The sequence below is a fragment of the Vulpes lagopus genome, chromosome 2, assembly GCF_018345385.1.
Source record: "Vulpes lagopus strain Blue_001 chromosome 2, ASM1834538v1, whole genome shotgun sequence".
Classification (NCBI taxonomy): Eukaryota; Metazoa; Chordata; class Mammalia; order Carnivora; family Canidae; genus Vulpes; species Vulpes lagopus.
In genome coordinates this window covers 20605255-20677343 of record NC_054825.1, presented here as the reverse complement: position 1 = coordinate 20677343, position 72089 = coordinate 20605255, and positions in this window count along the sequence as shown.

The following is a 72089-nucleotide window of genomic DNA, read 5'->3' as shown; positions in this document are numbered from 1 at the left end:
AGAAATGAAGAACTCAGTAACTGAAATTAAAAATACACTAATGGAAAAACAAAACAAAACAAAACAAAAATACACTAGTGGGAATAATGGTAAATTAGGAGAAGAAAAATGAAATCTGTGACATGAACAATAGAGTAATGGAAAAAAATAGAGCCAAACAGGAGAGAGAAAATAAATAATAAAAACTGAAAACAGATTAAGGAAACTCAGCAACACCATCAGGCATAATAACATTTGCATTACTGAGATCCCAGAAGATGAAGAGAGAGAAAAGGAGACATAACATTCATTTGAAGAAATAATACCTGAAATTTCCTGAATCTAGGAAAGGAAACAGAAATCCAGATGCAGGAAGCACAGAGATCCCCAACAAAATTAACCCAAAGAGTTGACACATAGTAGTTAAATGGCAAAAAGTAGTAATAAAGAGATAATTTTAAAAACAAAAGAAAGAAGTTACATATAAGAGAAATTATATAAGGCTATCAGGTGATTTTTCAGCAGAGAATTTGCAGGCCAGAGGAAGGTAGCATGATATATTCAAAGTGCTGAAAGGAAAAAAAAACACACACACAACCAAGAACACTCTATCCAGCTAAGCTATCATTCAGAACAGTAGGAAAGATAAAGAGTTTCCCAGACAAACAAAAGTTAAAGGAATTCATGACCACTAAACTAGCCTTACAAGAAATAAAAGGGATTTTTTTTAAGTGGAAGAGAAAGGAGTAAGAAAAGCAGGGAGCACAAAAAGCAGTACAGTTAAATATATCTTTAAAAATAAAAGGATTCACAAAATAAAAGGATGTAATGTATGATACCATATACCAAAATGTAGGGGGAGAGGAGTAAAAATTTAGTGCTTTTAGAATGGGTTCAAACTTAAGTGAATGTTGACTTAATTTAGACTTCTGTATGTATAAGATGTTATATATAAACTGAATGGTAACCACAAATCAAAAACCAGTAATAATATTACTGCAAAAAATAAGGACAAAGAAACCCAGGTATATCACTAAAGAAAGCCAGCAATCCATGAGAAAAGAGAACAAGACAAGAAACAGAGAATACCAAAAACAACTATAAAACAAGTAAAAAAGGACACCTGGGTGGCCTACTGGTTGAGTGTCTGCCTTTGCTCACATTGTGATCCCAGGGTCCTGGGATTGAGTCCCACATTGGGCTCCCCAAGGGAAGCCTTGTTCTCTCTCTGCCTATATCTCTGCCTTTCTCTGTGTGTCTCTCATGAATAAATAAATAAAATCTTTAGAAAAAAAGTTTTTAAAAATGTCAATAAGTACATAACTCTTAATAAAATACAATGGAGGGGTGTTTGGGTGGCTCAGTTGATTAAGTGTCTGAATCTTGATTTCAGCTCAGGTCATAATCTCAGAATCATGAGATCAAGCCCTGCATTAGGCTTCAGGATGGCTGTGGAGTCTGCTCAAGATTCTCCCTCTCTCTTTCTCTCTCTGTACCTCCTTCTTCATGCATGGGCTCTTTCTCTCAAGAATGTGTGTGTGTGTGTGTATATATATATATATATATATATATATATATATATATATTTATATATATATTGCTGAATATGTAAATATATTTTTACATATGAGTAATGCATAATATATATGAATATAATTTTATATATATGAAAACTATACATGAATATATATAATGGAATATTACTAAGTATATATATTTATAAATACATACATTTACATATAAATATATATAATGGACTATTACTAAGCCAAAAAATGAATGAAATCTTGCCATTTGCAACAACATGGATGGATCTAGAGAGTATAATGCTAAATGAAATAAGTCAGTCAGAGAAAAACAAATACCAAATGATTTCATTCATATGTAGAATTTAAAAAACAAAAGAAATGAACAAAGGAAAAAGCAGATAAACAAAAAAGAGACTCTTAACTATAGAGAACAAACTGATGGTTACTAGAGGGGAGATGGGTAGGGGCATGGGTGAAATAGGTGGAGGGGATTGAGTATACCCATTAGGATGAGCACTGAGTAATATATAGAACTGTTGAATTATTACATTGTATATCTGAAACTAATGTAACACTGCATGTTAATTACACTAGAATTAAAATTTTCCAAAGGAAACAAGTTCATTTATAATTGTGCTAAAAAGAATAAAACATCTAGGAATAAATTTAACCAAAGTGGTAAAAGACCTGTATTCTAAAAACAGTAAAACACTGATGAAAGAAATTGAAGATGATGCAAACAATTGAAAAGATAGTCCATGTTTATAGGTTGGAAGAATTGATATTGCTAAAATGTCCATACTATCCAAGGAAATCTACAGTTCCTATCAAAATACCAATAGCATTTTCCATATAACTAGAACAATAATTCTAAAATCTGTATGGAACCACAAAGACCATGAATAGCCAAAGCAATCTTGGGAAAGGAAAACAAACCTGGAGGTATCACAATCCCAGATTTAAAGATATATTAGAAAACTATAATAATTAAAACAAAATGGTAATGGCACAAAAATAGACACATAGGTTAATAAAACAGAATTAAAGAGCCTAGAAATAAATCCACACTTAAATGGCCAATTAATCTATGACAAAAGAGGCAAGAATATACAAGGGAGAAAGGATAGTCTCCTCAATAAATGATGCTAGGAAAACTGGACAACTACAGGCAAAGAAAGAAACTGGACCATTTTCTTATGCCACGTACAAAAAATAACCCAAAGTGGATTAACAACCTAAATGTGAGACTTGAAATTAAAAACAAATAAACAAAAAAACAACTCTAGAATAAAATATAGTCAGCAATTTCTTTGCCATTGTCCTTAGCAATGTCTAGCAATTCTAGATATGTCTCGTTGGGCAAGGGTAACAAAAGCAACAATAAACTATTGGAATTACACCAAAACATAAAGCTTTTGCACAGCAAAAGAAGCCATCAACCAATTGAGAAAGCAACGTACTAAGTTGAAGATATTTGCAAATAATATATCCAATATCAGGTTAATATCTAAAATATATAAAGAACTTCTACAACTCAACACACAGACACAACAGCAACAACAACAATTTAAAAATGGGCAGAGAACCTAAATATACATTTTTCCAGAGAGGACATACTGACGTCCCACAAACACATGAAAAGATACTCAACATCACTAATCATTAGGGAAATACAAATCAAAACCACAATGAGATATCATCTTACTCCTGTTAAGAATATCTAGTATCAAAAGACAAGAAATAACAAGTGTTGGTGAGTATGTAAAAAAAAAGGAAATCTCACACACTTGGTGGAAATATAAATTGGTATAGCTACTGTGAAAAACAGTATAGAGGTTCTTCAAAAAAGACATGCCATATAATTCAGTAATTCCGCTAGTGAATATTTACCCAAAGAAAATAAAAGCACTAATTTGAAAAGATATGTATTTTATGTTTATTGTAGCAATATTTACAATGGCCAAGATATAGAAATAACCCACATCCATTGATAGAAAATGAGTAAGATAAATGAATATTGTATATATTACAATAAACCAGCCATGAGAAAAGATGTGATCTTGACATTTACAGCAACATGGATGGACTTAGAGAGTGAAATAAATCAGACAGAGAAAGACAAATACCATATGATTTCACTTATGTGGAACCTAAAAACAAATAAATAGAAACAAAAAAAACCAGAAACATATGTATAAATAGAGGAGGTTGCCAGAGGGGACAGGGGTGAAAGGATGGCAAAATGGGTGAAGGTGTATAGCTCCAGTTGATAGCATGAATAAGTAATAGATGGAAGTTATAGCATGGGTAATAAAGTCAATGGTATTGTAATAGCATTGTATGGTGACAGTAGCTACACAGCATAATGTTTAGAGTTGTTGAATCACTATAGTGTACATCTGAAACTAATGTAACATTGTGTGTCAATTATATATCAATAAAAAATAAAAGATAAATCCATTATTCAAAGAGTAGAAGGAGGAAGAGAGATGATGGCAAGTGCTGGTGGCGATGTGGTGAAAATGCAATACTTCTACGTTGTTGGCGGGAATGTGAACTGGTCCAACCACTATAGAAAACAATATGAAGGTGCCTCAAATAATTAAAAACATAGATCGACCATATGATCTGGCAATTCTACTTCTAGGTATAAACCCAAAGGTTTATGGAATGGAAAGCAGAATTTTTTAAAATATTTTATTTATTCATTAGTGAGAGACACACACAGAGAGAGAGAGAGAGAGAGAGAGAGAGAGAGAGAGAGGCAGAGACACAGGCAGAGGGAGAAGCAGGCTCCATGCAGGGAGCCTGATGTGGGACTCGATCCCAGGACTCCAGGATCACACCTTGGGCTGAAGGTGGCGCTAAACCACTGAGCCATCCGGGCCATTCTGGAAAGCAGAATTTTAATGAGTTATATGAACCATCATGTTTACTCTAGCATTATATACAGTAGCCAAGACAGAAACAACGCCTATCAACAGATGAATGGATAAAAAAGATATAGTATGCATACACAATGGAATACTATTCAGCCGTAAGAAAGGAAAATATGTTCCCATTTGTGACATGAATGGATCTTGAACACATTATGCTAAGCAAGATAAGTCAGACAGAGAATGACAAGTACTATGTGATATCACTATAATGTGGAATCTAAAAATGTTGAACCTGTAGAAAAACAGATAATCAAATGGTGGCTACCAGGTTATGGGGTGAGGGGACCAAGGCAATGGTGTTTAAAAGTACAAACTTGGAGCACCTGGGTGGTTCAGTGGTTGAGTATCTGCCTTTGGCTTAGGTTGTGATCCCGGGGTCCTGAGATTGAGTATCACCAGGCTCCCCACAGGGAGCCTGCTTCTCCCTCTGCCCATGTCTCTGCTTCTCTCTCTCTCTGTGTCTCTCATGAATAAATAAATAAAACTTTATAAAAAATAGAAATAAAAAAATAAAAGTACAAACTTATAACAAGTAGGAAGTAAGCCATAAAGATCTAATACAGAATGTAATGAATAAAAACGATATTATAATTATGTAATGTGATAAATTTCATTACATCAGCAATCATATTACAATATATAAATACATTAAAGTAATATGTTGTATATCTTAAATTTGCACGTTACACATAAAATTTATTCAATAATTATGTAAGTAAAACATAAAATGTCAAAATAGTTTTCAAAGAAAAAAAATAATAATTTTCCTTTCACCCACAACCACTTGGTAAACTCTCTCATTTGAAGCTTCAACTCAAACATCATCATAATAAACATCCTTCCTTATCTTTTCAGATTAGATTTAGCTGTATAAAGCACTCAAAGTATAAAATTCCACATAAGCAGGTATTTTGTTTTCTTTTTTAGCAGTTTAATTGTGTCATTTTGTTGTCTCTTAGCCTTCAGTTTCTGATGAGGAGTTATTGGAATTTTTATTTTTTTCATTTCTATGTAATACATGATTCATTCTTTCTGCTTTTAAGATTGTTTTTCTCCATCTTCAGTGTTCAACAGATAATTATGATATATCTTGATAAATTTTTGTTTGTTCATTTGTTTATTTATCCTGCTTGGGTTCTACTATACTTCCTGGATCTCAGAGTTGTTCTTGATGAAATTTGGAGACAGAAATGTAAAGTAATACAGCATCGCTTTATTTTTTTCATTTTCCCCCATTGTCTTTGTCACATATTTCTTTAATTCCAGCTTCAAAAATATAATATGATGTTCATTTTCTTATTTTTTCCCCATGTATTTCTTTTCCTGTGTTCTCCATTGCTTAGTCTTCATGCTTCTGATTCATTTAATCTATTGTATTCTTAAGTTACACTGATTTTTCCCTTCACTATCTCTCCTAACCTTCTAATATATTTATCTATCCATGACTTCAGCATACTTTTAACTCACTTATCAAAGCTATTTTAAAGACGTTGCTAATTTCAACTTTAGAATAATATTCTTCTTCATTGTGGCTGATATTTTCTGCTTTCTTTTCATGTCTAGTATTTTTTAAAATTTATTCAAGTTCTTCCGGGTGATGCATCAGAAAGACTTTGTTTTTGGCAATCATTTTCTGAAGACAAATGATGTTTTTCTATCAGCCAGTTAAGTCACTGGCACATCAAATTGACCTTGTGTAGCAGAGAGTGGCAAAATATAATCTTGGACCGAATCTAGAAAATCATCTATTTTTATAAATAAAGTTTAATCAAAACACAGCTATGCCCATTTAAACATTATCTGTGGCTGCTTTGGAGCTAAAGTACCAGAGATGAGTCATGACTACAAAGATTGCATGGCCCACAAAGCCTAAAATATTGAATAACTAACATTTACAGAGAAAGTTTATCAATTCCTCTTCTAGGGTATAAGCCTGACATGTATTTTGGGAAATAAAAGAATATTCCCATATGAGTTTAATGCATAGTCTTGTATATAAACCACTCTGTAAACATATCTATAAGATCTCTTACATTTCTAAAATTCTTTAATTCTACATATCAATGTGGATGTTGGAGTATAATTCATGAAAGAGCATGCAATTTAAATTTTAAAACAATGCCATAAAATCCACACTTTCCCATTAGTTAAAAACAAAAAGTCATTCAGGGAGCCAAAGAATAATAATCTCAAAGATATTTAAATATATCTATTCAGAATATATCTATTCATATATATATGGTCTAATATTCAGAGCATATTGATCATACTTTAGGTTTTATTTGTTTGTTTTCATTTTTGTTTCTTTTGCTTCTTTCCCAAACTGACTATTGTCTGCATGGCTAAGCACTTGGCCATAGGCAGCAGAGATATCACAACCAGAGAAGGCACTCAACATAATTTACTTTGGAACAATGTACAAGAATTTTCAGATGTCAATTTCAAGGATTTTGGACATAAATGAGGTGGGAAATGCTCATTAATCAAGCCCACGCTGCCTATTTCTCAAAGGACATAGAATCAATATAGGTCAAATTTTCTATTTCTCCAAAGCCTATCTCACTAAGCACCTTGAAAGAGACTTTATGGGCAGTTTTCTGTAGATTTACTGCTTGGCATGCGAGAACATCAACCTCTTTAAATGCTGGGCAGCGAGAACTTTAAATTGTGAAACACATATGCCTGATTGAAGGGTAAAAACAATCAAACACCAATTCTATTCTATGAGAATTCATTCTGTAGTAAGATAGTGATGTGGGAAGATGAATTTTGAATTTTCATTTTGCACTATTGATTTTTAGAAAAAATAATTCTATCATTCTCCATCCCTAAAATAAATACATAAATAAACAGAAACAATACCTTTTACCAACACAAATGATAAAATATCACATGAAAATATTTGTAATATATGAGAGGAGAGTTACTATACTAAATACTTAAGGAGCTCCTATGATCAATAAGGAAAAATAAATATTATGGCTTCCCATTGGGTAATCCAAGATAATGTCTCCATCTCAAAATCTTTAGCTTAAAAATATCAACATAGTCCCTTTTATAAGTATAGTAACATGTTCACAGGTTTTGCAAATTAAAACATGGACATTTTTGGAGGTCATTATTCAGTCTACCATATATACAAAGAGGTAAATTTCTCTGAAGTCCCAATTTCTACTATATGAAAGGTATTATTATTTCAATTCTTACATTGAATAAAAACATACTAATGATGACAGAACAATTTGAGCAACTTTAAATTAAGGATATAATCCCATGGACAATTTCCTTTAAATAGCTCAGAGATGTGAATGAATGAATCCTATGTCATTGTAGGAAGACTTTTCTCTCTGAGAGATCTACTTGCTGCAATCAAATGTACCACATACTGAATAAAAATGTCATTCAAAATGACTTTAAAATTGGCTTTGGAGCTAAACTTAATACCTGAGGGTGTGATAGCTGTGCATATACTTAGACTGCCCCTCTTTCTAGGAGCTCTTAGCCTCAAGTTTTCTCTTCCATGTACAGAAACTTGTGGAGTCATTTTGAATAATTCATAGATTCTATTCTCTTCAGTGTGGACTGGACTTTCATGATAGGTTGCCATTGTGTAAAATTCTTTTTTTAAGATTTTATTTATTTATTTGAGAGAGAGAGTACAGCAGGCAGAAGGAGAGGGAGAAGCAGGTTCTCTACTGGGCAAGCAGCCTAATGTGGGGCTCCATTCCAGGACTCTGGGGTCATGACCTGACCCAAAGGCAGACACTTAACCACCTGAGCCACCCAGACACCCTGTGTAAACTTTTAATAGTATTCCCCTAGAAGTTTTTCTCTCCTGCTCTGCCATATGAAACAGATGTATAGACATACATCAAAAACTTCAGGACACTTGCATAGTTTAAATGTAACCTCTTGGGAAATTGTGGTAGTATGTAAAAACATGAAATCTAGTTCCAAACAGCCTTAGACATGTTTCTGTTTCTTTCTTTACTATTAAAAATAATATATATAATATTACTCTACCACTCTACCATTTTTGTAAGACAGATTTTCCCCCCAATCTGGAACAGGACTTTAACAGGTGAACTATCCCCTTTTCTTGACATGACCTTAGGTCTGATGAATAAACATGATGCCATCTCTGAGGACTTTGAAGCTCAGGGTGGTTTAATAAATTTTACAAACTTGAACAGCTAGTCCATGTACAGGGAGAATTCTAAATTAGGATTTTAAATGCCTCAGTAGCTCAAAATTTTATGTTGCTTCCTCTCAGAAATATTATGCTTGACCTTTAACCTACACCATAAAATCTTTATAGGAAGGGATGTTCTCTTCAATTCAGGGTCACATGTATCTCTTAGCTCAGGGCTGAGCAAAATAATAAACAATGCCTGATGCACTGCAGAACACACTTATTCAATACATTTGTCATTGATGTTGCCTTTAGGAGAATGAAACATCAACCCCGAGAAAGATGGAGGAAAGTAAAGTATGAATATGCATGTGTGTATATGTGTGTATGTGTGTATATATATGTACATATATACATACACATATATACATATATATGAAAAATATGAAATATATACATATATGTGAAAAGTATGAAATATATACAGAATATATATTCTAAATATATGAAATACAAACACACACACAATCACACACACACATATGTTTTTCAAAGTGAGCATAACAACTTATATCCAGCCCCATAAATATAACTTGTACCCAGCCCCATAAATACAAACACACAACCTAATGTAGATAAAAGGACAAAACTCTCAACTAAACCAAAAAAATTATATAGATATTTAATTTCACAAAAGAGGATATCTAAATTGCCAATAAAGCAGTAAAAATGTGCTCAGCTTCATTAATTGTTAGGCAAATGCAAACAAAATCACAGTACACAAAATATCTACACATTTAAGTGTTAGTAAGAATGTGGAGTAACTAACTCTTAAACCATACTGGAAGGAATTTATTTATTTGTTAATTTTTTTTGTTATAATTTATTTATTTATTCATGAGAGACACAGAGAGAGAGAGGCAGAGACACAGGCAGAGGGAGAAAGAAGCAGGGTCCATGCAGGGACCCTGACATGGGACTTGATCCCGGGCCTCCAGGATCACACCCTGAGCTGAAGGCAGTGCTAAACCGCTGAGCCACCCAGGCTGCCCACTGGAAGGAATTTAAATTGTCATGTTCACTATGGGAAACTATGGCAGCTCAATGGCATTGCTGACCACATTTATTTACTTCAACCATTGATAATGGATTTCACCATCAAGAGGCAAAGTATGAACTCTTGCTTTTCAATTCTGTGTTCATTTATCTGACTTGCTTTGGATGGTGTTAGCAAATGTTACAAGAAGAATCTTGTAAAAGCACTTGCAGTTTCTACTTGTGCCCTCATATCTTTGCCTTTGTAATGAAAACATGCCTTCTGTTAAACAATAAAAATGCAGAAGCAATTAACATACTGTTGTCCCAGACAAGGTTAGCCTAAATCAGCCGAAACCAATCTGCCCCCACACAGATAAGCCAGTTCATCCATGGACTGTAGAATAATCTAGGTGAACCCCAGGTGACCCCAGTGGAATACACTACTGAAAACTATTCAATGGCATTACATTGCTATCCAGGAAAAATCCATACTCTGTAGTAAAGCTTGGAAGATGCTACCTAATTTAGCCCTTTCCTACATCTTCAGTTTAGTTATCATTCTCTTATTTTTCTCTGTTTTTCTTTTCTCCCAGTTTTATCAAGAAATAATTGACATATATCACTATAGAAATTTAAGATAAACAGGATGATGGTTCAATTGACATACATTGTAGAATGTTTACCACAATAGGTTTAGGTAACATCCATCTTCTAATATAGATCAGTAAAAAATAAAGAAAAAGAAAACGAAAAAGGATATTTGTGATAAAGCTCCTAGGATTTACCTCTTTAAAACTTTCCTACATCCTACAGTAGTGTTAGCTATAGTCATCACGTTGTACACTACATCCCTAATACTTACTTATCTTATAACTGAAGTTTATACCCTTGGCCACTCTCCTGCAATTCCTTCTACCTCTCTCTATACCTTCTGCCCTTGGTAACCAAAAGTCTGATCTCTCTTTCTGTGAGTTTGGGTTTTGTTTGTTTGTTGTTTTGTTCTGTTTTTTAGATTCTAAATATAACTGAGATCATACAGTAATTGTTTTTATCCATCTTACTATTTCACTTAGAATAATGCCTTCAAGCTCCATCCATGTTGTCACAAATGGTAGGATATTACAATTCTTTATGGATGAATAATATTCACATCTACTTTATTCATTCACACATCAGTGAACACCTAGATTTGTTCCCATGTCTTAGCTATTGTAAATAGTAATGCTGAGAACATGCAGGTGCAGACTCTTTTTTAGAGTTAGTGCTTTTGTTCCTCTTGGACATATTCCCAGAAGTGGAACTGTCAGATCATATGTTAGTTCTCCTTTCTTATATATCCCAAATACAAAAATGTAAAAAGCAATTATAATTTGTCACCTTTATTGGATTTCTTGCCCTTCTGTTTTCATATATGAGCCTTGGTAAAGAATAGACCTCTGTAAACAACATAGGTCCGAATATCGTGTCCATCCATCACTTACTCTCCTCTGAGTTTTTACTTTCTTATAAACGCTTATTTATTTTTCAAGATGCAGATCATTCATTTTCAAAGATCTTTGTTCTGTGATGCCCCTGCCATATTCACCTCATTCTTCCTCTACCTTAGTCCCATTATAACTTGTATATACTTTTTAGCAACTCTTAACCAATACCATGATCATAGTTTATCTATTCCTCTTTCTTCAGAAGACTGTAAGCATCTTGGGGGCAGGCACTGGGCCTAATTCACTTTTGAATCACTAGTGCCAGCCTCTAGTCCACTGAAAATGTTCAGTGCACAAGTTTCCTTCTGTAGATTTTGGAAATAGCAAGGCCCACCTTTACTAGAGAAGAGAATGAATAGTCGTAGAGGGAAAGCTTATCAGGATTGAGAGTTCTTGGCTCAGTGAAGGTTATTCACTCAATTGTCCTCTACATCAGTGCCTGGAAGAAGTATTTTGCCAGCCATCTGATTTCTAGCTAACATGTAGAGCTGATATTCAAAGTATTCTACCAGGATCCTGGATCTAAATAACTGAGATACTGCCAAGTCTTGGCTTATAACAAAAACAACTGATTTTGATTCTAGCCTCTTTTTGTAGTTACAAACTCATTTTCCCTCAAATAATTCTATGTAGCACTCTTCTTCAAATATACTAACTGATCATTTATTGTGGAAAAAACTGTCACTGAGAAGCCAACATCTTGGGTGCATATGAGAGGTTACCCTCATTAAAACCATGATGGAAAATTGAAGGCCTCATTTTAATGAACCTGCCAGTGTTTCCACTTTACAAGAGAAACATTATGATTTTCCCATCTAGAATTTCAAAGCAGTCTCTCATTAGTTTGGCCATATTTCTCTTTCAAGAAAGATTATTACCTTCAGAGTTAAGAATATGATATTCTTAACCCTGAGGCAACTTCTTCAATTTTAAGTTTAGCTTTTTCTATAAAGGAGATTTATTTCCCTTCATTTAATTTTTTCTTAGAATATAATAAAATTAAGAATCAATTAGAGTACACATGAGGGGTTCAAATATACACACATAGATACAGATAGATGATAGATACATAGATACACAGATAACAGGAAGATAGATGATAGATACTTTTTCCCAGATGCTCAGCAAAATTATTTGCCCCACAAATGTCATTTTCATAAATTCCCACTTGTGTGTAGATAATGGCATTCTTCTTTGGATTGCTCAGGATTAGTTGGCAGGTACTAGTGTAATTTTTGTAAACACATGTGAAACTCAGATTTTGGCTGAGTTTCATTTTGATTCTCATATCCTAGTCCTTTTCTACTCTTTTCTTTGTTTTTTAATATGACTTAAACCACTTCAGGAATAATTCCCTTTCCTATGCTGTTTTGATTCAGAGGATATAGATAATATACAATACTTACTTTTGCAAAGCCTTCCACTTTATGGACAGAGATAATTGAACTGCTACTTATGAAAACATATATCAATGTTGTCTGAATATTTTGATTTTACACTCTAAAAAAATAAGATATTCAAGTAACAAATTCCAAGTTGCCATACTCATTGATTCATGGGATGCCAAACATTATTTTAATGTAATGAAAACATTTAGAAAGGAAGGCCAGTTGTAAGGTATATTCAATAAACTCCCAGTAACTTACCATTTCATATTGTGTTGTATTTTTGTTTTATAATGTCTCATAATGAGGCATACTGATGGCAGAAGTGCCTGATTCTAATCAGGTATTTAAGGACACAGAACTATTTCATCATGTAAGTATAAATATACCATATAATAGGAATGCGGAGTGTCTGCTAAGCATGAAATATGTTTAATAAAAGGTCATAAAAACATGAGATAATTGGTAATAGTTGGTATGCTCTAGCTAGTTGACTAGGCAGTACTGAGACATGTTCCCAGATGCCCAACTTTAATGGAGATTCTCAGAGAAGACTAAATTTTACTTCTGGAAAATTAAGAAAAACAACTGTTAAGGGAGAAATCCTTTATGACCAGTATTCTTGATTTTCTTCAATGTATTCTGTGTAATCAAGTAACCTGTACTTCATAGTATCTTTGAAGCTGATATTATGTTCTGTGATACACAGCATAGTAAGGAAGGTTCAAAATTGATCTCACAATGTGGTCTAAGGGAAGAAAATGGATGACTAAGTTCAGGATAAGAATATTCTTTATAAAAAAAAATAAAAATAAAAATAAAAAATAAAAAATAAAAATAAAAAAAAAAAGAATATTCTTTATAGGGATCCCTGGGTGGCGCAGCGGTTTGGCGCCTGCCTTTGGCCCAGGGCGCGATCCTGGAGACCCGAGATCGAATCCCACGTCGGGCTCCCGGTGCATGGAGCCTGCTTCTCCCTCTGCCTGTGTCTCTGCCTCTCTCTCTCTGTGTGACTATCATAAATAAATAAAAAAAATTAAAAAAAAAGAATATTCTTTATAACCAAAATAGAAAAGCACATGCTCACTTTTGGAATGGCATGAGAAATCATCAAAAGAGGTAGCCTAACTGTGAATGCAAAGCTATCAAGTAACTAGGTATCCAGGAATGAAGTGCATATTTGTATGAAGTAAAAAATTTCCTTTCTGGAACAACACAATGTACAATGGAATGTATATAATTTTATTATATACCCACAGGAATAAACTAATAAGGCACACTGAACTACAGAAACAATTTAAAGAAAACATGAATCCTCTTTCTAATGACTTCAGTATTACTCACTGTCTTAAACTTTTTTTGGAAAATAAAAGCTAAGTACAGAGAAAACAATGTAATTTATGTAATGTAATTTTCTTTTTTTTTGCAGATTTCAAATTTTTTAATTTATTTTTTAGTGGTGTTCAATTTGCCAACATATAGAATAACACCCAGTGCTCATCCCATCAAGTGCCCCCCTCAGTGCCCGTCACCCAGTCACCCCCACCCCCGCCCACCTCCTTTTTTACCACCCCTTGTTCATTTTCCAGAGTTAGGAGTCTCTCATGTTCTGTCTCCCTTTCTAATATTTCCCACTCATTTTTTTCTCCTTTCCCCCTTATTCCCTTTCACTATTTTTTATATTCCCCAAATGAATGACACCATATAATGTTTGTCCTTCTGCGATTGACTTATTTCACTCAGCATAATACCCTCCAGTTCCATCCACGACGAAGCAAATGGTGGGTATTCGTCATTTCTAATGGCTGAGTAATATTCTATTGTATACATAGACCACATCTTTTTTATCCATTCATCTTTCGATGGACACCGAGGCTCCTTCCACAGTTTGGATATGTGGACATTGCTGCTAGAAACATCGGGGTGCAGGTGTCCCGGCGTTTCATTGCGTCTGAATCTTTGGGGTAAATCCCCAACAGCGCAATTGCTGGGTGTAGGGCAGGTCTATTTTTAACTCTTTGAGGAACCTCCACACAGTTTTCCAGAGTGGCTGCACCAGTTCCCATTCCCACCAACAGTGTAAGAGGGTTCCCTTTTCTCCACATCCTCTCCAACATTTGTGGTTTCCTGCCTTGTTAATTTTCCCCATTCTCACTGGTGTGAGGTGGTATCTCATTGTGGTTTTGATTTGTATTTCCCTGATGGCCAGTGATGCAGAACATTTTCTCATGTGCTTGTTGGCCAGGTCTATGTCTTCCTCTGTGAGATCTGTTCATGTCTTTTGCCCATTTCATGATTGGATTATTTGTTTCTTTGCTGTTGAGTTGAATAAGTTCTTCATAGATCTTGGATACTAGCCCTTTATCTGATACGTCATTTGCAAATATCTTCTCCCATTCTGTAGGTTGTCTTTTAGTTTTGATGACTGTTTCTTTTGCTGTGCAAAAGTTTCTTATCTTGATGAAGTCCCAATAGTTCATTTTTGCTTTTGTTTCTCTTGTCTTCATGGATGTATCTTGCAAGAAGTTACTATGGCTGGATTCAAAAAGGGTGTTGCCTGTGTTCTCCTCTAGGATTTTGATGGAATCTTGTCTCACATTTAGATCTTTCATCCATTTTGAGTTTATCTTTGTGTATGGCGTAAGAGAATGATCCAGCTTCATTCTTCTGCATGTGGATGTCCAATTTTCCCAGCACCATGTGTTGAAGAGACTGTCTTTTTTCCAGTGGATAGTCTTTCCTGCTTTGTCAAATATTAGTTGACCATAAAGTTGAGGGTCCACTTCTGGATTCTCTATTCTGTTCCATTGATCTATGTGTCTGTTTTTGTGCCAGTACCACATTGTCTTAATGACCACAGCTTTGTAGTACAACCTGAAATCTGGCATTGTGATGTCCCCAGCTATGGTTTTCTTTTTTAATATTCCCCTGGCTATTCGGGGCCTTTTCTGATTCCACACAAATCTTAAGATGATTTGTTCCAACTCTCTGAGGAAAGTCCATGGTATTTTGATATATGTAATGTAATTTTCAATGAGGCCAATGTGGACTAGTAAAAGGTCGAGTGTGTCTTCTCCACCCATGAAATAGTCTTAGTAATAATCAATATCTAATCAGTAGTTTCTGTTAGGTAGAAGGCTGAAGGATAAAGACCAAACCATGTTGAGAAACAGACATGGTAACCTACAACCACCATATTTGTGACTGAGGTATGATTACACTTTCAGGCTTAAAAAACTTAAGTAACTATTTAAGGTAAAGTTATTTTAAAGGGGATAAAGGAGCATTAAATCCATGGTGATCAGATATGCCAATTTGTCTCTATTTTTTTGTTAAAATTATTACAATTCATGAAATGAAGGACTTTATATAACTAAGAAATAAACCAAACATTTGAGCCATCAGCTTTATCTTCCCCTTTATCCAATCAGTCACCAGATTTAATCCAGTTTAGCACATATTTATTGGGAGTTTAATATGTATCTCACATGATGACAGGCAGAAATCTTTTCTCTGAATTGAGCCCTATAAGTATGTATTCCCTTTATACTCCTCTTGCCATATGCTAGCAAACTTCTAATTGGTTTCCTTATCTTCTTTCTCTCTTCTTTTATATATTATATTTATTATCAGAGGTTTTTGTCAATCTATCTGGAGAGCTAACACTTATTTTGCACAGTAAAGACATCAATATATGCCAAGACTTTAATAAAGAAAGAAATATCATGATGTGTCTTAGAGGCCATAGGATTTTCTTGTTGATAACATTCTGAACTGCAGACCCCCAAGTCATCAATAATAAAATAGCAGAATTGTATAACACAATGACCCATTGTTCTTTCAAGGCAGATTCTTTTCCTTAAATTTAATAGTTTATTTAATCATGTACAATATATTCATAGTTCTCTAGTCAATATGAGTGTGCTTGTGTATATGTGTGTGTATTGAACTTGCCTCAGCTATTTGTGATTCTGCAACATATTATATACGTCACTGGCCATTTCTGGTGCCATCTTCAAGAATCTCAGCTAAAAGAGCTGGAAGCAACAAGATTGAACACTGATTTGTTGAGAATAAGTAAAAAGAGTCAAGGCCAAAGCCAACTTTTATAACCTGGAGACCATTTCAACTTAGCAAAATTTGGTCTATTTGCAAATGAAAATCCCTTCATATTTGACTTCTACCCTAAAGAAAAGAATAAATTAAAGAAGTGAACAAAATTCTCTGCTTATCACATAGATAGCACTCTGCCTTGCTGCAACTGTGGAGATATTGAAAATTAAAATGTTTAACACTGCAGGCACTGCCCCTATTTCCTTCTGAAACAGGTCATTTTGTTTATGTTTATGTTATTAGGTTTGTTTTTTTATATTCATTATGGAGTTCTGTGTGGCTCTAAGGATAGCATTCATTAAATGTGGACAGTCAGCCTACAGCACTAATAGATAAATACTATTCTGTTTGGAAAATAATACTTTTATTTTTGTTGTTGCTTCACTTCATTTTGTCTTTGCCCTTGCCCCTTGATTTAATTTACTCATATTCTCATAGACCCCCATCTCAGCGGCAAGGGGGTAAAAGACAGCCATAATATTTTACTGTTTGGAGGAGAGGACATTATAGAATTCCAGTACTTGAATACCTGGCAAAGGTACTAACTATTAGCCTCTTCCTGAGATTATTGCCCCACCTTATGCTTTACCAGATCCCTGTCTCCAACAGCAGATTTTTGTGGCAAAGTAAAATACTATGGATGGACAGTGTACCTATGAGTTAAGAGATTTTGGAGCAAACCACCAAACTCAAATTTCTGCTCCTTTACTTAGCCCTTAATCTCATGGTTACCATTTATTTAAATTTTTGAAGCCTTACTTTAATTATGTATGAAACAGTAAGGATGAGTGAGCATACCATGAAATAAATATAATGCAAATAGCTCGTACCCGGAGCAAAGCATTTGCTCAGTAGATGTTCATGATCTGTTTTTTCTTCCTTTTCTGACAATCCTGGGGATATAAGAGGCTTAAGGAAGCCTACTCCAGTGTTTCTGCAGACAGGTGGTTTGAACAGAATCACCTGGATCTGCTTAATAAGAAATAAATGTTTTTTATTCATTCATATATGTACCTCATACATACTGAACTAGATTCTGTGCTTACTCCATGCCAAACCATCCTTCTGGGTGAATCTTATGGGCAGTCAGTTTTGCAAACCACTATCTCATTCCTCCAACCATAAATGGCATAGCTCAAATCCTCTTTCCAAAATTGCTGCCAAGTATTTCTGTAACTTCTGTTTAAATACTTAAAATAGTGAACTCAAAATGCCTCTTGAAGTATCTGTCTATATAAACAGCTTTAACAAGTGATTCTTTCTCCCAAGACCATATTTCTCTCCAGCATCCTTCTTCATCCACTGATGCAAATTCAAACCTCTAAGAGTCTTGCAGAAAAAGAAAATCAACCTCTCTTTGTATCTGATAGCATTCATCTATTTAAAATCACAGCTGCCCCACAAGTATTCTCTCCTCTAGACTAAGCTCCCCAAATTGCCAATCCCCAGATCCCAAATTTGTGTTTACCTAATCCTTTCCAAATATATTCTACTGCCAGATTCCAGCTGCCTGCATACTCCTATACTCAGACTGCTGGACCATCTTTGGAATTTTTCATTGATTTAATCTAATCTCTCCTTTACTTGGGAAAAGAATACCCAAAATGCTCTCCTCTAGGATTTTGATGGAAATAAGAGCCCATTTGGACTTGTCTGTCACCTGCTACAAAAGTATCTTCTAGTCTTTTTCTTTTTTTCTTTTTTTAATAAAAGTGTTTTACATCTCAACCATCTTATGAACTGCTCAAATTCAATAGCATGAGTTTTATTATGAACATTTGAGATTTTAGATTGAGGCAGAAATTGGTCTATAGATGGTTGTGAGAATAGTCATAGTTGAGGCAATTGAAGTCCTAGGAAGTCATATGCCTTACCAAAGTTGATATAACCAGTATATATCCTTTTTCTCTAGTATAGTAACTGTTTCTGAAAATAAGATTTCCTGCTTATATAGTACAGATACCTCAATCCAGAAGCTTCTAGGCATGTTTTGTTGATCTTCGTAACTTAGTCCTTTTTGGCTGTTGTTCTTTTAATTTGAGCCTTTATTTAATCACTAGAAAGTGTCCACTATACTAAGGATTCATGGATTTTTCTGAAAAAATTAGAAATCTTACAACTTTGGGTCTGCATTCCCAGGCAGTAACAATGTGCTATATCTTCCTTTAGATTAGGCTTATATTTCCTGCCTGAACTTTATAGGTACTTAAGTTTGTTAAGTTCCCCATGGAATAGTATTATATATTTTTATAAGCGCTTTCATATCTTCCATTTAACATGAAATATTCATATTTACAATGAAATTGAAAAGGACTGGAATAAACATATATATATGTGTGTGTATATATATATATACATATATATATATATTTCTCATTTGTATAAAGATATACCTAGGTTCCCTAATATGTGCCAGGAGAGACTGAAGAATGTATAATAGTTCAGCATTGCTGGAGTAAAGTTTCCTGGTTTAAAATCCCCATTTTGCCATTTACTAGCTATTAACATGGGCAAGTCATTTTATGTTTTTGAGACTTGGGATCTTATGTCTATAAAATAGATGAGGTAATACCCATGTGATAGAATTTCAGAAAAGATTAAATTAGATAACTAATAAAACTGTTAGCTTAGTTCCTGGTATATGGTATATTTGCCACTAATATTTTTAATTTAAGTACTAGAACCTAGACTTTTCAACATCTAATGTGAGGCTCTTTTCATTGTATAAAACTGTTACACTCACTCTCTCCTATGTGACTCCTTAATTCCTAGTTTCTGATGTGAATTCCTTGCTGGACTGCTAATGACCATTGACTCATGACCAAACACTAGTTGTCCCTCTGAATTGTATCAAAATTCTGCCCTAATCCAAGATCTTTGCCCTAAATCTTCTCATATGGGAAATGTGAAAAGCACTCCATGATCTGGTAACACATCACATACCCAGCTTGGGTCCTGGTTGGAACTGCATATTTTGTACTAATGTGCCCCAACATTAAGGCATTAAAATAGGAATAATATGCTAAATAAAGTAAAAATTGGTAGGGATCACAGTTGATGTTATTTCCAAATCTTGAACAAGTAACTGTATACCTCCGTGGGTGTTAAGAGTGGTTTTGCCCCCTACTAAGCTTCAAGTTGGAAAATCGACTTGTTCCAAAAATGTGGATCATTCACCTGTCTTCAATCTCAGGCAGCCACCTTTCTGCAGACTTCATACTTTCATCAGTCTTTCTTTCTCCTTTCTCTGTTTTGGGCAGTTTTGATTCTCTGTCTTAGAATAGATATTTGGGGGCTGCATGGCCACTGAAAATTCAGGCTGGAGAAGCAGAGCTGTAGGCATTTTTTTGAGAAAGTACTTTCTGGTGCCTTAAAGTTCTATATAAATAGAAGAGTTTAGAAGATCTGTAGAAGTATTTCTCAGAGTTTGGTATTTGACTCACCTTCTTTGGAATCACAAAGATACATTTCTAAATCCATCCAAAGGGAGTTGAATCACATCTCTTGATTTGGAACCCAGGAATCTGCCTTTTTAACAAGTGAAACACACTGAAATTGTGTATGTGCTAAACACTAAGAAATCAATAGGGAGATATAAGCAAGAGCTTAAAAAAATGGTTATAGTGATGTGGAGAGGATTCAATTAACTCCAACAACAGGTGTGGAATACCACTGAGGACTCTAGAGAATTCAGACTATTATTCCCAGCCTCCTCATATGGGTTGTTGACTAAGGCTTCGGATATAAAAGAACTCAAAATGTGAAACAAGATAAATACAATTAAGTATTTTTTTTTTTTTACAATTAAGTATTAACATGAGTAATTTAGGTGAAAAGTACTCAAAGTGTTTCAAGGATGGGTGAGACAAGTGTGGAAATAAATTATCAGGAAGAGTAACATGATGGGACATAAAATATAGATGAACAAGTGGGTAAGGGGAAGGCCAATATAGGTAAATATGAGGAGGTGGTAATGAATGCAGTATATAGAGTTGATAGAGAATTAGATGGGCAAATTCTAGAAGAAGCCTGGTAAGATCTGAGATACAGAATTCCAGAGCTTCACTGTGGTGCCATAGGTCACATGTAATTACTGGAGCCACATTAGAATCCATCTATGTCATTCCAGAACAGCATGAATTTAGCTCTAACATTGAGCCCTCAGAGTTCTCTTGATTTTGACTCAGACTCAGCTAGAATCATCTACATTACTTTTTAGAAGGAGATGACAACGCAGCAAAGACAGAATCTGTCATTTGAGAAGCAACCAAAATCTCTCCAGTATGGAGGTTACTCAAAATATTACAAATGCTAAACTCGTTTTTTGTTATTCACTAAACAAGCTTCAATTGATATGCTGAAGAGCTATGAGTAAAATAGCATTTGCCTAGCTTGATTTTTATCAATTATTTCAAAAATACCACAGTTTTGAAAAATATAGCCTGTGTGCAATAGTTTGTTTAATTTAGTTCACTGTTTTGTTTTGTTTTGTTTTGTTTTGTTTCTTAAAAAAAGAAAAAGGGCAGCCTGGGCGGCTCAGTGGTTTAGCACCACCTTCAGCCCAGGGCCTGATCCTGGAGACCCGGGATCAAATCCCATGTCAGTCCCCCTGCATGGAGCCTGCTTCTCCCTCTGCCTGTGTCTCTGCTTTTCTCTCTCTCTCTCTCTCTCTCTCTCTCATGAATAAATAAATAAAATATTTTTAAAAAATAAAAGAAAAAAACATACTCAAAGAAATAGAGTAAAAAAGTAATTACCAAGAGATGGGAGTGGGGGTGGATAGGGAGAGGTTGGTTAAAAGGTACCAATTTCAGTCATAAGACAAATGAGTTCTGCAGATCCATTGTAAACCATGGCAATCATTGCCAACAATAGCGTGTTGTATAATTGAAGCTTGCTAAGAGAAACTCAAATTCACTCATCATAAATAAATAAATAAATAAGTAAATAAATAAATAGTGATGGATATGTCAATTACTTAGCTAGCAGGAATCCTTTCACAATGTATATGTGAATTAAATGTGTACTTTTAGTACATTACAGGTTTATTTGTCAATTATACTTCAATAAAGCTGAGAAAAGTACATATTTTACTTGAATTTTCTTAGATTTTACCTAGATTTCTCTGTTCCACAATTGCATCAAGAATACCATATTATATTTATTCACCATGTCTCCTATAACAATTTCTCAGACTTTTCTTGTTTATGATGACCTTGATAATTTTGAGGAGTACTGTTCAGTATTTTATAGAATGTTCCTCAATTGGGTTTTGTCTGATGTTTTTCCTCATGATTAAATTGGGGTTATGGGAGGGCAGACAGAGAGGTAAAGTGACATTCTCATCAACTCATATCAAGGGTATATATATTATCAACATGACTTATGATTGTGAGGATTGTGTCAAACTGGAGACGTAATGGCCCTCTATAATGGGCAGCTATTATGGAACTCCACATGACGGCTGCTCTGGGAAAATCCTGCCCTATGTTGCCTGATCTTGATTTTTCATCAGAAGCCAGAAATCTTAATGTTTATGTGAAAAATCCAACTTTAAATACTGACAACTAATTCAAATTTAGAACAATCATGTGGCCCATACAACACTCCATGGTTGTATGGGCCAAATAAAATATGTTTGTGGGCCAATGTCACACTATGGTCACTGGTTTGCAAACTCTTGCAAATATACAGACATCATTAAGGTTTTTATTATTATTTATGTATAATTGATATATACCATTACATTATTTAAGGTGTACAACATAATGATTTGATATCAGGAAAGGGTATAGTTAACCACAATACATCTAATTAACATCTGTCACCATATATAATTACAAAAAAGCTTTTTCTTGTGATGAGAATTTTCAATATCCACTCTCTCCATACCTTTCAAACATGTGACAACGTATTACCAACTATAGTGGGCTTTTAAATCTCCATTAGGTCTTCTCTTGACAGTGGACTATAAATCAATGCTTAAAAACTCAAAGTTGCCACTTAAAGAGCCTCCCAATTTAACTCCATTGTAAGTCAGAAGAGCTTTTAAGAAATTGATAATTATCCACTAATGCATCAGCTTTGCAACTCTGCTTTGCCTCTTCTAGGTTTCTTTATGTAAGGGACCTCCCACCCATAAGACTTTTGAATCTCTCAACCTTGGTGCTGATTCTCCTGTCATCAAACAATCATTTTACCCTCTAAAATTAAATACATAAAACCCAGTTTCTAAATCCTCAGTGCTACCTACATAATTATAACAACAATACTTTAGATTGATTTTTTTTTCACGTTAAGCTATGTCAGAACAGGCTTCACATACATGAACCCAATGGCTGGAGCTAAAGGCTAGTATATAAAAATCAGGATATAAACAAATATTTATATTAACATTCTTTATTCTACCTGTGAAATAAAGTTATAACATGACAACATCAAGCACACATCCATAATAATGTGTTAATACAGAATGGAGATTAACTTCTCCAATAAAAAGAGTGGACAGGGCAGATTTAGAAGGCCTAGAATCTTTATCTGGCCCTTTACTAATATTACTATAGGGAGAAAGATGAAGAGTAGGTTTTAAGAACAGAGTCTTGGAAAGCATAGTCCCACAGGAATAACTAACCCAAGGTCCTCACACAGTATCCTTATCTATAAAATGGGAGAAAATTCATGTAATTGCTGTCAGAAATCATTTAGAAATTCTATATAAAGTATGGCACATAGAGAGGAGGCAATCTATAAGAACAATCAACTCAGAGGCTTGAGAGTGAGACATTTTTGGGTTTGAAATTTATCTCTGATTATAACTTGGACAAGCTATTTAAATTGAGCCTCAATTTCCATATCTATCAGGAAGGTAGAATGCTAGGCTTGGAAGACTCAGAGAGGGTCTTCACCCTCTCCTTCTGCAGCAAACATGTGATGTGCATGCCAGAGCCATGGTTCCCTTCTTCAATGTATTCCATTTCACTTTCCATCTGCTTAGGATTCTTCACAGCTGCTCTTTCGTTGAAGGTTATCTTTCTATATTCAAGCAGGCTTATGGATTTTTTCAATATGCTTTCTAACATTTTAAAAGATTTGGAGTAAATGAAGGAGGCTGTATTTTACTCTTAGTTCTCTATGCTGAATCAATTCCAAATGTGTTTCAAATGGACATTATCCTTAATTCATATCCTTCCCTAAGAAAGTGGTGTCATTCCCTATAAGGATTTTCCTCTAATTGCATGTAACCATTTCCTTATAAAATAAGATTAGTATATGTTGTCTACAGCTGTTCCGTCCTTCTGCTAGAAAGATTCTCTTATCTATATCCTGATCAACTGGCTCTTTCAGAATGAGCTTCTTATGGAGTTTGAGTAAAATTTTCATCCTACTGCTGTTATTTGCAGAGGGCAGGGCAAGCTTATGTTGTCACAAGTTCATGACTAATTGCCCCAAATTACGCACCAGCAAAAGCTGCACACTGTTAATAAACTGAAAATTATTGAGTTAGTGTTTGCCTTCCTGAAAACAAGTACCAAGTTTGGCAAAGTTCTGATTCTTTCTTGTGAGATGATTAAAGATTGTCAACCACTCATCCATGAGTATAAACTGTCTCAGTAAGCTGAGCTCTGCCACAACTGCTACTAAGCAACTGATACCAAGCATGATAAATCAGCTCAGGGTCAGGCTGCCAAACATATAAGCAAAAACAGTAGCATCCACATACAATAGCAGAAGAAACTGTACAGCAACCTCTAGCTCAGTGACTCCTGAAACAACTTCTAGGGCAAAAACTCCAGAACCATGTTGCCATGTAGATGTATACACATATACATATATGTACACATTTATGTTATATACATATACATGTTATGTATACATGTATGTTATATATGCATGTTGAGTTTTATATGTAACCTATAACATTTTATGTCAATATACACTACTATATATATAAACATATCTATTCTCAACCCAACACTGAGTAAAAGTCTAAAAGTCTAATTATTTCATCTAGGAAGATAGTGTTAGAATCCAACTAAGAGTTCTCTTCGAAGTGCGTTCTCTCAATGTAGAGAGATTATAAGAGGACGAAGTTGATTTAGAGATGGCCACAGTCCATTGCCCAAATCTTTTATGTCATTATTGCCAGCATAAAAGTTTCAGTAATTCAAGACCTAAGCCTTTACAAAGTGTCTCCAAACCAGAAAAAAGACTGAACGTGTGTTGTTTGGTTCTATTAAAAATAAGGTTCGAATTTATGTTATCCCTTAAAATTCTCCACCCTAACTTTAGAGGTTTATTTCATGATTTCAAAGACCTGGAGAGCTAGATTTCCCTACTAATGAGTTGAAATCCATAAATGAAAGGTATCAATGAGATGGCCTAGAGTTTATAGGAAATGTATTTTCAGTCTCCTGAGTTAAGTGTCAAATTCACATACCTTCAGCTATGAAGGTATATCAAGATAATGTCCAGGAGTTTTGTGGTTTAGGAAGCAGCTATTCCAACTCTGCATGAGGGCAGGTCTACTTTTTTAGATTCACTGCACACAAGGCACCCATTCAATTATTCACTCATTTATATACCTGTGTGTTTATTCTTACTAACCATCTACTAGGTGCTAAGTGTAGAAGGTATCTGGACAGCTCAAGTTACTTTTTAGAAGAGATACTAGTTAAGTCATTGGTGATAAGGAATTGAAGCCAGACAGCTCTAATTAAAAAATACCTCCCATTTTCCCTTCATCATCTTTTTTTACTGAGGCCTAATATTTATAAATATCAGTTCCTTAATTCCTTTGAAAATATACGGAATGTTCTAGATAATACAAATAAAAGGAAATATTTCTATATCTGGGGTGATACAACAATATCTTTGCAAGAGGCCACAAATAGACTTAATCATCCTTAGCCTCCTGGAGTAAATGTGTGTGGTTTTGTTTTTGTTTTGTTTTGTTTTGTTTTGAGTTTTTCTTTAGCTATTTGAGAGTTATACATTTCTAAGGGTAAAGTTTTGAGATAGAGAGATCACTCTTCACTGCAATGAAAACTATAAGAATAACAGGAGGCCTGTGGAGAAGGAGTGAAACTTAAAGAAGTAATTTTTTTTTCTCTCCCTTTTTTTAACTTTTATTTTGAGGTGTCTCTGGATGTCAAATAGGTGGTGTCAAGCAATTAAGCACATACGCAGGGCAGAATTGCAGGACTGATGTTCCTGGAGATTCGGGTATCAAAGTTCTGAGCATATATGTTGAAGCAGAAGCCAAGCATGTGGATATATTGACCAAGAAGATTTTTAAAGTTAAAAGAGATGCTCACAAAATCCTGTGAGTTGGATATTATGCCCCCATCAACAGAGGAAAACAGTCCCAGACATGTTATTTAAAATTCTCTTCAACACATGATCAGGGATACAGCTCAAAATCCATTTATTTGTATTTTAGCATCCTTTCCTTTAAGCCACGCCATGCCTTGAGTCAACAAGTATTTGTTTAGTATTTACTATGAGCCAATACACAGGAGTTACATAGAAAAAACAAAGTAAGGTTAAGGCAAAGCCCTTCAGTCTGAAATAGTGTTGCACATATGCTAGTGGATTGGTTGCTAGTGAAGATACTAATTCCCAACCTTGGATGTTCTTGCTCTATTTTTGAGCTTTCTAAGCCCCAGTTATTTATACCAACCCCCTTCATTATCACTTCCTTAAGGAAGTCTTCTCACAGCACCATAGTAATAATTTTGAAGCAAGTATTTTTAAAATAAATTTGACACATATAACATTAATTATAATTTTGTCTGTACATATCTTAACTCTTCAACTAGATAGAAGAGTCTTCAAGGATAAGAACTCTACTTCAAATGTTCTTAGTTGACCTTCTCCAATACAGGAGATAAGAGGATACTTATTGGAAGAATAAAAGAATAGGCATTTAAATGTTAAAAGTGATAAATAAATAAATAACCAGAAGCATTGATTAATGACTTTGTTAATGGTTAAAAATTCCAGATTGGGGTTAAAGAGTTGTGAACTCTAATCCAGAAACTGAGTGAAGGAACAAATTATAACTACCATGAAACCTAGTTGACACTGATTGTATAAGATGCAAGTAGATCTATTTTTCCTGAGCTTTGGTGGTAATGGGGAAACCCAAAATAATACTAATGTATTCTAAAATCAGTATTTTTTTTAGCACTCCATCCCCTGTCAGACTCAATGAAATGTTTCTAATGTAGATACTTCAATAATTCTGCATTGTGCCTGAGTGGCTGTAGCTTACAGAAGTCTTTAATCTTGGTAAATACTCATTAAAATGAAAGGTCAGTGGAGCCCCTGGAAGACAATTCTGTTCAGGAACCCAATTAGTTCAGTTCCAACTCATGACCTATCTTTCTGTACTTTAAGGCTACTATCATATTCTCTTTTGTACTTTCTTGGTCTGAAATTATGTTTTAGTAAGTATAATATCCATGACCACAAGAAGAATTTAGTTGTAAACAACATCAGTATCACCTGCTTAAAAATTAATTCTACGGAAGAAGGAAGCTACGTAATTAGAGAATCTCAGAACAAAATATCCAACCACTGGGACATGTCACTTGCTTGAGGGAAAAATTAAACCTTCCCATGATGGTGGGTGGCATGCATAACTTTCTCTATCATAGCAGTGAGGTCCTAGTGAAAATAGCATGGGCTCTTGAAAAAGTTACAGTGACATGGTGTGTTATGGAAAGTGATAGGTTTGGGTCTTGGTTCTGAAATGTATATAACCCCTTCCTCATGACCAAAGAAAAGAAAAGGCAGACAAGAGCTAGTTATAAGGATATAGTAGATAGAACTGGTCTTTAATGAACAGTGAAATCAGATCCAAACTCTTAGTTTCTGTAGAATGAATCCCCCCTTAAAGCCCATTTCACACTTAGTGATGCTACCTCCACGTTCCTCTACTTGCTTTTCCAACCCTCCATTTGATTGAAAGGGCCTATAACTATGTGACTTCCCCCTAGAGTATATCCATCAATATTCATTTTTTTATTCATTTTGCTCCCAATATTTGTTTACCACTCTGACAGATACTATGGGGAATGCTGCCCTCAAGGACTAAGTAGGTTAGCAGGAATATGGTGAAAACAACTTTTGTGGCTCACTAACTATTTAACAGGCCCAGCTATGGAATAGTTTTTTTTTAATATAATGTCTATCATGATGGATTACTCATGATACAAGTATCCTTGTTTCTATATAATGCAAAAGTTGAGATTTAATGAAGTTAAGGTTTTTTTTCAAGATCACAGAGCTTTGTTTTGAACTCAGTTCTGCTGACTTCAAAATTCATGCTCTTTCTGTTACATTATGTGTTAATAAGTAACAACAACAAAGGATTTAAAATAACAAAATACTAATAGTAATAGGTGAAAGTGGGGGAGATCAGAAGAGATGCAATTAGGATGGTTTCTTTGTTCAAAGCCATATCCCTGGTACCTGGTATAACGTCCTTACAGCATTAAGATTTAATATATATTTACTGAGTATATATTCTGGCTAATAATGGCAGGGAAATAGTTTCCAATGAAGTTTGTGTGTATGCATTTATGTGTATGTGTCTGTGTGTGTGTATAAGTGTGTGTGTGAAGGAAGTAGAATTTGAAATTGACTTCAAAGAATGGGAAGGATTTGGGTATGTATATATTAGGAATTAAGTGATTTGAAATGCCTCCCTATAGCACAGGGACAGAATGAGCAAAATTTCAAGGCAAGAAATAATAAAGCATTTTGAAATTATGAATAGTCAAATTTTAATTATTAAATTCTTAAGAAACAGGAAAAAACTCATATTAGAATTTCAGATCTCAGCCTACCTATATATAAATAAGAAGAATGATGCTTTTAGGTAAGAATCATCTTATTATACCTAGAACTTTGCCATGCAAGAAGTGTCACAGATAACTTGATCTCTGGGGTTCCCTACACCAGTAGTTCTCACTAAAGTCTTCTTGGGGGACCCCAGGTAGTCTCATGAAATGGCCAGGTACAAATGAGACATCTATTTGAAGCATGTATTCATCTTTAAAATGCTGGTGACATTGCATTTATTTGTGTTTGGTTTATTTTAAAAATGCTTCCCTAAGATCATAGAGCAAAATTAACACTGCTGGTAAAGTAGGCCATATGTACCTATAACTTCATGTCCCCTGTGACAAACTGTCTATATAACATCAAAGACCCAATATGCTGGTTGGAATCTGCTTGTATAGGGATTGAATGTGCTGATAGATCTTTCAGGAAAATGGAACAAAACAAAACAAAACATGATGGGATATTTGCTATTTAAATTTAGAGATACTTAAATAATTTAAACAACTTTGTTTAGACATCTTTGACATAAATATTGTATATGTTTAAGGTATATGTATACATTGTGAAAAGATCCCACAATCAGGCTAAATAATTCATCCATTGCCTCTATATACTTAAGAATGTGTGTGTGTGTGTGTGTGTGTGTGTGTGTGTGTGTGTGTGGTGACATTTCTTTTAAGATCTAACCATCCTCTTGGCAAATATCAAATATATAAAACAGTGCTGTACATAAAATTTCCAGAACTCCTTCATCTTGCATAACTAAAACTTGTACCCTTTGACCAACATCTCTTCCTTTTCCCCTTCTCCCAGCTGGCAACCACTATTTTAGTCTTTGTGTCTATAAGTTTGACAGTTTGGGATTCCTCATAAAAGTGGGATCATACAGGGCAGCCCCGGTCGCGCAGCGGTTTAGCGCCGCCCGCAGCCAGGGCATGATCCTGGAGTCCCGGGATCGAGTCCCATGTCAGGCTCTCTGCATGGAGCTTGCTTCTCCCTCTGCCTGTGTCTCTGCCTCTCTCTCTCTCTCTCTCTCTCTCTCTCTCTCTCTCTCTCTCTCCATCTCTATGAATAAATAAATAAAATCTTTAAAAAAAATTTTTTTTTAAAAAGTGGGATCATAAAAAAAAAAAGTGGGATCATACATTTTTCTGTGTCTGGCTTAACTAACTCAGCATAATGTACTCCAGGTTAATTTTACCCATGTTGTTGCAAATGGCAGGATTTCCTTTTTTAAAAGAGAATGAATTATATTCCATTGTGTGTATGTTGGTGTCACATTTTATTTATCAATTCAACTACCAATGAACACTTAAGTTGTTTCTGTATGTTGGCTGTTTTGAATAATGCTGCGATGAATATGGGAATACAGATATATCTTCAAGATCCAGACTTCTGTTCCTTTGGGTGTATATCCACAATGAGATTGTTGAGTCATTATGATAGTTATAATTTTTTGAGGAAATTCCACTGTTTTTCATAAACCTTACCAATTTATATTCCAACCAATAATGTCTAAGGATTTCCTTTCTCCACATTCTCATCAATTCTTATAATTCTTTGACTTTTTGGAATTACTGTTTGGAAAGGTATGAGGTGATATATGACTATGGTTTTGATTTATTTCTCTAATGATTAATGATGAACACCTTTCCATGTACTTATTGGCCATTTTCATGCTTTCTTTGGAGAAATGACATGTCTATTTATGTCCTTCGTCCATTTTTAAAAATCAGGTTATTTGGTTTTTGCTATTGAGTTGAGTTCCTTACATATTTCGGATTTTAACACCGTATCTCAATTATAGTTTGCAAATATTTTCTCCCATTCTATACATTGCCTTTTTATTTTGTTGGTTGTTTCTTTTAGTGGTCAGAAGCTTTTTAGTTGGTCTATTTTTGCTTTTGTTGTCTGTGATTTTGGTGTCATAACCAAAATTTGTTGCCAAGACCAGTATCAAGAAGAGCTTTTTCTATGTTTTCTTTTGGTAGTCTTACAGTTTCAGGTTTTATATTTAAGCCTTTAATTCATTTTAAGTTGATTTTTATATAGGGATTGAGATAAGGGTTCAGTTTTATTCTTCTGCATATAAGTATCCAATTTTCCCAACGTCATTTATTGAAGAGACTATACTTTCCCCATTGTGTGTGCTTGGTATCCTTGACAAGGATCTATTGAACATAAATGGATGGATTTATTCTTGGACTCTAATCCATTCCATTGTCTCTTTGTTGGGTTTTATACCAGTGCCATACTATTTTGATTACTATAGCTTTGTAATATTTTTTGAAATCAAGAAGTGTGGTACTGTCAGCTTTGTTCTCCTTTCTAAAGATTGTTTTGGCTATGTGGTTTCTTTTGTGTTCTGTATGAATTTTAGGATTTATTTCCTTATTATTGTGGAGAATGTCATTGGGATTTTGATAGAGATTCATTGAATCTGTAAACTTTAAGGAGGTAACTGATTATGCTGTGGGCTTACAGAGGTTAGGTCTGGAAATGGCAAGCTTAAGGAAAACTAGTGTTTTTTTTTGTTTGTTTTGTTTTGTTTTGTTTTGTTTTGTTTTTTGCTCCAGATCAGTTTATTTCAAGATCCAAATTAAGTTGTGTTAGGATCAAATTCCAAAGGTAACAAGCAAGCAAGAAAGTAAGCAGATAAAACACTGTTATACAAAGGAAAGTATAGAAGGGAGCACTATGGAAGGAGACGTCAACCCTTCCAGGTACATGTTCTTTCCAAAGCACACTTGTTTGTTTTTTATTTTTTTCCTCTTACTGATGAAATCCTCTCCACATCCCTGACAGAAACCACATGCCCAGAGAGAGGCTGTATGAAGAGGTCACATCACCTAGAAAGCAGCCAGGGGAAGAGCAAAAAATGATAACAATCATAGAAACAAAATGCTTTCAGTGAGAAGAGTTTAAGTCAGAGTTATCTTTTTGGCTAAACATCATAACAATACTTGGTATTTTCATCGTGTTTTTAAGAGAAACTATTGGATTGAATCAATAAGTATGTTTTCCTTAACTTCCTTTCTTCTCTCCTCCCTCCCTTAAAGACATTTTGAGCACTTACTATGTGCCAAGCACTGCTAGAAATACAATGAGTAAGACACTTCCCCATCCTCAAGAACTGTAGAATCCAATAAATCAAAGGAGACAACAGGGAAGAAGGTGGCCCATGACATGAAAGAAATGGAAGAGGATGATCGGGGGACTAAGGTTTCCAGAAAAAGGAGTAATTACTTCATATAGGGCCCCTGGTGTCCTAAAAAACTATCAGGTGATAAGATTGGGATTCTTATCTCCATTTTAGGTGAAGGAATTGTGGCTCAGAGAAGTGAATAAACTTGTCCTAGATCACACACCTAAAAGGTATTAGATTCAAGACTACAAACAGCAATCTACCTTCCTTTTCATTACCCCACACATTGTCTCAAAAAAAAAAAAAAGCATATATGCTAAATTCAAGATTATCAGAATGTAGCTACAAATTATACCCGCTTTCATCTAATTAAAATATTCAAAGCTGATGGAATCTGATTTGTGAATTTTGAATCAAAAGAGGTTATTAATGGAGGGATGGTCTTAAACTTTAACATCAACTATTAATATTCTTTAACGCAAGCCTCCTTTTTCTTTTCCAGATTCTACATCATCCCACTTTGCTGCCAGAAGAAACAGTCATTGCATAAACAGATCAATATTTGTCCATACTATATTTGATGAGATCCAATCTCTGGTGCTCCATCTGCACATTGGCATCAAGCATGCCTCATAAAATCAGCTGAAGGCGCTCCCTTAGTTCTTCAATTAAGAGATGAGGAAACAGTTTCAGTGATAATAATTAGCATGACTAACCTTACACAGCTGAGAAGTGGCGGTGCAGGATTCAAGCAAGTCTTTGTGAATCTGAAGCCATTGTTCCTTCCACTCTATCATGGTCCATTACATCTTTATACTTTATTATTTTTGCAGTTACAGTTACAGCTATAGACCTTAATGATTTATATCTGGGAATCCAGACATCCTCCCATCTACCACTTCTTTTATATAAAAATTCTTGACTCTAAATAAATAAATAAATAAATAAATAACTGAAAATGACTCCATTTTCTGCTATCTGATGCTTCATCCCTGAACTTCACTCCTGTAGATGAAGCAGCAGTGTTGTGATAGCTGAGCACACTGACGGGGAATAGAAACAACATTCATGCTTTTCCAAATGGGATGAATGTGAGGATGTGCAGAGGTACTTGGTTATTACTCATATTCTAGCTTTTTTTCTAAGTTGTTCTGACTATAACAATGTCTGATTTTGAAGATTTGTTTACATGACCTGACCCTACTTATGTGAACCGTTGACTATCTGTGTATTAGTTTCCAAGAAATGGATTGAACGTGGACATATAATTTTACCACAACTGTCAGAAGAAGGGGGTCTTGCAAAGCAAAATTTAATACAAATAAATAAACATCACTCATATTCTGTAGATAATATTACTTTGGTGGAGAAGTGGCTGACAGTAGAAGTCCCCCTCCCTCATCACCACTATTATTTTAATTTTCATATACCATTTTTAGTTCTTAAAATAAAGAATATATAATGGCAGAAAAAATGAGACTCATAATGAATTAGAAACACAAATGAGTTCCATAAAATATTTATCTGCAGTAAAGTAGGGTTTAATAGTATGCTCTCATAAAAAAACATAAACAGGGCATTCTATTACGTACAGATTCTCTATAATAGGATCTCTCTCTCTTTTTTTTTTCCTGCACTTTTATTTGAATGTCCCAGTTATGGGTAAGGAAAAAGAACCTGAAAAAGTCTAAACCTATTTTTTTTCTCCTGCTCTATTTTCCAAAAGCTAAATTTCAAAATGTAGTAATGATGGATACTTAGCACTACATAGTAATTTGGTTTATGCATCTATATTCATCATTCTGATAATTTTCTAAAGAGTTTATTTATTTATTTATTTAAGAAAGAGTGCATGAGTGGTGAGGGGAGGGGCTGGGGGAGAGAAAGAAGTAGACTCCCTGCCTAGCAGGGAGTCTGACATGGGGCTCTATCCCAGGATCCTGGGATCATGACCTGAGCTGAAGGCAGATGCTTAACTGACTGAGCCACCCGGATGCACTCATCATTCTAAAAATTTACTAATGACTCTAAGGAATTAGTTTACTTTTTTCATTCATAAAATAATATTTATGAATCGTCACAATTCCTTCAAAGGATTGTTGGGGGGAATAATAAGCCAGGATATGTATAGCATCCATCCATGACTTGAGTGAGGTTTGAGAAGAGTGTCTGGCAAACAGTAAGTGGTTAGTAAACATTGAGTGTTATTTCCATGATCAAAGATTGCAGAGGCCTAGAAAACATGTTCCACTGTGTTTTTTGTCATTTAATGTCATTATGTAACGGTGAAATTTTCCCAGTCTCCAGGCGTTGTGATATCTGATTTCTATCATAGGTTTTGAAATCATTTGTGCTCTTTGGTCTCTATTTTCTTTTTTGCAAGACTTCAATTTTTAGAGCAATTTTAGATTTACAACAAAATTGAGAAGTAGTTACAGACTTCCCATATACTCTCTACACCCACACATGAATAACCTTCCCCATTATCAGCATCACCACCAGATGATACAGGATTTTACCAAGTATAAATCCACATTGACACATCCTAATCACCCAAAGTCCATAGTTTACCTTAGGGTTCATGCTTGGTGTCATACATTCCATGTGTTTGAACAAATGTATAATCATATATGTCTATCATTATAATATCATACACAGTATATTCACTGCCCTAAAAATCCTTTGCTTCAATTTACCAACCCCCACCCCCGCCCCGCACCGGAAACCACTGATTTTTTTTTTTAACTGTCTCCATAGTTTTACCTTTTCCCAAATGTCACATAGTTAGAACCATACAGTATATAGTTCTTTCAAATTGGCTCCTTTCACTTGTCTTTCACAGGTTGATAACTCAAATCTCTTTAGCACTGGATAATATTCCATTGTCTGAATGTACCATAGTTTATCCATTCAACTACTAAAGGACATCTTAGCTGCTTCCAAGTTTTGGTCTTTATGAATAAAGCTGTGATAAATATCCATCTGTGCACAGGTTTTTGTCTGAACAAAAGTTTGCAACCTTGGTCTAGTTAAAAACATTTAGTTGGGAAGATTCATGGTTCAAACACTGTCACTTTCCTCTCTGGTGTCCATGATGGTCAGCATTAACCAAACCGAGCAGTTTCTAAACTGAGTGTATATAGATCTCAGGGTCTTTTTTTAATACATGCTCTGAACAGCCACTTAATAAATGATTCCAGTCAGTACATGAGATGTAACCTACTCGTCATTCCTTTCCTGGAAACATATCCTAATGACATCATTCTAAGCTGTAGTTTGAGAAGGGAGTTAAACTGTAGAGGGGGCTAGTGTCATGAAGAGGACAACGATGACTGATGCTCCTTTTAGTACCTGCTAAGCCCATTCCTTGTCCTGAACACTTGTTCTTCATTACTCCAGCATGGTGATTTATAAGAACATAAATTAACACATTTCAGAAACTTTCCAATATGAGATTGCAATAATAAAATATCCAGATTCATGCAGGTACTACTGTAAACATAATAACACCATTTAGCCTCCAAAAGGTGGGGGAAAGAATACAGATAATAACAGCTGACAGTTTCTTTTAACATGTGGTGAAATATTACTGCACCCCTGCTCTCACTTATGGGAAGGTCAATTAACCTTAAATCTGGAAAATTACAGGAAGAAAGAAAAATGAATAAATGTAGAATTTATGTTGAGGTAACCGGAAATTTTTGTATGTTCTTAGCATCAGATCCTTTATTTGAAGAGTATGCAAAAGTGAACATTCTCTCAGTGTGTCCTTCTAAGAAAATAAATGACTCTAAGTTAAAAACAATGTTTTCTCTTTTTTGTATATTTTTTATTGGAGTTCGATTTGCCAACATACAGTTTAACACCCAGTGCTCATCTCATCTAGTGCCCCCGTCAGTGCCCATCACCCAGTCACCCAGTCCCCCCACCCACCTCCCCTTCCACTATCCCTTGTTTGTTTCCCAGAGTTAGGGGTCTCCTTCTCTGACATTTCCCACTCATTTTCTCTCCTTTCCCTTATAATCCCTTTCACTTTTTCTTTTCTTATATTCCCCGAATGAATGAAACCATATAATGTTTGTCCTCCGATTGACTTACTTCACTCAGCATAATACCCTCCAGTTCAATCCACATCGAAGCAAATAGTTGGGTATTTGTCCTTTCTGATGGCTGAGTAATACTCCATTGTATACATAGACCACATCTTCTTTATCCATTCATCTGTTGATGGACACTGAGGCTCTACATTTTGGCTATTGTGGACACTGCTGTTATGAACATTGGGGTACAGGTGTCTCGTTCTTTCACTGCATCTGTATCTTTGGGGTAAATCCCCAGAAGTGCAATTGCTAGGTCAGAGGGTAGCTCTGTTTTTAACTCTTTGAGGAACCGCCATACAGTTTTCCAGAGTGGCTGCACCAGTTCACATTCCCACCAACAGTGCAAGAGTGTTCCTCTTTCTCCACATCCTCTCCAACATTTGTTGTTTCCCATCTTGCTAATTTTCACCATTCTCACTGGTGTGAGGTGGTATCTCATTGTGGTTTTGATTTGTATTTCCCTGATGGCAAGTGATGCAGAGCATTTTCTCATGTGCTTGTTGGCGGGATACAAAATCAATGCCCAGAAGTCAGTGGCATTTCTATACACTAACAATGAGACTGAAGAACAAGAAATTAAGGAATCAATCCCATTTACAATTGCACCCAAAAGCATAAGATACCTAGGAATAAACCTAACTAAAGAGGTAAAAGATCTATACCCTAAAAACTACAGAACACTTCTGAAAGAAATTGAGGAAGAGAGAAAGAAATGGAAAATTAATCCATGCTCATGGATTGGAAGAATTAATATTGTGAAAATGTCAGTGTTACCCAGGGGAATTTACACATTCAATGCAATCCCTATCAAAATGCCATGGACTTTCTTCAGAGAGTTGGAACAAATCATCTTAAGATTTGTGTGGAATCAGAAAAGACCCTGAATAGCCAGGGGAATGTTGAAAAAGAAAACCAGAGCCAGGGGCATCACAATGCCAGATTTCAAATTGTACTACAAAGCTGTGATCATCAAGACAGTGTGGTACTGGCACAAAAACAGACACATAGAGCAAAAAAAAAAAAAAAAACCCAATGTTTTCAAGTATGAAATGAAAGTACGGAATGAGAGCTGAGAGGGTCTCTATTAATTTGCCATTCTGAAAATCAGGGGAAAACAGACCTGGATTACCTTTTCTATGACTCTACTCAAGGTACCATTTACTCTTCCCAACATAGCCACTTCACCCCACATGAATTTAACAAAGCCAGGAAGTGAGAAAACAGAGGGACAATAGGATAATGCTGTGAAGCATTGCCAAAGCAGAGACTCATGCAACCAGTATGTAATTTCTACTCTCAGCCACACCCCAGACTTTAAGGAGTATGACAGATAAACTTGTAGGAAATACCAACTCTCAGCTCCATCACTCTTATCCAGATTGTAGGTTTCTCCTTTGCAGCATCTTTCTCTTTTTTCCCCTCAAACTTGTTGATGTTTATATCAACCTACACTTCACCTGGATACATACTTGTTGTCTTATCTTTGCTATTCTAAGTATGGTCCTCAAACCAGCGGCATTGGCATTACCTGCAAGCTTGATAGGACTGTAGAATATCTGGTCCAAATCAAGACTCCTAAATCATAATCTGATGTTTAACAAAATCTACTTGTGACACAGTGCACAGCTCTGTTTTTGGACATAGCTCAAAGTTTTACTCTCACCCATGACAGCCATGCTTTTCATGCCCTCCCTGTTCACTAAATCTTATTATTTATATTTTTCTCCCTCTCCCTTTTCTCTATATGATTTCATCAAAAACATTTAAGTCTGAGGGAAAGAAATCTTGTGAGAGCACTACAGAAGTTCTCATTCTAGGTGAAAACAAATCTCTCTTTTCCAGATATTGAGATATGAAGCTTTCATACCTGTCTTCCACCACCTATTCTAAAGCCTTCCTAGTCACTGCTCAGAGAAGGTTTTCCCTGCTACATAATCTAACTTGTTCCTAGTGCAATTTTTCCTTGGCAAGTCTTGCTCCCACCTCAGAAATTATTAAGGACAGCTGCTCACCATTGTATTCTCCATAAACCCCTTAGCTTGAGTCATTGCCTCATTTGTATTCTTCTCCATCTTATGAAATGATTTGACTAATTCACCACCTACAGTTCCTCGTGCAGATCCACTTTGCTCCCCTTCAGTGGCTGTCATGGCTCCTTCCAACCTCTTTATAATTTTAAGGACACAGGACACACTTCTCCATTCTTTCACTCAATCTAACCCCTTTGGTGAATTCCAAACAGTTGTTTATAAGAATGTTTATATACTCATGCTGAGCACAATCCCAGGCTAGCAATAATAATGAGCTAGAAAGCATATTTGTGTGTGTGTGCGTGTGTGTGTGCGTGTGTGTGTGTGTTTATGAGTCCTGGAGCCTTTATTTCATTAATGCCTGCAGAGAGACCTGGAGATCTTTTGGGAATGATAAACGGTCATTCTCATTATAAACCCCCAGTTTACCTCCTTTTGCCCCATTACCTCAAACTTTATTACTTTAGGTTATGATAATCAAAAACCACAGGGAAAAAGGAAAGGCAACCTCCATTTAAGTCATGAAGGCAGGAAACCTACCACTTTCTCTTTGAGTATGTGATAAGGGATTGAGAATGTAGCATTCAGGAGATACATAAAGCCTGCATTATATTCCTTTAAGAAGATAATTGGCAGAGCCATCCGTCACAGGGTTATTGCAAGGTTAGAGGTTTCTCTCTCTGAAGGTTTATCTCCTTGAGATGAAAAATAACAGGAAAAGGTTGTAAAAGGGAGTCAGAAAGACAAACTGAATAATTGACTAATTGATAAAGGGGAGGGTGGGAAGACAAGAGAAAGGGAAAGGGCAACAGCTCTCTGGAAAGCAGCCAGTGCAAATAAAATGAATGGTATTTGGGTAGGGAAGAACATCTCTTCCCAGCTTCTAACACTTGAATAACTCTAAATCAATCTTAGTGAGACAGCACTGGTTTCAGATGTTTCGTAATAAACATTGGTCTTTTCCTGCTTTATCTTTTGCTTAGCTTATTTAGAAATGTGCAAGTTCCCTTTCATGAAAGTAGAAAAAAGAAAACTTCTCAGTTATACTGATGTGATAATTGATTTGGTAAGGAGAGTCTTTGAAACAAATGAAAAGAAAAATAAAATTCACCCTGAATAATTTCCCCAGTTCCTCTGCTAGAGGGACTCTGAGCTGCACTGCAGTCTAACTTTGTCCCTTCCATTTTCCACACTAAAATCAGGACTGTCTTGATTACAGTGACAAAAAAGTCTAATTTAAGCTGTGTCCTCAGGACCTTAAGCAAACAAACAAACCAATTGGGAAAATGCTGTCAGGTAAGGCTATACCTAGAAGTTTAACAAAATTATTATGCATCTCGTTCTTTGTAACACTTGCCTCTGCATCCCCTGCTTGGACAGTGAAATTTGTACATAGAAATTGGCAATTTAGAGTCATGTGTAGGTTGTTTTATAGTGTAGTCTGTCTCTCTGTAAAATTAGAATAATAATGCAAATCATATAGAGCTTATATGGGAGAAATAGTTAAAGTCTCTAACATAAATAAAACTTAAATATGTCATGCAAAGGAATATATATCTTCCCAGATCAATCCCTTTAGTTCCAATCCTATCTTCCTAATTCAATATGTGATGCATAGGTATAACTGGAAAATTCACAATGTTGGTAGTTCTCTCATCTCAACTACTGTCTTTTCTTCAGATACTGACCTTGCCCAACCCAACGATAAACACACCCTTTCACTTATCTTTTTTTTATATGTTTCATCATGAATGATCCAGATTTATGAATAATAATAAACTACCATGTGTTCTTGACCTTTCACATGTTTCTTTTTGATTTCACAATCCAATAAGGACTGTATGCATTGTACATACTGTTTTGCACAGTCATCTATAACATGGGGATAATTAATCCAACCTCATAGGGCTGGCATGAGGAAAATATAGTCAAGGGAACTATACAGATAGACAGAGAGATGGGAAATACATATAAATACATATAAATACATATATATTCTGCCCATAAAGACAGAGCCCAAATCTGTCATGTTGCTGTTGTTTTGATTCTTACCACCATGAGCTTATAAAGCCAGACATAGAATATGATAAGCCAACAGGTACTGAATATGGGCATATGAATAATCAATCCTCCATTAGATGCTACTTCTATTGCCATTTCTTATGATGACATGTTAAGATGACTACTACCATGAAAATTCACTTGCAAAATTTCCTTTCTCAAATTGAATAGAAAGTTAAAGGTTTTAATTTTTAAATGTACAACTCAAGGTCACAGGGAAATGTTTGGAAGCAGGTTAAATAAATACATGAAAGTAGAGCAATGTATGCCAATTCTCAGTAGTTCTCCCTCTGCTTCTAGCCTCTAAAAATCCTTATAAGTCCATTCAAAGGGCAGGTTGGAATGGGAAAGGAGTCTGGGATCCCTGGGGAACTCTACAAGAACTGCCTTCTTTCTCACTGAGTAGAAAAATGACAAACTCAGCATTTGGTAAAGACAGAAAACAAAGAAAATTAACTGTTTCTATTTTCAAAAGCTTGGGCAGGAGAAAAAAATTAAAGCAAATATTCCTTACTCTATCATTTGTTTTCTAACTAAGGGTATCAGCAGAGAAATGACCATATATTTTGGAGCTTTTTTTTTTTTTTGGAGCTTTTATTTGCTTTTTTACTGTGAGAAAATATTTCTAAAATGTAATGAGTCATTGGAATATTCAATCCTAGAAATACATGGGAATAATTGAAAAATATATAACAGAAATGAAGAAATGAGGCAACAAAGTTCTTTAAAATGTGGGGCTTTTAAGATCTATTTATTTATTTGAGATAGAGTGAGTGAAAGATAGAAAGAGCAAATGACAGAAAGAGAGTGTGCATGAGCTGGAGTGGGAGGAGTAGAGGGAGACAGATAACCAGGCTCTCCACCAAACAGGGGTCAGGGAACCTGATTCAGGGCTTGATCCCAGAATCCTGGGATCTCGACCTGAGCCGAAGGCAGATGCTCAACTGATTAAGCCACCCAGGGGCCCCTTAAAGTTGTTTAAAAGAGCACCAAAGGGAAACATTATGAAGTTTGATGACCAGGTTTTGGCAGCTTTATCATGGACAAATTTGGGATCTATTTTCACTGGATAAAGGTATAATTTAAGGATGGGCATTAATGTATATGGTGGATATGTGTGGATGTAGGGCACTCATATATAAAATAGAAAACATGTTCTTATTCTATTGCTTAATCTAATAATGAGTCTTGGGATGCCTGGGTGTCTCGGTGGTTGAGCATTTGCCTTCGACTCAGGGTGTGGTCCCAGGGTCCTGGGATCAAGTTCTGCATTGGGATCCCCACAGGGAGCCTGCTTCTTCTTCTTCTTATGCGTCTGCCAGTCTCTCTCTCTTTCTCTCATGAATGAATGAATGAATGAATGAATGAAGAAAATCTTTTTAAAAATTTAAAAAATAATGACTCTTAAAACATTCAGTTATTTCTTTCTTTAATTGTGTTCAACATGAGTGAATACAGAATAGCGGTGGAGGACATACACTTTGGAGTCAGACTAAACTCACTTTGGGAACTGCTTTCCATCATTTCCTACTTGTGCATCCTTAGGCAAACTCTCTTTCAATTTAATTTTTCTCATCTATGAAATTAGATAATGCTAGTAACTTTGATTGCAAGATCACATGAGAAAATACATATAATGCCTTTAGCATCGGGCCTACAACATAAAATGCACTGAATAAATATTGGTGGTGATATGGATGTTGATGGTTAAGGTAATTGTGATGATGATAATAATGTTGATAATGATGATACCAGGTTTTATATCTTAAGAATGACTTATCCTCTTAATTTTTTTTGAGGTATGGAAACTTTTTAAAGTGCTCTTTAATGTCTTAAAATGGCAAAGGCTTTATAAAAAGTCCCCTGAAATCCACCAAAAACATTCATGAGAAGCTGTAGAGGCACAGAATTCCAGGACCGATCAATGTTAGGACTAAAAGGAACTAAAGCCAAACATCTTCATTTAGTAAACATTGAAAGTGAAGGTCACAATCTGGTTGACAGCATCTATGACTCCAGACTCCTAGCCCTGTACGCTGTGAACTATAAGACACTGAATACTATGCAACATCCCACCATATTCCCAAACACTGTTACAAACCCCTTAAAAGATGGATTTAATAGAGTTAGCACTGTAAGGCCATAAATGGAATCACTGCTTGTAGAAATAGGGTGGGAAATGACAAAGTGAATAGGCCATAAGAATCCTAGTGGGTATCTACCCTGTCTAAAGAATGAGAAGCATAGCTGTACATATTTAATACATGCCTGTAGAATACATGGTTTTCCTTGGTTATTTATGAAACACAACAAGTATTTCATGGGATACTTACATCAATGGTAACATAAAGATTTCATACTCTGTATTTAAAACATTGACTTTCCCAAGTCAAATTCTTGCTGTAAAGAATTCTAGCTTTTAAGAGCACAAAGCAGGTAGTATTACAAAATTAACATTCTGTCAACAACAATGTAATCAATAATTCAGGCAAGGATCATCTAAGGATAGTAGAAGTTGGTGAAAGTCTAAAGAGGGAAAAAATGTAATCTTTTTGTAGCACATCATATATGCTTTCTTCTACAATCCACACTGTGATCAAATGACAACTTTTACAAAGGTGACTATAGAAGTTCTGAGCAACAGCCTGGAGCTATCCAGGAATTTAAATTCACCATTACACTCTCAGAACTGTGTGCCAGCCAGGAAGAACTGCATTTACAGTGGCAACTTTGAGACAGAATTTTGTCATTCCTATAATATGAGCTGGCTTGAAATGCCTGGACCAATCCAGAATATCAGAGAGTATTCTCAATGAGCAGGTGGCAAGCTGTGGAATACACACTGAATGCTACGGTATCCTATTATCCGAGCTGGAGTGGTAGCGAGTTTCTCCATGTCAGATAAAAATATTCAAGACTTGATAATTCTGCCAGAGATAAAATGTAAGAGTCTAACATACACATATTCAGCAACATGTCCCTTCCTTGTCACCTGAGCATTCCCTCCATTACCCACCAGTTCTGTCCTATTAGCCACATGATGAAAGGAGCAGTCTGCCTGTCTAAGCCTGCTCCTCTGTTTACCGTGAAATGTTCCTGGTACTTGACAAAACACATCAGTGAGAGTCTGCACACCTCCGTAGGCCTCCCTTCCTGCTTGAATGCACATCCACAAATCCAAACAGTGTTAAAGGATATTGATGAAGTGGATGCCTTTCTAAGAATGATGGCCCAGGAGGAAAACAGAAACCATGCATAGTAAGCAATCAGGAAATGTCAGAAGACCTTAGAGAAACCCTTCAAACACACCAGAGCACTGAGACAAACATCAAAACTAATGGAGTGTTTGTAAAGAGATGTGTGTTTGCCCAGAAAGGGAAGTGGGAAGTGAAGTGAGAAGCCAAGCAGGACTGTGTGTGTTACTTGGAGGCTGACAGTGTGATAGGGGAAGACTACATCACAAGCTGCCAGTCTGAAAAAAAAGAGGCTGGAAAGGAATTTGAGTATGGAGTACACAGTTGATGTTTTTGCCTGCAGTGTATTCATTTGCCCTTCTGGTTATAGTGCCTTGTTTTCCTGGGTGATTTATTCTACACTACTTTCTTAACATGTTGTTGAGGTGGGAAGGGGTTAATCCTGCCCGAATATCAGGCATTAAAATGTCACTCAGGAATGACCAAGAAGCATGGCATATACCCCTGAACACAGTGACTGACTTAGGGATAGTCACATGACTCAAGCCAGAGCAGCCTGAACCACTGAAACAGAACTCTAGATCTTTAATTGCAACTCTTGGGATACAGAACATTTCTTTCTGCTTAACTTAAATAAGGTTCTGGGGGAAACAGAGGCCAAGATGGGATTAGACATACAAAACACACACACACACACACACACACACACACACACACACACACACACATTAAGGAAAATAAATAGTTGGGAAGGCTGAGAGACAGGGAGACAGGACTCTACCTAAACTGGTTCTTACCAGGCTGCTGTGGAACAATGCCCCTTAGGGAATTTAGAAGCCCTTTTGTCTGAGAGGAACTACTAGGGGATCATCTTAAACTTTGCAGAGTTTAACAAAGGGTCTTACAGCTATACTCTTGATTTGCGTTTACCAGGAACCTCATTTGAAAAATCTTTTAGTTCCTAGAAAGACTAAAGATAAGAAACATTTTACTAACTGTGCAAGCACTATCCTTTGTATATACTTTGAACCAAAAATAAACTTGAAGACTAGTTTCCTTCCTTAGTTCAAGATGAAGTCAACTGAAATTTGTAATATTCTGCATGGAAAACATCTTTCCAAGGCTCACAAATTCAGTAAGTAAATTTCTTATCTTCCAGGTGAGTGACCAAGATGATAGTTTTACTTGCATAATTTGAATTGTCTTTTTTTTTCAGCTAATATTACCTTTACCTCACTGCCTTTTCAAACTTCAGTAAACCATTTATTCACTATTCTTACAGCCTTGACTTCACTGGATTTAGTTCAAAACTGGATTTAATTACTAAACAAAGTAGATCATATTTCTAGCTTAGGCTACAGAGGCTACAGAGGAGGCAATACAAATGAAATAATATTAATTTGCAACACGCTAATCAAATGAAGAAATCTCAACATTTCCCTAGAAAGCTATTATTCAGTCCCATATTTATTTTTTTTTCCCAAAATTACTGTTTTCCACGAGGATCACTCCAACAGTAATGAAGCAGAAAAATTATGCATGTTAAGAAATTAACGTGCTTCGTAATGGGTTATAAACTTGTAACTCTTCATTGCTCATGTACTTTTGATAAGCTTGACAAATTTTAGGCCTCTTTAATTTAAAATACAGCAGTTTTAGTTCTTTAAGTTACAGTGGAAATAATTTCCCTATCTATCATTAGAATGGTTCAATGTAGTCATTAATCTACAAAATATCATGCCAGAAAGTGGATTTTTTTTATCTACGTCCAAAGCACTCACTTAGTGGGCTTTAAAAAAGAAAAAGGACTATTTTCTGAGGACTTCCCAAATCTAGACTTGAGGCAAAAACTATTCATAACCATTATAATTATAGAGGACAAGATTTACAGATAGAGCTGCTATTATCATTAAATCATCACTATCTTAGTAAGACCATTGCCATGGGCAAAAGTCCCCTGAAATCCACCAAAAACATTCATGAGAAGCTGTAGAGGCACAGAATTCCAGGACCGATCAATGTTAGGACTAAAAGGAACTAAAGCCAAACATCTTCATTTAGTAAACATTGAAAGTGAAGGTCACAATCTGGTTGACAGCATCTATGACTCCAGACTCCTAGCCCTGTACGCTGTGAACTATAAGACACTGAATATTATGCAACATCCCACCATATTCCCAAACACTGTTACAAACCCCTTAAAAGATGGATTTAATAGAGTTAGCACTGTAAGGCCATAAATGGAATCACTGCTTGTAGAAATAGGGTGGGAAATGACAAAGTGAATAGGCCATAAGAATCCTAGTGGGTACCTACCCTGTCTAAAGAATGAGAAGCATAGCTGTACATATTTAATACATGCCTGTAGAATACATGGTTTTCCTTGGTTATTTATGAAACACAACAAGTATTTCATGGGATACTTACATCAATGGTAACATAAAGATTTCATACTCTGTATTTAAAACATTGACTTTCCCAAGTCAAATTCTTGCTGTAAAGAATTCTAGCTTTTAAGAGCACAAAGCAGGTAGTATTACAAAATTAACATTCTGTCAACAACAATGTAATCAATAATTCAGGCAAGGATCATCTAAGGATAGTAGAAGTTGGTGAAAGTCTAAAGAGGGAAAAAATGTAATCTTTTTGTAGCACATCATATATGCTTTCTTCTACAATCCACACTGTGATCAAATGACAACTTTTACAAAGGTGACTATAGAAGTTCTGAGCAACAGCCTGGAGCTATCCAGGAATTTAAATTCACCATTACACTCTCAGAACTGTGTGCCAGCCAGGAAGAACTGCATTTACAGTGGCAACTTTGAGACAGAATTTTGTCATTCCTATAATATGAGCCTGGCTTGAAATGCCTGGACCAATCCAGAATATCAGAGAGTATTCTCAATGAGCAGGTGGCAAGCTGTGGAATACACACTGAATGCTACGGTATCCTATTATCCGAGCTGGAGTGGTAGCGAGTTTCTCCATGTCAGATAAAAATATTCAAGACTTGATAATTCTGCCAGAGATAAAATGTAAGAGTCTAACATACACATATTCAGCAACATGTCCCTTCCTTGTCACCTGAGCATTCCCTCCATTACCCACCAGTTCTGTCCTATTAGCCACATGATGAAAGGAGCAGTCTGCCTGTCTAAGCCTGCTCCTCTGTTTACCGTGAAATGTTCCTGGTACTTGACAAAACACATCAGTGAGAGTCTGCACACCTCCGTAGGCCTCCCTTCCTGCTTGAATGCACATCCACAAATCCAAACAGTGTTAAAGGATATTGATGAAGTGGATGCCTTTCTAAGAATGATGGCCCAGGAGGAAAACAGAAACCATGCATAGTAAGCAATCAGGAAATGTCAGAAGACCTTAGAGAAACCCTTCAAACACACCAGAGCACTGAGACAAACATCAAAACTAATGGAGTGTTTGTAAAGAGATGTGTGTTTGCCCAGAAAGGGAAGTGGGAAGTGAAGTGAGAAGCCAAGCAGGACTGTGTGTGTTACTTGGAGGCTGACAGTGTGATAGGGGAAGACTACATCACAAGCTGCCAGTCTGAAAAAAAAGAGGCTGGAAAGGAATTTGAGTATGGAGTACACAGTTGATGTTTTTGCCTGCAGTGTATTCATTTGCCCTTCTGGTTATAGTGCCTTGTTTTCCTGGGTGATTTATTCTACACTACTTTCTTAACATGTTGTTGAGGTGGGAAGGGGTTAATCCTGCCCGAATATCAGGCATTAAAATGTCACTCAGGAATGACCAAGAAGCATGGCATATACCCCTGAACACAGTGACTGACTTAGGGATAGTCACATGACTCAAGCCAGAGCAGCCTGAACCACTGAAACAGAACTCTAGATCTTTAATTGCAACTCTTGGGATACAGAACATTTCTTTCTGCTTAACTTAAATAAGGTTCTGGGGGAAACAGAGGCCAAGATGGGATTAGACATACAAAACACACACACACACACACACACACACACATTAAGGAAAATAAATAGTTGGGAAGGCTGAGAGACAGGGAGACAGGACTCTACCTAAACTGGTTCTTACCAGGCTGCTGTGGAACAATGCCCCTTAGGGAATTTAGAAGCCCTTTTGTCTGAGAGGAACTACTAGGGGATCATCTTAAACTTTGCAGAGTTTAACAAAGGGTCTTACAGCTATACTCTTGATTTGCGTTTACCAGGAACCTCATTTGAAAAATCTTTTAGTTCCTAGAAAGACTAAAGATAAGAAACATTTTACTAACCGTGCAAGCACTATCCTTTGTATATACTTTGAACCAAAAATAAACTTGAAGACTAGTTTCCTTCCTTAGTTCAAGACGAAGTCAACTGAAATTTGTAATATTCTGCATGGAAAACATCTTTCCAAGGCTCACAAATTCAGTAAGTAAATTTCTTATCTTCCAGGTGAGTGACCAAGATGATAGTTTTACTTGCATAATTTGAATTGTCTTTTTTTTTTCAGCTAATATTACCTTTACCTCACTGCCTTTTCAAACTTCAGTAAACCATTTATTCACTATTCTTACAGCCTTGACTTCACTGGATTTAGTTCAAAACTGGATTTAATTACTAAACAAAGTAGATCATATTTCTAGCTTAGGCAACAGAGGCTACAGAGGAGGCAATACAAATGAAATAATATTAATTTGCAACACGCTAATCAAATGAAGAAATCTCAACATTTCCCTAGAAAGCTATTATTCAGTCCCATATTTATTTTTTTTTCCCAAAATTACTGTTTTCCACGAGGATCACTCCAACAGTAATGAAGCAGAAAAATTATGCATGTTAAGAAATTAACGTGCTTCGTAATGGGTTATAAACTTGTACCTCTTCATTGCTCATGTACTTTTGATAAGCTTGACAAATTTTAGGCCTCTTTAATTTAAAATACAGCAGTTTTAGTTCTTTAAGTTACAGTGGAAATAATTTCCCTATCTATCATTAGAATGGTTCAATGTAGTCATTAATCTACAAAATATCATGCAGAAAGTGATTTTTTTTTATCTACTCCAATCACTCACTTAGTGGGCTTTAAAAAGAAAAAGGACTATTTTCTGAGGACTTCAAATCTAGACTTGAGGCAAAAACTTTCATAAGCCATTATAATTATAGAGGCAAGATTTAGAGATAGAGCTGCTATTATCATTAAATCTTCACTAGCCTGAGTAAGACCATTGCCATGGGCAGAAACCACATACAAAGAAATCAGAAACTTCACATTGCAGTAAGGCATGCAACCCTGCCTCTAGGGCAGCAAGAGTTCATTTTCTCATCTATTCAATGGGATCCTGTGGACCCACTCATCTTTCTCTCGTTCTTTCTCTCAGTGGTACCAACAGTTATTTGCCAAGCAAATGAGACAGGTTTGAAAATATACAAATGAACGGGACACCTGTTATGGCTCAGTGGTTGAGTGTCTGTCTGCCTTTAGCTCAGGTCGTGATCTAGAGGTCCTGGGATTGAGTTCCACATTGGGCTCCCCACAGGGAGTCTGCTTCTCCCTCTGCCCATGTCTCTGCCTCTCCCTGTGTGTCTCTCATGAATAAATAAATAAAATCTTTTTTAAAAATTATTAAAAAAAGAAAATATACAAATGAAGAACCAGCTGTGGAAGTTGTATCTACTTTTTCTTAATGTGTTCTGCCCATGGTCCTGTTTTTTTTTTTTAAATGATCACTTATTAAAACTATTCTCTATTTCCCCAAAGAGCACTTGGATTAATATTCAAAATAAACTGTAGTCACAGAGAAGTAAGAGGAATTTGCAATTGTATAGTAATAGATTTTTCAGTCCATAAGTTATGTGGGCCTAATGGATGCTCCTCATGTATGATTTCCTAATAGTAATGCATCATAAAGGAAAGGGCATTAATAACCGATAGGCTGTCAGAATTCCAGAATTCCAGACTGTGAGGCTCAAGAAACAGACACACTTACCGTACTAATAGAAAGCATGAACATTCAGGACCCCTCCCCACCTTACAAATTTAGAGATAATGGAACCCAACTGTCATAAGAAATGCCATGAATCTCATCACTATGAAACCATATTGTGAACTTGGAAAAAATGGTGTTGGGATGTTCAAAGAAGTGAAACTAACCATGTTAGTGATGGAAATCAGTACTACCTTCTACCTACAGCAGACATGACTAATTATAACACTTATATATAGCTGTGTAACAAAATACCCCTGAACTCAGTGGCTTGAAGCATTTACTAGTTTACAAGTGTGCAAGTGATCTGGGTAGTTCTGTGAGTCTGAGCTGGACTCACATGCTCTAGGCCCTGTCTGCTCGAACATTTGTAGTCAGCTCAAGGCCAACTGAACTAAGATGGCTCAGCTGGAAGAACTGCTCTTTGTATTTGCATGGCCTCTCATTCTCCAGGATAGCATGGACTTGTTCAAATGATGGTAGTGGTGAAAGTTTTTAAAGCAAAGGCAAAATCATACAAAGTCTCTTGAAGTCCAGGCTCAGAATTCAAAACAAAATTGTTTTCACCACATTATATTGGCCAAATCAAATTATAAGCCATCCTGTACTTAGAGATTGAAGTATTAGGCTCTGAAAGTAAAAAGAAACAAAAAACTGTAGCAATTTCTATAAATTTTAATCTAGCACAAAACCCATCCCTGGTAGGGAATAAGGAAGCTTCAAAATCCTCATGAGCCCAATCTTCAAAATACTTCCAATTTTTCAACAAATTTATCAGCCATGGTTTTTGACAATATCTAATGTTAGATATTGTCTATTCATTTATGACTTGGATAATCACATGATATGATTAATATAACCTGATAGAATAGTATGTCCAATCATTTGGTAAGTTAGGAATGAATAGAAAATGGTTTGTATATAAACTATCTCAAATATTTTCTTCTGATTTCTAGAACGTGTGTTGTTTAAACTATACATTTATCCCTTTATCATGTACAACCATAAGTGCTTCTCTTTTGATGTAGCAAAACTAAAATGTGTGTGATACGTGATATTTTATAAATTATAGTTTTGTTTTGTTTTTAAAGGATTTTATTTATTTATTCATGAAAGACACAGAGAGAGAAAGTCAGAGATGTAGGCAGAAGGAGAAGCAGGTTCCAGAAAGGGAGCCTGACATGGGACTTGATCCTGAGACCAAGGATCACGCCCTGAGCCAGGGGCAGGTGTTCAACCACTGACCACCCAGGCATCCCAAATTATAGTTTTTATGTAAACTAACTGCCTTGATCTTTGAGGTAGGCAAAACAGGAATTATCATTCTCTTTTTTTTTTAATTTTTATTTATTTATGATAGTCACACACACACAGAGAGAGAGAGAGAGAGAGAGAGAGAGAGAGAGAGAAGCAGAGACATAGGCAGAGGGAGAAGCAGACTCCATGCACCGGGAGCCCGACGTGGGATTCGATCCCCGGTCTCCAGGATCACGCCCTGGGCCAAAGTCAGGCGCCAAACTGCTGCGCCACCCAGGGATCCCGGAATTATCATTCTCATTTTCAAATTAAAAATATAGGGATGCCTGGGTGGCTCAGCGGTTGAGCATCTGCCTTTGGCTCAGGGCATGATCCCACGGGATCAAGTCCCACATCAGGTTCCCTGTGAGGAGCCTGCTTCTCCCTCTGCCTGTGTCTCTGCCTCTCTCTGTGTGTCTCTCATGAATAAATAAATAAATAAAATATTTTTAAAAATGGAGAATTTTAGTAATCTTTGAAAATCATACATTTAGTAAATAGAGGACCTATAAATTTAAATCCTTACCCAGCAAAGTTGGCTTTTGTACACTTTATATATTGAGAAATTAGCCCCAGAAATTGGTTTTAAATTAGCCACTTACAAGGTTGAAAATTGAGATAATAAGTGACATTTAAGATTATAGTTCTAGCACCTAAGTATCTTATGGCTGAGACTGGAGAATGTTCATCCAGTTTTTCCAAGGTTTTTGATATAACCAATATGCAATCAAAGGCCACCTTGCCAAATCAAAAAACTGCCTCTATCCTTAACAATATCTCAAACTTTCCAAATTAGAACAACCAATACATAGCGCAAGAATATATGATGGAATAGGAAATAACTTTCTGGTCCTCTGGGTGTTTGTTTTATGTACTGAGGTAAGAACATTTGAATATTTTCTTAGCTGTCTTATGGGAAACAGCTACAGATATCATTAGGCACCAGAGAATTACCTGAATTTACTACAACTGCAGGAATCATGATCCAAATGATCACACCCTGTGATCATGCACTTTGTATCATCAAAATGAACCACACCATTAGTGGCACATTGCCAGGTTGTGGTGTCAGGAAGAACCTCAGGTTAAAATTTATAATTTGTGCCTTGTCTCCACAGCTAGCAGACTGGAGAGTGAGCTAATATCAAATCTCAAAAACAAACAAAAAGAATTTAGAAACTATAAAAAGAAAATTAAGGTAAAAATAGGTAAAAATAAAGAAATGAAATACAAATCTATTATAGAGATACACATGTTTGAGAGGAATTTGAAGAAAAGTCCTGGGGTCTTCACTGGTACAAGATTACTAAGGAATGGTAATCTAATCAACAAAAATTTACTCATTTCCAATTACAGTCTCACCACCATCTTCATTACTAGTGTGTGTAATTACTTAAATAAATTATTTGTGTAAAGCATTGAACTAGTCAGGATTCATAAATATCACCTTTATCCTCATGATCAACCCTGAGAAGGTGCATTATTCCCAATTTATTAATAAAATTGGGAAATGTGCATTTAGGATTCAAACTCAGGGCTGCCCGATTCCCTGATTTTGAAGTCCAGTCTCTTATTGACCACATCCCATTCTCTTTCCAGAGCCATCAATCAGGCTATTTAATTAAACATTAAATGAAGTTGGCTGCACTTCAAAATGTCTGTGAATTCCTGTGTTTCTTGCTAAAGCATTGTGACAACACTCAAGCATGCCCTTGTCTCTTACATTCCCCCAACAGGCTTCCCTTTGGTCTTTCCAATTCCAGTGACTCTTCATTCTAATCTGCCTAACTAGTAAGGTTGCATCCCCTCCAGAAACAGCTTCTTCAAACTTAAAAACTAGTCCTCACAGGCTCCTACATTATCTTGGTTTCAGTGCCTGAATAATGTCAGTGCAGACATTTTAACCTGCCATTCAAAGCAAAAGACATCTTTCCTATACTCTCTTCTCTAGCTAACTGTCCAGGGAGGATTCTTTGATACTTCAGCTAAGAAGTTCCCAGGATACCAATCTACAAGGAACACAAAAATATATTTCAAACATAAGAAAGAGGAGTACCGCATGTGGTTCACAAGAGTATTTTGTGAAACTATTTGGTGTGGCAAGACTTTTAAAGGGCAAGCTGAGTTATAAAATATGGTGGTTGAACTTTGTTCTAAAGATTTTGTTGTGCTGAGATCAGAATGCACACTTAAGGTTCAGTGAAGAGTAATAGAGATGAAGTAATTCCATAACAGTCCAATTTCTTAGCCATTCTCTTTAAAGATTATCAGTGAATCCCATTAAATAGAGAAAATGGATATTAGTTGAAAGGAACACCAACATATTTACCTTCCCTGACATCCTCCTGTCCTGTCTGAACCTGGCCCATTTGCACTGAAAATCTAATTTGCCGTTGGAGGTGGTTTACAAGAGAATATGATCACTGGGTCAACCAAGAGCTGGACTGAGCAATAGGAGGCTCCTCATTCCCTCCTCTATCCTTGCAAAGTATGCTCTGCTCACCATTCCCACAGTGGGAACTCTTTACAAGGATGCAGCCTTTAGAGAGCAATGTGTTGTTGATATCTGGATGCTCTATGTGACTGAACCCAGTTCAGGTCTCAATATGAACTTTAAGATTCTAGCAGGCAGTTGTGCAGATCTACTCATCTTGCAACCAAGACAGGCCCAAGACAGGCCTCATATGTAAGTTTCCTTGTATATAAAACCTGCCTCTGGAGTGGTTTGCCTCTTTCTTCCATCTCCTCTTGCCCTCTATATAGGGGTCCAGTTTATGAACCAACACCTGCCGTAAAGAAGATAAGTCTTTTATAAAGCTTTCTTTACCATACTATTCCTTCTTCTTGGAAGCATTTAAACTCTCCCTGCCCTTCTGGCACCCCATATCTAAATTATCTTTCTTATGTTCGTTACTGAACTTAAAAGAAAAATAGTTTTTTCTGTTTGCCCTGAGCAAGTTTTGCTCCTTCCTCTGGAATCTGCATTCAGTTCATACCTTTATAATATCACTTACTATTTTGATTTTAATGCACTTGTTTACAAGTCCATTTCCTGTAATAATCTATGAGTTACTTGAGGGAAAGTATAATTTCTTATTTGTCTTTGAATTCCCAATTCCTAGTTCACTACCCATCACTGGGGATTGGCTCAGTAAATGTTTGTTGATTTAATTGAATGAGTTTTCTGAGAGAGAATCTGGATTGTATTCTCTTTCCAATTTTATGAAATGGGTTCCAGTCCCAACTGAGTCACTAGGCAGGTGTTTAACCTTGGGCAATCACTCTACTTCTGAGGCTTAGTGTTTTTGAAAAAAATAAGAATAATGCCAAGTGTTCTCTGTAGCTCAAATGATTATTTCAAAAGTAAAATGGGATAATGTGTGGGAAAATGCTATAAAAATGGAAAAGAAATCTGCATGTGAAATTGCTCTTCTCTAGTATTTAACATCATGCAAGCATACCATTAAATACTTGTTAAAATGAATGATATAGACCCATCGTTGATGAAGGTTTATGCCAGAGCAGAAGACATTAATGTGAAATTCCAAGGTTCTGTCTCTATCCAAGAAGAGGAACACTATGAAAATATCATATTCTGGACCCTTGATTCTTTCAAAGAAATTGCCAAAGAAGTGTATCCATTTTCAATGAGTGCCATAGTTTAGTTCATAAGCACGTTTTTGAGAAACTCTACAAAATGGCATAAAGTTACAAGAATTGAATTTGAAAAGGAAGACTAAAATTGGGCAATATCAAAAGAGAGAGAAGAGAAACATAAGCTAATAAGGATTTTATTAAATATAGAATAGGTCACTGAAATAAACATTTTACTTTTTGTCTACACAGACATCCAAGTGAGACAAGTAGGCATAATAAACTAAATGATTCATCAGTTGGCAAACTCTAAGACCATCTGATAATCATACATTCACTCATTCATTCTATATACCCTACAATGTTTACTTCTTTAACATATAGCTATAAAGCACCTATTATGGGGAAGGTTAAGTGGTAGATATTAGAGATATAGCATTAGATTAATGCAGTCCTTGCCTTTAAATATTTCATAGTCTAGAAGGAGAGAGTGAAGAGCAAATGAGCAGTGACCAGAGAGTGTTAATAAGTATGAGGTTCTTTGAGTGCAATATATGGACCACCTAAGAAGTCTTGGTACCATAAAGAATATCCAATAAAAGAATTTTTCTAAACTATATCTAAAATCCCCGGATTTCTCATTAAAAATGCCAATGTAGGGCTATAACATAGCCTTTCTAAATCAGAACCTTTCAAGTCTGGGCTCCAATATATGCATTCTAACCAAGGATCCTTATTGCTAAGGGAATATGAGAAACACTATCCTAGATAACTGAAGTCTAAACTGAAAACTTCATCTAAGTAGGAGTTAATTCAATTGTTGTTTTCTTCTTCATTATAATGTAATAACTAGAAATCTGTGTCAAAATGCAGGTCAATGAACCTAATATACAGAAATAGCTCTGAATTAAATATAAATTATTGGTTAATTTTTAGAGCTAAAATTACTTTAGCTTTAATTTACTTAGAGGTAAATATTTTACTCACTTTATAGCACATAACCCATCAACATAGAAGGTCAATAGTTTAAACTCTGCCATCAGACTGCCTGGGTTCAAACCTGAACTTCGCAATTTATCAGGTATGTAGTCTTAAGGAAGTCATATAAAATCTCTGTGCATCAGTTTCCTCATTCGTAATTTGAGTGTAATAAAAATAGGTCCTACCTATCCTGCAGTTTAGATAAAGTAAATGGCATAAGTACTGTGAATACCATCTGGCACATAAGTACTGCAAGTGAGGGGTGTCATTATTAATCTCATTCTGGGGATGCCTGAGTGGCTCATGATTGAGCATCTGTCTTTGGCTCAGGGCATGATCCTGGGATCTGGAATCGAGTCCTGCTGATGCAAGGGAGCTTCCCTGCGGGAAGCCTGCTTCTCCCTCAGCTTGTGTCTCTGCCTCTCTCTCTGTCTCTCATGAATAAATGAATAAATCTTTAAAAAATAATCACATTCTGTTTGTTTCTTCTCTGGGCCTAACCAGGATTCAATACTCATACCAGGTCAATTCCCATTTGTTGTCATGTTTTCCTGCATTTAATTTTCTTGTTGTCTTTTCATGTGGTACATTATGAAAACTGAATAACATTTTATTGAGGTACATAAGAGAGGGATCTGATCTTTCGATATTTGTTTCCCTTGTAGTGTTGGTCACATCTTTAATCTACATGGTCTTTGGGAGTAAATCAATTTTGTTCTTGAGATAATATATCTAGAAATCTGATGCTTAATTTTATTCCCTCATAACAACAACAACAACAACGACAACAACAAAATTTTCTTCTCCTTAGGTAGCACACTATGCATCCTTCAAAATAAAGAAATCTTAACAGAAACCTTCCTAATGTACTGGGCACAAATTAGCATCCCCTCCTTTTCTTCACCCACACTCTCAATTACTCACATCTGATTGCATCAACTTCCCTCTCTCTCTCTCTCTCTCTCTCTCTCTCTTTTTGCCTTCACTAGTTGGTATCCATGGCTCTTCATAAAATAGCTTATTGAAGTTCTTTACATTTTGTAAATTTAATTTGCTTCCACAATGCTCCATTATGGGTCTTGAAAATGGGACCTTGACAATTTCCAGTAACATTTTATACCTAACTACTCTAAAACTCCACCAATTAAAGTGCAATTAAATGAGTTTAAAATTATATAAGTAGAACATTTAATGATCCTGCCCAAGAGCATTTTGGATACATTTTTATAACATGCATTACTTAAAAAATTAAAACATTTTAGTTACTTAGTGGAGACATATTTTAAAGCTATGCTTAGAAGTACATTTAAGTTAAAATATAGTTAAAAGTTAAAATAGAATCACAGTGTTATCCTGCTCTAAAAGCCCAGTAGAAATAAATGTCTTCTATATACTAAGATATATATGATGGCACCCATATTGTTCTGAAGGAACAACAAAGATTGCAGCTCAGTAAGAATGTCCAAATAATTTAAGTTTTTCATTGAGGCTAAGTGTCTTAAAGTCATCATAAGCATATAGGAGCATTATATTATATATATTTTTAATATATATAACAAAAAAAGTCTTCCTTAGTTTGGAATGTTCATAAGTATTCCTAGAAAAAGTTTAAAGCAACTGGTACTCTTTTTCCTGGAGAAGAGATAACTATTGAGCATTTCAGCTGAAAGTACCTTGATAAATATTATATTGTTCACAAAGTTAAAATTCTGAATTAAATTCTAAAATATTATGATTATTATAATTACCAACAGTATCAAAATCATTTCATGTTATGTTGTTTAAATAATTCAAAATGCTTTCTTGGAACAAAGTGAAAATAATGAAGAGGGAGAGAGAGGAAAGGAAGAGGATATCAAGGATTTTCAAATATCCAAAATGTAACATCATGACAAGTGTTAAGGGAATACAGAAAAGCAGCAATGTCATAATGTAGTTGGAAAGATAAAATTGACAAGTCTGACATATTGCGTGCACCTCTACGTACTAAAGACTTTGGAATTCTTGAGCTGCCATTAACTAGCAAGAAAACAGTAAGAGAGGCAAGATTTAACATCAGAACATGACAGAACTCATCATACAAGCTTATATATAGTATCCAAATACAATAACTTAAAGCAAATTATCAATAACTCAAAGGAGCATTAACCAGACCACATCACAAGATGTTTTATAGGTATAAAATACATATTGTATTTGGAAGACTTCATACCAATAAGAAATGTAAAATGTCCCATTAATATTTTGATATTGATCACAACTGCATAATAATATATTTTATGTACACTGAGTTAAACAAATACATAAATAAAATTATTTTCACCTAGTTCTTTATTATGGTGACTATTGGTGAATTTAAATTACATATCTGGCTACCTTAGACTTCTGCAGGGTGTCACTCCTTACCCCAGAATGGCTTACTTTGATGTATGGAACAGTGATAAATATGAAACACTAGCTTTTAGGAAATCAGGAGAAAAAGAGGAGATAAGAATAGAGATAGAAGACTTCCTACGCACATGAGGCTTGAGTTTGGAAAATGGAAAGGGAAAAAATGGTACAGCACTGAACTAAGACATAAAGAAATAAAGATGGCAATGAGTTTAACATAGGATTTGACTATTTGTTCACCATTATGATCACATCAAGCAACATCTGCAGAAAATCTAGCAAGGAAATTAGGTTTGAGTGATTTTTTTTTTTTTCAAATGAACACAATGGGATGGAAAAATAGTATTAACACAAATTTCTGATTTAAAATGATAATGAGCAACCAACACTAATCAGAGAATTTATTTGAACTGACCAACCTCTCTTTACAATTCGGTTTTGGTTTTGGCTTATTTATTTAGTTTTTAAAATTTATTTTCATAAAAACACAGAATGAGATTTACCCTCTTAACAGATTTTTAAACGTCTAATGTGGTTGTTAACTATAAGCACAACTGTGTATGTCACATTTCTAGAACTGACTCATCGCACATAATTCAAATCCTATGCACATTGATTAGCAACTCCTTATTCTTTCCTCCTTGCAGCCCATAGCAACTGCCATTCTATTCTTTGTTTCTATGCATTTGGCTATTTTAGATACTTTATATAAATGGAATTATGCATAATTTGTCCTTCTGTGACTGGCTTACTTCACTTGTTATAATAATGTTCTTCAGATCCATCCATGTTGTTACATATTCCCTTCTTTTTCAAGGCTGTATAATATTCCATTCCATGTATATATCACATTTTCTTTATTTATTCATCTGTCAATGAAAATTTATGTTGTTTCCATATCTTAGCTCTTGTAAATAGTGTTGTAATGAACATGGAGTGGTAATATCTCCTTGAGATCCAGATTTTAATTCTTTTAGATAGATACCCAGGAGTGAATTACTGGATTAAATGGTAATTCCATTTTTTAATTTTTTGAGAAAACTCCATACTATTTTTTATAGCAGCTGAATTTTGCATTCCCACCAACAGTGGACAAGGGTTCTAATTTCTCCACAACCTCCCCAACACTGGTCTTTTGTCTTTTTGATAATAGCCCTTCTAACAGGAATGCGATGATAGCTCATTTTAGTTCTGATTTGCATTTCCCTGATGATTAGTGATGTTAAAGCCATTTAAAAATCTTTGGAGAAAAGTATATTCAAGTCTTTCCTCATTTTAAATTGTTATTAGTTTGTTTTGCTTTGTTATAAATTTGCTATTAGTTTTGTATTAGTTTGTTTTTGAGTTATAAGCGTTTCTTATCTATTTTAGAAATTAACCCCTTATCAGATAAATGGTTTGCAAATGTTTTCTCCCATTCCATAGGTTTCCTTTTCACACTATTGATTGTTTCCTTTCTTGTACAGAAGTTTTTTAGTTTAATATAGTCAAACTGGTCTAAGCTTGCTTTTGTTGCTTGAGCTTTTGGTGTCATATCTATGAAATCATTGCCAAGACTGATGTCAAGGAGTTTGTTCTCCTATTTTCTTCTAGAAGTTTTATGGTTTCAGGTCTTACTTTTAAGCTTTTAGTTCATTTCAAATTAATTTTGTGAGTGGCATGAGATAGGGCTCCAATTTCATTTATTTGTATGTGAATATCCAGTTTTCCCAGCACCACTAAAACGACTATCTTCCCCCATTGACTATTCTTTGCTTCTTTGTCAAACATTAGTTGACAATATTTGTGTCTGCTTATTATTTTTAGGATTGTGATTTTATTCTACTGATCAATGTGTCTGTTTTTATGCTAACACCACACTATTTTGATTAGTATAGTTTATATTATAATATTTCATTAAAATAATTAATTCCAAACTTTCTCACACTCTTGAAAAAAAAGTTGAAAAGTAGGGATCACTTCCACATGCATTTTATGAGATGAGAATTACTCTGATAACAAAGTGAGACAAAGACACCAAAAGAAAAGAAAAGAAAACTATAGGTCAATACCCTTGATTAACATAGTTGCAAAAATTCTCAACAAAATACTAGCAAACCGAATTCAATAGCACATTAAAAGGATTATACACCATGACCAACTGGGATTTAGCCCTGGGATGCAGGGATGATTCAACATATGAAAACCAATTAATGTGATATACCACATCAGTAGAATGAAGAACAAAAATCACCTGTTTCCAGTTTGAAAGTCTACATGTTTAGCATTATGAATGGAGTGAGAGAACCAATGTGCATCTTCGTGCAATTTCAGAATCTCAGAATAATAAGAAATTCCTAAAATAAGAAATTCTTTTCAGAGAGGCCAAAGGAGTAGGAACTCAGAATGGTATCAGCCTTTTCAGTCACAGCATTAAAGCCAGAGGTAGATTTCCAATCAAATGCTGAATAATAAACCTTCTTAAAATTTAGTGGCATAAAGAAATAGCCATTTAATTATGCCTACAAATTTAAGGCAGGGCACGGTGGTGATGGTTCTTTTCTTCCCCAGATAATGGAAGCCTCAGCCAGGGGGCTCAAATAGTTAAAAATAGCTGAGATAAGTTGATTAGGATCCTAAGTCTAGGGCATCTGTTTTTTGTTGTTAAATGAATGGTTTATTTTATTTTATTTCTCCAGTAACATCTACTAAGTTGAAATCTTCAAAATGACTTCTTCATTCAAAGTCTAGGATCTGGGCTGGATTGGTTGGACCAACTGGAGACTGCATAGGCATCCCTCTGTCTGGGCAGCCTCTTCATATACTACCTTGCTTGGACTTCTTCCTTACGTGGTGATTTCAGTATACCTCTTCCCTGGAGCAAATTTTTCAGGAAGACTAAATAGAAACCACAAAGTTTTTAATGACCTAGCTCCAGAATAAACAAAATAATTTCTGTGAACTCTTTATCAGGTGAGTCACGAAGGCTAGTCCAAATTCAAGGAGAGAGTAATTATACTGCATCCCCTTAATAAAAGGATTAGCAAAGCATTTGCAGTTGTATTTAACATACCATTTGAAAGGAAATTATCTCTAACTTAGAATTATATATGCAGCTTAGCTTTCAATCAAGTGTGAAAGTAGACATTTTATACATACAGTGACTTGGTGTTTTGTTCTAAGACATTATTTCTCAGGAATCTACTGAAGAGCTATGACCCACCAAATAAAAGAAGTTCATTGATAGTGAAAGATAGAGAATCTAGGGAACACTGGTTTGAGGTTTATTTCACAATCAACCAGCCCAGATTTCAATAGGTGATTCAAAACTCAAGAGAGAGCTCCAGGGAAGTGTTTAAAAAAAAAAAAAAAGCAGATGAACTGTTAGACATATTTGAGTGTTTTTGGTGGGGGGAGATAATAAGCATTTAATAGGTGCAGTAGAACAAATTATAGGCATATTAAAATTTATAAAACTGGTCAAAATAACAGATAATAATGAAGGGAAAACAAGATGTTCCATAAAAAAAAAAAGAACACAATTCTGTATCTACAATATACTTAGTCATAATAATGTATATAGTGAATATTTATCCAAAAGTATTTGGAATAAATCCACTGGGAGAATGGGAGAATCTAAGTGGACATGAGGTGCTATATAAGAACGTTGTAATTTTTTTAGAAGATTGTATTTATTTATTCATGAGAGACACAGAGAGAGAGAGAGAGAGGCAGAGAAACAGGCAGAAGGAGAAGCAGGCTCCTGATGTGGGACTCCATCCAGGGATCATGCCCTGAGTCAAAGGCAGACGCTCAACCACTGAGCCACCCAGGCATCCCAGAATGTTGTATTTTTATCTATTACTATAGTATACCAAACACTACTATATATATGTTATATATGTGACAACTTGATAAAGTAAGAATTTTTTTAAATCACTATAAATACATTATTTGGATATACAGATATCTAAATAAACAATTAAAATAAATTTTAAAAAGATTACCTCTGGGAAGAGGAACTAGGGCATAAGAAGTAATGAAGAAAGATTTCCTATATTTTGTTGTAAGCATTTTGAATTTTAATACACATACATACACACAAATGGAAAAATGAGACACATGCTGACTCTATAATCTAGTGTTTTTTTTCATTCTAGGGTTTAAATATTTTTGACATATTCAAAAATAATTACAAAGTGAAAAACAGAAGATTTTGACAGAAATTATCTCATAAATGATTTAATATGTTCTCTAAATCAAAGAATGGTAATAGGTTTCTATACATAATGCTTCTCTGGCAGAAGCATAAAATAACAAATTTTTTAAAAAGAAAATTCAAACTTAGTAAATTTGTATGTGGAATGATAGACATGGAGAATTAATTTTGTAGCAGGAATCCAGTCCTAGGAAACATCTAACAAGGTAGATGCCCCTTTAGCTGAAGAAACTAATGAATGATGAATCCAGATTGTTGGTAGGTGAAATAAGGTTCATAACACATTTGTGAGTGTGGCATGCTTCTGAGAAAATGGGACTGAAGAGCAGCTAAGTCACTTAGAAGACTTTCCAAATGTGTTGAAAGAAAGAAAGAAGAAAGAAAGAAAGAAAGAAAGAAAGAAAGAAAGAAAGAAAGGAAGGAAGGAAGGAAGGAAGGAAGGAAGAAAGAAAGAAAGAAAGAAAGAAAGAAAGAAAGAAAGAAAGAAGAAACAAGAGAGAGAAAGAAGAAGAAAGAGAGAAAGAAAGAAAGAAAGAAAGAAAGAAAGAAAGAAAGAAAGAATAAAGAAAAAGAAGAAAGAAACAAAGTATTACAGGTAAGCCCCATGGGCTATGTGTGTTCATGATTTGATTAGTTTTATGCTGAAGAGTATTAATGGCTTGATGTGATATAATTAATGCCCAAATACAGTAATTATAAAGTGATTATAATTAACCCAACAATTAAATTTATGAGAAAAATGAGATAAAGGAAATAACATGCATACTTCATCAATGAAAATATTACTTAATGAATAATTAATCACACACTCCAAAAATAATGGAGTTTGTAGAAAGTCTTCACACTGTTACCTCTCACAGCAGGGATAAAGATGAATCTCTAGCATGCATTTGCCAAGCAACTGATTTCTTCCATCACTGCAGAAAAATCTTTATGTGGAGCAAGTAAGCACAGACATGAAACTCCCGCCTGTCTAGCTGACCCCATTATTTATGGAATATATCCAAATCATGAACTTCCTGTTCATGATTTGGATATTTTACAATTGCTACCATTTTGTAATCATGTACTGCATAGTAGGTACTTTGTATATGTTCTCTTAAATCATTAGATTCTCTTAGAAATTCTGCAGGAGATATTATTTCCCCCATGTAATTTCAGGAAAGATATGAGAAAACTGAGACTGAGAATTTAAGTCACTTGCTCAAGGACTCAGCAGGCAATGGAAGGGTCAGAATTTGACCCTTAGTCATCCTGATGCCACAGTGTTTGTCTTTCTAACCACTTCTGCCACCCCTGTTCTATACCCCCAGCCTCAGTGCTGTTTACAACCCATCTTCTACATTCATGAAGACATCCCTAATAGACTGCCTATGGCTTTAAATTAAACTGTGTATCTCAATCACACCCTCAACCAGGGCCTCCTAATACCTGCCTCCCGATCTGGAACCTCTGAAGGAGGAGGACAGGGGCTGGAGCAGAAAGTACAGTGATAGGACAGTCTGTGGGTGGGGCAGAAACAGCTGACAGCATGTGTCTAGTTCACTGATACATCTCTTCTGCCTTTGGGGTATAATGTGCACATGCTCTGTGACTAGTGGCCTCGTGTCCTATCCCTTAAGAACTGTCTAAATGACCTTTTGAAATAAAGGCTTCCTTCTCCAAAACTGCATTTGCCCACCACTTCCTGCTGTTTTAATTCACACAAAAGACAATCCTTGGCCTTTCAGACTCTGGGTTGCTTTTATATTTTTGTTTACTTGACTTGGAGAGAGAATTTTTTCATTTTTCAGTTCTCAAGTTTTTGTTAAGTTCCAGAATATGTGTTGGCCACTGTATCTTGGACATAGAAATGTCTGAAACCTCAAAGAGCCACACCAGTGAAAGAAACTGCTGTTATCTTCCAAGTGCCCTCTGATATTTAAATTTAAGAGAGAGCAACAGGTATGATCCACTCAATCAAAGCCCACCCACAACGGCAGAGAACAGAGATTCTGGAAGGAGAATGAGACAGGGTAGGAGGTGGCTATGGAATGTACATGGAGAGGAGGAGCATATTTCAGCTAATTCAAGGAATGGATTAAATCCTGATACTGTATCAAATTAAGGTTCAGCCGGCAACTCTAATATCCCACACCTTACCTATTAAAAGAAAGTCATCCCAGCAAGAGAATTCAACGAACAATGGGGAGTTCCTCTCTAAATAAGCCAGACATTTGAGTCCGTGTCAAGTGAATAAATGTTTTGCTGCCCAGGATAGGATACTGGGAACTTAGAAATGCTCAAATGAGAACTACAAACAGAGCAAAAATTCCATCAGAGAAATAGCACAAGATAGCAAACTGGTCACTATGACAATTTTCATCAAAGTAGCTAAATTGGCCTTTGGATGAAGAATCATAAAAATGAACCATAGGGGCACCTGTGTGGCTCAGTCCATTGAGCATCTGAATCTTAATTTCAGTTCAGGTGGTGAGATGGAGCCAAGCACCAGTCTCCACATTCAGCAGGGGTCTGCTTGAGATTCCCCCTCCCCCTCCTGTTCACCCCTCCCTACTCCAAATAAATAAATAAGTCTTTAAAAAAATGAACTACATAGAAAGAAAACAAGAAAACAAAAATATAAGATTTTTGAAATTCTTTTACACATGTGATTTCATAAGTATGTGATTGTAGAGGTATTGAAAACTGAGTACAATTTTGAGAAAATATGAGATTTTAATGAAAATTCTCTCCAAAATTTTACAAGGAAATTATTAGATATTAAGGAGGAGAAAAGCCACCAGTTATATGAAACTCCTCTAAGAACGTAATGCTGACTTATGTTAGCAACATGTCAAAATGGGCTAAGAAGTATCCCACATCTCTCTCTTTCTGGCAGACACTCTCGGGTGGCAGAAGCACCATTCATTCTGCAATCACCTTCTCTGTCTACAATCGCCAAGAGAAACTATAAAAAATAAAAATGTGGCAGCCTGGTGGCTCAGGGATTTGGCGCCACCTTCAGCCCAGGGCGTGGTCCTGGAGACCCGTGATCAAGTCCCCCATCAGGCTCCCTGCATGGAGCCTGCTTCTCCCTCTGCCTATGTCTCTGCCTCTTTCTTTCTGTGTCTCTCATGAATAAATAAATAAAATCTTTAAAGAAAAATAGTAAATAAATAAATAAATAAATAAATAAATAAATAAAATGCACATTTCCAGCTTTCTTAGTAGATTGGGGGAGGGAGGGGATGTGACACCATTCTTGCCAATGAGATGTAAACACAACTTCCTGCTGGATTGTATTTATGAGTATGAGAGGCACAAAATCCTCTGGGAAGTATGAGGTAACAACCATAAGGACAAAATTCCAGTACACTAAGAATAAGAGTCAACAGAGAGAAAGATCCTTGATAGTATCACGGAGAAACTGCACCAGCTTTGCACTGTTGACATCTGGAATCTTTTTTATTTGAGAAAAAGAATATTTTAAATGTTTTGAGCCGCTTGAAGAATAGGAAAGATTTCTGTTCCTTGCAACCAAAGGGATTCCTAACCCATACAGCCTTTAAAGTATTATAACTTACTCTCTAGCATAAAGGTGATTTTTCTCTTATGCAAAAGAGAGCTGCTAATTGGGTTTTATTTGAAAGAAATCTGCTTAGACCTGTGGCAACAGCACTGTGTACAATCCACCCTGAGACAGGACTGGATCTAGAGCACCCAAGGTTACTGTCCTCACTCACTCTGAACCTCTTCCCTGGAGCTGTTGGACTTCCATCAAGGCCTGGGTTTGATGGGAAAATCCCAGGCCATCCGGCCGCTTCCCAGGTCTATGGAGTGTCCAGACCTAAATTTTTTAAAAAATCTGTTTAAATAAAAATGTGCCTCCCTTTTTTCTTCTTTATTATTTTTTTTTTGTGGGTTGCCTTATCTCTAAAAGAAACTCAACTCTCTCTCTATCTCTGTGACTATCATAAAATAAAATAAAATAAAATAAAATAAAATAAAATAAAAAAAAAAAAAAAGGGATCCCTGGGTGGCGCAGTGGTTTGGCGCCTGCCTTTGGCCCAGGGCGCGATCTTGGAGACCCGGGATCGAATCCCACATCGGGCTCCCTGCATGGAGCCTGCTTCTCCCTCTGCCTATGTCTCTGCCTCTCTCTCTCTCTCTCTCTGTGACTATCATAAAATAAAATAAAATAATAAAAAAATAAAAGAAAATAAAAAAATAAAAGAAACTCAAAAGTATAAGGACTTTGCCTCATCTTGCAATAAAATCAACCTCTAACCTAGAGGCTAGTCAGGAAGAGAATCCTCACCATGGCATAGATGAGAAAAGGAAGTTTCTTCAAGGAAGAATCTTGTTTTGGGGGGGTTCATAGATCAGCTTTCATGGGTCAATCTGCCACTCCTTTCTGAGTAGAGATCCTCCTCCATTACAAAGGCTTCTGGATCCAAGTTTAATTTGATAAAGAATGTAAATGGCTTCTTTACAAGAGTCTATAAGGATCTTAGAAGTAAAAATCCAAACTTCTGATTATGTGGGGAGATCCAAAGATATCTATACATACTTCTCAGGGGGAAAGGTGTACTCAGAAGGGGAAATACTCAAGAATAAAGAGTACAATAAAGAATTTCAGGGCATCTGGGAGACTCAGTCGATGAAGCACCTGCCATCGGCTCAGGTCGTGATCCCAAGGTCCTGCGATGGAGTCCTGTGTTGGGCTCCCTGCTCTGTGGGGAGTCTGCTTCTCCCTCTGCCTCTCTCTCTCTCTCTCTCTCTGTCTCTCATGAATAAATAAATAAAAGCTTTAAAAAATTTCAGTGACAGTCTCCTAATTGGAGACCAAGAAGAATCCAGAATCTGACAGACACAGAGGACAAGCACTATTTTTCCAAAGCAGAGAGCAGGGGGCTTGTCTCTTGCCAGACATGAAGGCTCAGCCTCACCTTGTAAGGCTCTGGCTTAAGAACCAGGTCCTCTTTCTAATCTCTAGTCCTTGCATTCCTTATTTATAATTCAAGAAACAGTTGCTATTCAAGATGATGCAAAAGGAATAAAACATTAGCTTATTTAATTTTTTTTGATTCACCCAGCAAGGAAAACAAATAGCTTGGTAAGTAGAAAGAAAAAGGAAAGAATGTTGGTTCTTTAAAACATTTTTTGCACATATTTCATATAAAAAATCCTATCAGGCTTAAAATGAAATATAAATCTTTTGTGTTCATGAACAACAGTCTAATGCATTCTGAAATGAGGTAATTTTATTCTTCAACCACACTGCTGAATAGAGAAATCACAAATACTAACTTTCTGTAACAAATATTAACAATTTCATAAAGAGGCACTAGATTAATATTTTATCAAAAATGAGCTGAGTATTTTCCTGCAGTATTTCTTTTCATTGAGGCAGAAATGTTTTCTGACTTGACAATCAGTCTAAAACAGATGCTTCATTATATGCTTTCTATTTTCCAAACCATAACTAAGTTTATTTATTAAATAGAAGCTACTAAGTATTGCCACTGAATATGTTGATTTTGAATTTCTCTCAGGGAATTTCTTCTTTTACTTTATTAGTGTTAATAAAATCATAGTATCTTGGATAATTCAATTTCAAATTATTTTCTACCTAGATTGCTTTAGAAACTAAAAATTCTTCTAACTTGGAACATAAGCATTGTTCCATTGGACAGGGTTTTTTTTCTTACTGTAATTTTATAAAATAAATATTTGAAAAAGAGACTTAAGGACCAGCAAGAGTTATAGTGTCTTCTCACTCATTCTTTCTCAGAAATAATGACTTTTCTTAAAGGAGTTCATAGTGAGTTTTGTTTGCACATCACATCTGAAGTTAAACATGTCTGTGGGAATAACTTTAATTCTCTGCTAGAACTAGAAAATTCAAGATTGTTTCTTTCTACCTATGCTCATCAGATTGGAAGTCTCTCTGTAAATCACACATTTACTATTATTACAAAATACTGACACAGCTTTAAACAGTGTTAATAAATGTTTCACATTGTCAAAAATAAAAGCTTAATGCTATGCCATTGCATTCAGTCTTCTGCCAAATATTTACTAAGCATCTGCTATGTTCTAGGCAATGTTGTATATATACTATTATTTCAAACATAGATTATTGTTCTACCCATGTATTAGAGAAACATATTTCTTCATCACCAATAGTTAGAAAAATCAACGACTTAAAATGAGCCCAATCATGCAATCTTTCTTGTACTGTATATGTGTGCAAGCATACACACACATGTGCATTGTATTTAGAGAATTGTATAATGATTAACTCGTCTGTCTGGAATAAAGACAAATTCTATTACCAGTAAGTTACTTAACTTTCCTGGACTTCATTTTTACTTCTGTAAACTGGGGGATAACAGTTATCTTAAAAATGTTGTGACGGCTGGAGATAACACAGCTTAAGCTCCTGTTGCCTCTCACAAAATGTTAGCTATTTTTATCACCTTGTGAGAAATATTATTTGACTTCAATTCTGCCATTGATATGGCTACGGAGATGTCCATCCCTATTGAATGATTTGCAACAATTTCCTGTATAAGAAACCTATCAGTCATCTCAAATTCAGAAATGAGTCCAATTGTCAATTACTGTTGAAAAAAAATATAAATATGCCTCCATCCAAGACTGATCCTTTTAGGAATACACTCAAGTAAAATGTCTGTACTAAGACTTTGCCTTTCATCATCTTCCTGGGGAGGACATTCAAAGTGACAAGTAATTTAAGCACACAGTTGTGATTTCCCACAATCTTTTAGTGAGAGAATGAGAATATATTATTTTGAAAAAAAAAAGTTGTTTTATTTTTGCATCAGAGAAAAAAATAATACCAATGAAAACCAGTTGCACATCTTCCTCTAAAATATTTATTTAAAGACACACACTAAAAAAATACACACACTTATTCTATAACTTTAAACATTGTTATTCTATACATGTTTAAGATAAATATTCTCTAGTTTTTACTTGTCATAAGACTTAAAGTAAATCAATTCTTCATTAATTATGACGGAAGACATTTTGAAACAAGTTGTTTTTGTTTTTGTTTTTGTTTTCCAACTGTATTATGGTGGGCCAATGCAAGTAATTAAGCAAGAGCTGTCACCAAAAACAATAGTCCAGCCACTGAGACACAATTGCAAATAATCCACTGACTAATTTTCCATCTGTTCTTCAAGTCCATGTTATTATAAAATATATATATGTATATATATATATTATATATATTTATTTACTAAAATAACTCACCAATTGGGTTCAATAAATTATAATTCTATTGATACACAACAATGTATCTTCAAAGAATAGCTGCAACTATAGGAAATTCACAGATGGTCCCAGAGGGTGATCGGTGTATGAAGCAAATTCTGAATATAAATGCATAGATATTATCCCTTCAACACATGCAAAAATATCTTCTTTTTTTTAGATTTCATTTTTTTAAGATTTTATTTATTTATTCATGAGAGACACACACACACACACAGAGAGAGAGAGAGAGAGAGAGAGAGAGAGAGGCAGAGACCAAGCAGGGGGAGAAGCAGGCTCCATGCAGGGAGCCTGACGTGGGACTCAATCCCAAGTCTCCAGGATCACACCCTGGGCTGAAGGCAGCGCTAAACCGCTGAGCCCCCGGGGCTGCCCTAGATTTCATTTTAATTTATTCATCAGAGACATAGAGAGAGAAGCCGAGACACTGGCAGAGGGAGAAGCAGGCTCCCTGCAGGGAGCCCTATGCAGGACTTGATCCCAGGAACCCGGGATCAGGACCTGAGCCAAAGGCAGAGGCTCAACTGCTAAGCCACCCAGGCGTCCCATTACAATAATAATGTATGGCATGTGATGTACCATGTGTAAGTATCAGATGCTCCAAGCAGCAGCTGATACTATACATAACATTATTTGGAGGAAGATATGTTTTATATAACAGTGTTCTATTGATGTATTAAGACACAGAGGTAAATTCGCATGCAAATTCCTGTCAAGAATAAAAACTTCAATCTTTAAGACCATCTTTTAGAAATAAAAGTAAGTTATCTAAAGGATGATATTTGAGCAGAAGCTTAGGCTGCATATACAGACATATACAGACAAATGTTACAGTGGTTAGCATTTCTTAAATAATTTTTCTCTAGACCCAAAAGAAAATGTAACTCTTTCCAAAGGTATATCAATCTTACACATGGTACTCCTGAATTATTATCTATGCCATAGGCATAGTGGCCTGCCTCACATAAATAGGAAATAAGTCAGGTTTCATGTCATTAGCTTTTGTCTGGACAGTCATATACAATAGGGTATGTGTTCCTAAAATCTGGGTAGGGCATTAGAGTTAGTTACTTGTCTAATGACCAAGTACTCATATATGCCCCTCGTTTTTATTTCTTCTTAATTAAAATAATAATTCTTACAGGTTACAGAATAAGCAAAGCCAATGTGTTTTCATGTTTAAGTCAACTTTGTATACTTTTGATAGTTGAACTTTAAATTTAAATTCCCTTCCCCCACCGTAAATTATGGAGCATATATTGCCATCTAGTGTTCTGAAATAACACTTCTGCCAGATCATGAAATAAAACATGTTACAATAGATGAAGGGATTGTAAAAAATTTGCAAGTAGGTATTTTGGATTTGCATAACGTAGCAAAAAGCTTTTAGCTGAAATTCATAGAACAATCAATTAAAGGTGCTCAAGATCAATGCTTTCATCATTTCAACTAAAGAAGATCCAGAGAGTTCCAGATTTGGTTAATTAGGAAGAATAGTAATATTATTTATGACCCAAGTATTTCCATATTACTACTCAGCATCTTTAGCATGTTGGTCTTAGTCCACAGGCATATGCCCTCATAATCACAAAATGGCTGCCACTCTTCCATGCATCATATATTCACCTAAACATTTCTGAAAGAAGGTGTAGAAAATGTCCATATGCATCTCTTTTCCAGACCTTCCCATCACCCACCATTGCATACTTTCCCTCAAGACCCATTGCATGGATTAAGTCATATTTTTATGTCCTAAAACCAAAGAATCATATGAAAGCAAGTGTACTCTGTGGCATTTTCAGCCTTTATATCATGGACTTTTAGCAAAGAGGAACTGGGTGTCAGTCAGCTGTATTGGAAATACATAATAAGAAAAGAGAAAAAAAAGTTCAGGAAACTTTTGGTTTAAATGGTACAAGGAATGAACATTATCTTTCAGATTTCAGCAATCTATAGAAGGAGTCTTAGACATATTACAGAGTGTGTGTATAGGGGAAGTGAGGGCACTTAGGAAGAGAGATTCTAAATGAGATAAACCTAGAAATAACCCAATAAAAGCTTTTCTATGATACAATATTACATTTAGCTAGGAACTGGAAATGACCCTCAAAAATCCAGAGGAGATGAGTTACTGAGATCCTGCAAAATACAGAGTGAATAGTCCACTCATTTTCCATTTCGCATTGGTATGCCTTGATTAAATAGACAGGAAATTCAACATTAAAGGATACCTTGAAATACCGTTCAGGATTTGCATGGCAGTTTGGCATAAGAGAGTTCTGAACTCCTGTGGTCTTACACTGCATATATGGTATGTGGGGCATCCAAAACCAGAAGCTTTGCTCTAGGATTCACAGAGCAAGAGTATGGATGTGAAAAATGGAGCCTGAGGAAATCAACGTGATTTCTATTGAATATAAGAATTAGCTTATTTTTCAGTAGATATTCCATATTTAAGATTTTGGTGTTCTATTCCAATGACTGAAAGTATCATTAATCTAAGTTTCTTTTCTTTGTTTACTTGTTAAGGTCTGGTGACTGAAATATATCTTCAGATAATTTAGAATTTGAAAAGTACTCATGCATATTTTGATATAAAAAATCACAGAATCATACAATAACATGTTTATTGGAAAGAAGAGTAATTAAGACAAATAGTCTCATTTCATATAGCAGGAAATTTAGTCAAAGAAGGACAATATCTGACCAGTGCCTTCTAAAGATACAACAGGAGACCTGGGTCTGAAGTTTAGATATCTTTACTCCAATCCAGTGCTTTTCCCATTACTTTATCTCTGAAATTGCACAGAATATTTGTTACGATTTGGGGCATTAGAGACAAACTTGCATGTGAATGTTGGCCCGGCCACTTGGTGGTAATGTGCTCTAGAAATAAAAAAATTATGTCACTGAGTTTTGGGTCCATCATCTGTCAAATGAGAATATAAATAGGAACTATCTTACAAGAAATTTGGGAAAATAAGATGTAGCCTCTATAGCATGGTGTTGGAAGCTTACATGTATGGTACTTAACAAAAGTTAGTCATTAGCTGTGCCAGGGCCCTATTTTCAGGAGATGTGTGTGACTCTTGGAGATGCTATGGGAATTTAGAGCCAATCTAATTTACTATTAAGCATTCATATTACATCATGTGGCTTGGTATAACTCTGCATTCAGACCCACTAGCTTCCAACACTAGTGCTGACATTTTTGTTTTTATAGTCTAAGTAAGTTTGAGCAGTCTTTGCCCTCAGGTCATGCAACTCTCAAATGATCACCATAAGAGCATATATCTCATAGGGTATTGTGGGAATTAAATGAGTTAATATATGTAAAGAGCTCAAAACAGTGCTTGGCAAAGAGTAGGTCCCATATAAGTGCTGTTTTTGCTTCTATATAA